At 34.9% G+C, this 72,089-nt stretch overlaps 5 protein-coding genes and 1 long non-coding RNA gene across 8 annotated transcripts in view; 4 read left to right on the top strand and 2 right to left on the bottom strand.

Annotated features, from left to right (window-relative positions):
* Positions 1-6,253: 6,253 nt before the first annotated feature.
* LOC142539237 (uncharacterized) lies at positions 6,254-10,330 on the top strand. 2 transcript variants are annotated; one of them, XM_075644536.1, is made up of 8 exons: positions 6,254-6,677; positions 6,915-6,968; positions 7,390-7,527; positions 7,625-7,783; positions 8,118-8,267; positions 8,348-8,464; positions 9,348-9,455; positions 9,616-10,330. In XM_075644536.1, the coding sequence occupies exons 1-8, from the start codon at positions 6,402-6,404 to the stop codon at positions 10,054-10,056; spliced, it is 1,443 nt and encodes a 480-aa protein (XP_075500651.1). In that variant the 5' UTR covers positions 6,254-6,401; the 3' UTR covers positions 10,057-10,330. The 2 variants fall into 2 exon arrangements, with proteins under 2 accessions (XP_075500651.1, XP_075500652.1); XM_075644537.1 differs by lacking the exon at positions 6,915-6,968.
* A 1,637-nt stretch (positions 10,331-11,967) lies between these two features.
* On the top strand, positions 11,968-14,787 carry LOC142538809 (uncharacterized). Its single transcript, XR_012818740.1, has 4 exons — positions 11,968-12,446; positions 12,576-12,801; positions 13,624-14,010; positions 14,129-14,787. It is a non-coding gene; the product is annotated as an uncharacterized LOC142538809 (long non-coding RNA).
* A 5,137-nt stretch (positions 14,788-19,924) lies between these two features.
* Positions 19,925-31,179, top strand: LOC142539236 (serine/threonine-protein kinase TOUSLED). 2 transcript variants are annotated; one of them, XM_075644533.1, is made up of 16 exons: positions 19,925-20,770; positions 22,139-22,225; positions 22,422-22,619; positions 24,627-24,677; positions 24,905-25,012; positions 25,164-25,208; positions 25,309-25,421; positions 26,457-26,523; positions 27,056-27,128; positions 27,727-27,824; positions 27,901-28,080; positions 28,176-28,386; positions 28,672-28,936; positions 29,141-29,195; positions 29,369-29,530; positions 30,881-31,179. In XM_075644533.1, the coding sequence occupies exons 1-16, from the start codon at positions 20,540-20,542 to the stop codon at positions 30,974-30,976; spliced, it is 2,040 nt and encodes a 679-aa protein (XP_075500648.1). In that variant the 5' UTR covers positions 19,925-20,539; the 3' UTR covers positions 30,977-31,179. The 2 variants fall into 2 exon arrangements, with proteins under 2 accessions (XP_075500648.1, XP_075500649.1); XM_075644534.1 differs by having other exon boundaries at positions 19,931-20,770; positions 27,056-27,122.
* Positions 31,180-42,877: 11,698 nt separating this feature from the next.
* Positions 42,878-48,920, top strand: LOC142539235 (putative pentatricopeptide repeat-containing protein At1g02420). Its single transcript, XM_075644532.1, is given in 6 exon segments — positions 42,878-43,625; positions 43,627-45,978; positions 47,798-47,848; positions 48,087-48,194; positions 48,345-48,386; positions 48,533-48,920. Coding segments are annotated over 2 exon segments (1,482 nt in total). The 5' UTR covers positions 42,878-43,049; the 3' UTR covers positions 44,533-45,978; positions 47,798-47,848; positions 48,087-48,194; positions 48,345-48,386; positions 48,533-48,920.
* A 1,260-nt stretch (positions 48,921-50,180) lies between these two features.
* LOC142539234 (uncharacterized) lies at positions 50,181-54,371 on the bottom strand. The gene is made up of 9 exons (XM_075644530.1): positions 54,137-54,371; positions 53,685-53,733; positions 53,412-53,500; positions 53,260-53,316; positions 53,043-53,105; positions 52,787-52,852; positions 52,123-52,209; positions 51,699-51,792; positions 50,181-50,809 (listed from the first exon to the last, which is right to left on the bottom strand). The coding sequence occupies exons 1-9, from the start codon at positions 54,239-54,241 to the stop codon at positions 50,331-50,333; spliced, it is 1,089 nt and encodes a 362-aa protein (XP_075500645.1). The 5' UTR covers positions 54,242-54,371; the 3' UTR covers positions 50,181-50,330.
* Positions 54,372-71,836: 17,465 nt separating this feature from the next.
* Positions 71,837-72,089, bottom strand: part of LOC142539232 (uncharacterized) — a 6,052-nt gene continuing 5,799 nt past the window's right edge. The window contains exon 3 of the mRNA XM_075644527.1: positions 71,837-72,089. This exon is cut by the window's right edge and continues 329 nt beyond it. Coding sequence (XP_075500642.1) covers positions 72,065-72,089 — 25 coding nt within the window. The 3' untranslated portion in view covers positions 71,837-72,064.

Genomic DNA, 72,089 nt, shown 5'->3' with positions numbered 1-72,089 from the left:
TGATTGGAGTCTTGAAGCTTGAGAAGATTCCTGGAAGCAAGAATCCAGCTGATATGTTCACGAAGGCTGTTATCATTGAAAAACTGAAGTTGTGTTTGACTTCAGTTGGTCTCCTGGACTAACAAAAGAGGTATGAGCTGCTGCACTGATGGTGTGAAGACATGATTGAAATCAAGTCTTCAAGTGAGAGAATTGTTAGGTGAGATTTAATGGGGTGGGGCTCACATTAAATAAAATAATAAAAATCACATATCCCACATTGAATGTTTACAAAACTGAACGAGAGAATTAGTTTTAAATAGATCTCAATTCTTTCAATTATTAAATCCCAAAATCAAAAGCTTTTCAGCTTTGATAAAAAGAGAGTGCATAGAAAAAAGAGTGTATTTTTTTCTTGAGTGCTAGAATTCTCTTATGTGAGTTAGAAAATTATTTTCTCGGTATACTTGGGTTGGAAGTGAGAAATATTGAGTGTATTGGTGTATACACTTTTTGTAATATTTCTTCCAGTTATAAAAGTTTCAGTGCTCCGTGGACGTAGCCTATTTTTGGATGAACAACGTAAATCTGTGTGTTTTTGTTGATTATTTTATTCCGTAATTTTTTGGTACTATATTATCATCGTGATCGACATCGCTTCAGTATAATTTCCCAACATATCTAATCGCCAGCTGGCCAAACATCATGTTTGCGGTTTGTTTATGCTCATAGTTTCAAGCTAACCCTATGCAATCTCATTTTAATGCTGCAAAACGTATTCTTAAATATCTTAAAGGTTCTGCTAATGTGGGTCTTTGATATCCAAATATTCAAGTTTTAATCTAGTAGGTTATTCAGAAGCAGATTACGCTGGTTGCAAAATTTATCGGAAAAAGCACAAGTAGATCAGGTCAGTTCTTGGGTGATAGACTAATATATTTGTTCAGTAAGAAACAAACGTCTGTTGCCACATCAACCGCTGAAGCGGATTATCTTGCAGTTGGAAGTTGCTGTGCTCAAATGCTATGGTTACAATAGCAGCTCAAAGATTATGGAATTCAAACTGCCGAATCTCCCATTTTATGTGACAACACTAGTGCAATGATCATTACATACAACCCTGTATTGCACCCTCGGACATAGCATATCGACATTAGATATCTTTTTATCTGAGAACACGTAATGAAGAAAGAAATTCATCTTGAATATGTCTCAACAGATCAACAGGCAGTAGACATATTCACCAAATCGCTACTAGACTGCTAAGTTCTCTTATTTTCGAAATATTTTGGTTTAATTGATTTATCTTAGTCATTTTAACATTTTTATATATTGATTCATTGCCAAGATTAAATACAGGAATTAATAAAGCATTAAAGAGAAAACATCATATTTCATCATCTAATGCCCCCACCAGAAGGTGAACCAAGTTGGCAATCCTTCTCAGAACCTTCTACTCCTTGAGGAGCATCAGCAGATAGACATCTTCATCCGTGAAGATGTCAGCAACATGAGCGATGCGGAGACATCGATGATACTTATTTTTTGTTGCCACTCGTTTCCTCATGGTAACAAGTCCTTCCTCATGGAAAGACTGCAGATCTTGGATCTTGTTCCAGGTAGATGGCGTCTTTTCCAAGACGCTATCATCTATCTTGAGCTTCATCGCAGCCACTATGGACCGCATGAACTCCTCTGCTAAGTCTGGTTGTTGAGAACTACTCACCTTGTCCATATGTTCCTGCTTTGATAGCGTATTATCTACTGAAATTTTTAAGTGATTTTGTGACTAACCAGTTTGCTCGTATTTATAGATTCGAAACATACGAAGAGTCACAATCATTATTACTGACAGGAGGATCTGAAGAGATTTATGTCCACCAAGCATGGTTCATCTTCCGAGGATAAGCCCGTCTAATGCATATATTTAGGGGGAAATATCGGTTCAGTCGAAAATTAATGGGTTAAAGGAAACAAGTTTTCAACCGCTGAGGTTGACAAATGAACAACCCATGTTTATTGAGTGACTCAACCACTTACCTCCTAATCACATTAAAGCAACCGGTTCGTTTCTTTTTGCAAGGCACGTTTCTCAACGACATTACATAAAAATCACTCAACTCTTTCTCCACATCATTATGTAAAAATCACTCAACTCTGTGACTGACCTATAAGACGTCACAATTATTTTCTTAAAATTTGAAATAAATCATTATACAGTCGTCTGAAATTTTTCAAATTTTAAAATCCCTCCACTGACAGTCCTCCACGTGGACTGATCTGTGGCTCTCCGAACCAGACATAGACACATGAACCTTGTATTATCACTTTTATTCTAATATAGAAATTTACTATCTTCATACTGTTCTTCTGAGGCATTTTGATTGTCAAAGATCATCCTGCAAATTTCATCATCTTCTTAATCGCACAGATGATTGCATCCATTGCTCACAACACCATCGCTGTCAACTTTGCATTTGTGCTCGCCATGAGCAATAAGCCAATGCAAGCTATGTTCCGAATGCTCGAATCTTCCGGCCTTCGTTCCTTTTTGGGATGCAGTGAGCAATACTCCGAGATCCTATTGAAAGAATTCTTTGATACCGCCTATATGGAAAATAAGGAAATCATATGTGCTATTCAAGGAAAGAATCTTCATATTACCCAGAAGATGTTCGCTGATTTGTTTAAACTACCAGCTGCTGGAATCACTGACTTTACTACTCTTCGAGAGGGCAACATTGAGCTTTGGAGAAGTGACTTCTCTCTCTCTGACTCCCCGATTTCTTCTCCAACGTGCCAAAAATGGGATCTGAAAATTGAATTCAGACTGATGACTGATAGTGGCGAAGGGAATTCTCGCCAAGACCGATGCATATGTCATCATAAACGTGTCCCTTTTTATCATATACTTTTTCATATCATCATATACGTTTCGTGTATCATATACGTATTTGTATTCCCATTTTCATTGAATTCAGATCCTCAACTGTGACTTTCGTATCAGCTGAAGGTTGATAGGATTCATCTACGTATTAACCACATTACCGGGGGGCGGGGACATCAGCGAAAATCTCAACAGTCAACTGAGCTTTGGCCTTACATATCATCGTATTAGTCACAATCAATTCATCTCCTCCACCTTTTCGTATTTCCATCACTTATAAAAATTTACGCATATACATATTTCATTTTCATTTTAAAACCAAGCACGCAACATCTCTTTTAGCAGTTAACGTTTCATCATAAACATATTAACATTATTTACAGCATTCAGTGCACTGCCAGGACGTCTAATATTTTTCAGGTGTAAAATGACCGTTTTGCCCCTAAAACCTTAACTTCCCCAATTTATCTTTAGACTTTAAAACAACTACCCAAATTATTCCAAACTTAATATAACACCTTAAAATACACTCATAAATATTTTTTAGATGTAAACTTAATCTTCTCGACTAATTTCTCAATTCGTATTTAAACTTAGACGTACATTCCGGTTTTGACTCGTATCGACTCGAAACTTAACCAAAACTTACCAAACTTGAACCCAAGCTTCATAACACCTAACTAGACCATATTAAATCCAATTCAAGCCCTACCAGCTACTGAAGTTTCTGCATAGGTTTCCTAGTTCTAGTAGGATTTGAACTTCCTCCTATTTCGGCTCTAGCCCCTAACCACTTGGTCCAGACCCTGGTCGACCCTCCTAGGACCCTAACAAAACCCACTAGGACCCTCTTAGCCCAATCTCCTTGGCCCATGCACGAGAACATGCATGATTTAACCCCACGCGCACAGCCGCAGCTAGGAAGTGTCCAAGCCGCGCTCAACTCTCCTCCAGCTCCTTCCAGATTCGCGTGGTCTGTCTTGGCTCGAGGCTAGGACCGTCACGAGCCCAGCCCTTCACCCAGAAAGAGCCTCGCGCAGCCTCCTGTCCTGAATCACCCAAGGCCGAGCCCTAGCCCACTTTAAGTTCTCGACCATGCGTTGCGTGCAACTCTCATGATCTAGCCCTCATTCCAGCCTTCATGCAACCTATATAAGACCCTAGCATGACCCTCATAATCCCCTTGGACGTGCCCTTGACAGCAACAAGCCGCCGCATGCCCTAGGAAGCCCTAGCCGAAAAGTCCTTGTTCACGAGGAGTCTATTTTCGTCCCTCCTGTCACTCGGTGATGTCCAGCCCTTATGTCAGCTTATCTAGGCCCTCAAACCCTCCTAAACTCATATCTTCCCATAGCTCTATGATGACAGCCACTTTATGCATCATTAGGAAGAGTTTTAGGTTTCCAAAACACATGTTCTAATCATAGTTTGGTATAAAAACGAAAATAAATACAAACCCAACATGTTTTTCATGCAAACATGCATCAAATATATATTATGGTGTGATATATGAGAAAAAAGAGAATTAAGGCGTGTCCTTTGCGTATATTACGCTTGAAAATAAATTGACGATGCGAGGAACGATGGCGGAGAGGAGGCCCCTTGCTGATTTTCTTCAAGAAACAAGTGACCTTCCTCTACCATTTACGTGTGGTGTGGTTGTTGGCTGATGAAGGAAGAGTCCTTGTTGCTTAGGGGTGATAGGCGTGAGTTTATTATGGGGTTTGGGGAGGATTTGTTAGCTTTTATTTTAATTAAAACTCATGGTGCAATCTTGGGCCCACTAGCCAAATATAATAATCCCATTAAGCTCATTATTTGATATTTAAAATATTTTGTTTAGAAAAGTTTGTGAAAATATTAGCCGAGTTCATACTGTTTAAAAATACAACTCGATGTGTAAAAACACCTTAAAACACCTCATTTTCGAAAATTCCATTTTAAATACACAATACATTAAACAATTAAAAATAATTATTTAATAAAATATTTTTCCTTATATGGTCACCGATTTCCGTTCCTCGATCGCATCTCGAATAACATTTGAAAACATAATGCATTCTAGTAGAAACTATATTTTAAATATGTAAACATACCTACCATATTTAATAAATGCAATTAAAATAATTTAATTAAAATAAAAAAACTGATAATCATACATGCATGTGGTTCATATCGACCTTCAAATTTTCGGGACGTTACATGTTCACTCTTTTAGGATAGATAGTTCTCGAGTCTTTCTTCTTTTTTTTTTTTTTTTTATGATTTGAACCTAGTATAAGGGTATTTAATTTTAGGTTATTAAATAAAACTATAGGAATTTATTAAGTTTACATCACGCATTACACAATTTATGAAATTAATAGAATATCTATATGCTTTGACTATTTAATATTTATCCATCTCAAAATATCGTTTCAATTAACTCATCACATGCACTAAGCTGTAACTTTCAATTCATGGTGAATTTTCCATTTTTTTACCTTTATTTATGTCTTTAGACGTCACTCCATATTTTTCATAGATTTACATCAATTTATGGGTATCAACGTACTAGTTGAAAATAATTTTAATTACTAAATATGTTGCGTACACACGACGCTTGAATAATTCACACAAAATTTATGTGTGTTCCGATTAATAATTCAATCCAACCTTGAGTTTCATCATTTAATGTATTAGAGATTACTTAAAAAAAATATACTTCATAAAAATATTAATCCAGAGATGTATCTAAACTGTCTTAGGCTCTTAGTTCACCAATAAAATCATGAAATTAGAAGACTGGTTGCATGTTTCAGTGAGAGATGAAGTTGTCGTGCTAATGTCATCATCGATAATTTTATTAAATGTTCATGAAATGATTAGATGATGTTAAAGTATTAAAATTTTATTCTATTTAATAACTTTGTATTTTAAAAATTTAATTAAATAACACATAATTTTTTTTAAAAAATTACAATGGCAAATAATTAAATCACATATATTGACATCATAGTATTAATAAATAATAGAAACTGTTGTTACTAATTCGGTATATTAGTTTTTTTTTTTGAAACACGGTATATTAGTCATTAATACATCAAATTTGTTTTCTAAAATGATTAAGTTTTTTGTGAGACGGTTTCACGGAACTTTATTTATTCATGAGATGAGTCAATCATGTCTATATTTATATATATAAAAAAATACATTTGATATAACAAGTAATATTTTTTCACGTGTGATCCAAATAAAAAATTCATCTCATAAAATTGACTCATGAAATCGTTTCATAATAGTTTTGTTTTACAAAATATCCACCCTTTACCCTATATTATTATCAATACAAAAAATAAAAAAGTAAAAAATTATTAATGAAAAATATGCATTTAAAATTAAAATTTAATATGGTTTGAATCTCCAGCAATAATTAGGGTTTAGGGTTAGGGTGGAATCAGGACTGCACATCCGCGCTGCGCTGTCTTCAATTTTTTAGTCGTTGTATTTTTGTTGGAGAACCTTTGTACAAAATATAGTAATTGTGTAGATCGACATGAAGGTGAAATCGTCGAGAACCATTGAATTTTCATCAGACGAAGAAGTCGGGAAGGTGAAATATCGGAACGGAACAGTGTGCAGCAGCGACGATGAAGAAGCCAACGCAGACCTCAGTCTGGAAATAATTGAAAAAGCCATGCTTCGAAATCGTCAAAACTTTCCGCGGGATGACGGCGTTTCCGATATTGTCACGAATTTGAAGCAAGAGAGAAAGAAAAAGGACAAAAAGAAGAGTAGGAAGAGCAACGGACCCGTAGTTTCCGACGCTGCAGTAAGCATTTCATTTCTAGTTGACTCATTAGAAATAATTTATTGGGTTGAAGAATTTCTTTTATGGATTTGAAACCTTTGGTTTTAAGTTCATGATTTGTGTGGTAAGGAGTATGCGAGCTTATTTTCTATTGAATTCGGTAAAAGCCAAGTCCTTTTGTGGAGGCAGACCATAGTAACTTGTCACATTTTATTGAGTCATACCGTCCACCGATTAATATTCTGGTACCTGTTTCAGGAGGCGTTTGAAATAGACATGGGTTTTCGGGATTTTTGTGGGGATTTATTTCAGGTAAATTTAAAACTAAAATAAAGATTAGTTCGTTATGTTTTGCAGCTGGCTGCTTGTAATTGAATTGCACTACTATTATTTTTTTGTTTCTGTTATGTTGGAAGAGCAGTGAAGAAGCGCATTTTGTTTTTCGATCAGGCTAGTAATTCGTTTGGCTGGTATTTTTTTTGTGATATTAATTAATGGGATTTAGTGCCTGTTTAGATAAAAGCATTTGGAAATCTGTCTCCTGATCTAAAAATTACTTTTCATTATTTTTTCGATCTTGTGTTTTCTAGCTCGTGTTTTTGTCAGACAGGAGCATTTTTGTTTTATTTCCTTGTGTTGAAACATATATTTCGTTAAGCTGTAATTTCCGTTCTGTTTGACCTTTGGCCATGATTTTTTTATTTTGATTTTTCATTATCTTTGATTTTGTAAGGTTGATAATGAGAAGCATGTCGATAATGTGAAGGATGATGAGAATTCCAAGACTGACAAAGCCATTGAAATTTCTGATAAATATGTCGAAACAAATCCTGTTGAGATGTCTGACAATACAGTCCTGAGGAAGCTTCTTGTGAGTTGAAATAATTTGTGTACAAGTGTCATTTTGGGTTATTCATGTGTCTTCACAAGAAGGCTTAGTTTGGTTGTTACACATATCATGATCTCAGCGAGGGCCTAGGTACTTTGATCCTCCAAATAACAGTTGGGGAGCATGCTATAATTGTGGGGAAGAGGGGCATACAGCTGTCAACTGTACTTCTGCTAAGCGCAAGAAACCTTGCTTTGTTTGTGGGAGCTTTGAACACAATGCAAAACAGTGCACCAAGGTGTGTGCTCGAGACCATGTCCAATTTACCTGAGTTTTTCTTGGAATATGAAAATAATTATTCTAGATGTCGTTTTCTTATTTCCTCGCTATTGTATGAAGTTCGTCTGTATTTTTCATGGGCTCATACAAGTTCCCATAGTTTAATCCACAATTTTGCATCACCGTTTGACGGTATATTATCCTGTGATCTTGGATATGCAACATTGACAGGAAGTCTCAAGGCTTGTTCATCAGACTTTTGCTGTTTAGAGTTTTGTCAACTGATTTTCACGCTTTGTTTGTTTGTCGTGTTCTGTCTTCCTGATCTGGGTTCCATCTTTTTTATTTGGAAGGGACGAGATTGCTTTATTTGCAAGCAACAAGGACACCGGGCAAAAGATTGCCCTGAAAAATACCAGAGCACAAAGATATGCCTAAGATGTGGAGATGACGGTCATGATATGTTCATATGCAGGAACAGCTATTCTTCCGATGATCTCAAGGTCCTTCTTTTATGCATGATTACATGAAGACATCATTTCGACAGGATGTTAATTTTTTTCTCTCTCCCTAACTTTTGCAGAATATACAATGTTATGTTTGTCAAAGATTTGGTCATCTTTGTTGTGTAAAGTGTAGTGATCCTGGCCCACGAGAAGTTTCCTGTTATAGGTGTGGTCTGTCAGGCCATACTGGTTTGGTAAGTTTTTACCTAATCCATTTTTTATTATTTTCAATTGTTACTGATTAATTGGAAGTAAGTCAAATAATCAGGGCTAAGTTGCTGTTGCATGTAAAGTTTTTTACATTTGACCTGCGAACTGTACCACATTCAAATATTTGCATGGCAAGAATATATCAGTAGCAAGCATGTGGTCATTTTATGTGTTTTTTAACAGGCAGTGATTGAATAATGTCAGGTTGTCGTTTGACAGTACCTCTAGTATATTGGCTTTTGATATCAGATCCAGAGAATACAACATTCTTTATGTAATCACTGACGAAACATGAGCTCATGAATTCCTTTCATTATGTTGTGTCATCTATTAACCTCGTCTGCAAATGGGATTGTGGTCTGAATTGTGCCTGTGGTGGGTGTTGTTGTGACACGAGCACGCAATCACTGATGAAGCATGAGCTCATGAATTCCTTTCATTATGTTGTGTCATCTATTAACCTTGTCTGCAAATAGGATTGTGGTCTGAATTGTGCCTGTGGTGGGTGGTGTTGTGACATGAGTACACAATCACTCACGAAGCATGAACTAATGAATTCCTTTCATTATGTTGTGTCATCTATTAACCTTGTCTGCAAAAGGGATCGTGGTCTGAATTGTGCCTGTCGTGGGTGGTGTTGTGACATGAGAACGCAATCACTGACGAAGCATGAGCTCATGAATTCCTTTCATTATGTTGTGTCATCTATTAACCTTGTCTGCAAATGGGATTGTGGTCTGAATTGTACATGTGGTGCGTGTTGTTGTGACATGAGCACGCAAGATAGTTTCAGCATCTCTGATTCATGGCAACATTCTCTAACCTTGTATGCATCATTTCCAAATCATCTATATTTTGTTTATGCAGGCTTGTACAGGGTCCCGCATGGATACAAATGGCCCAGGATTGACACATTCATGCTATAAGTGTGGTGTCGAAGGACATTTTGCTCGTGAATGCACCAACTCAACAAAGGTATGATCGATAATTCTTCACTCTTTTGCGTAGATTTAAGCATCCCAAATATCAGGTCTGAACCTCACATCTACTTTCTTCCCCAAATTGGGTACTCCCCCAAGATATGCCTCTCCTTTGTATTGTCACAAGAAATTCATCTTTGTTTGTCTTCCCACAGTCTACCAAGAGAAATCGTGAACTATCAACTCCTAAAGTAGGATCATCTAAGAAGAAGAAAGACCAAATGGAAGTCAAATCTGCACCTCACGACCTTCGCAACAAGTACAAAAAGCAAAGAATTCAGTACATTGAACCCACATCACCTGCTCAAATTAAACACAGAGGTGGTTGGACCACTGAACATCCTGGAGATTTCCACAGCACCAAATCCAAACCAAATTATTGGAGATCCCCTGTAACCCCAAACAACAGAGGATCTAAGATCTCTAGTTCAAACGGCAGTTATTCTTCCAGCTCTCGTCCTCCCAAGAGATACAGCGACTTTAATACTGATTCGACGCCCTATAGTTCGGGCCATTATTATCCACACAGATTTTCAGCTTCACGGTATAGCAATAGCAGTAATGACCGGTTGGGTAGAAGTTATAATCGTTGGTAGATAATCATGGTTGTTTAACTCATCAATGGGTTCTCTTCTTCACCGTGATGACCACGTTTCGGTTTTAATGGGTTAGTGAGTAAGCCGAAAAGCAAAGTTGGCTTGGGAATGCTGGACATCCCAGTGGCTGTTTTCGAATGCTGTTTCCATCGTCGTCTCCTTCCCAATCGGGAATGTAGCATCTTGCAAACCATGCTATAAAGTTATTTTCTGAGGATGCGTGTTACTCATAATATAGAAACAAATTTGCTGGAAAACCTTCCTGAGTATGCATGCATACACCAGCCTAGCCTTGCTGCTGTACCTTTTTGTTTTTGTGTTTAAAATTTGAAAATCTTGTTATTACTTTATCTATCAATCTATGTATCAATTTTTTGCATCTCTTGATATGATGTCTTTTTCAAAATTTAAAGTTATTCTTTGCATTAATTTCTTTTTTCCCTATTTTCTACAATATTGATTTTATTTATAAAATAATAATATTATTATTTTGTTTATATTTATATAATTTATCTTTCGAGTACTTGAAACTTGGATTTCTGTGTTTCGATTGGTAATATAAATTTATGAAAATCGACTTGGTCTCATTTATGTGTAGTATATTTCATCGGAGAGATTCTTTGGCATGTGAGTATAATACATGTATTAAATTTTAATATATGAAGTATAATTCATAAACATTAAATTTTCTTTTAAGTTAGTTTTGTTGGACTAATATATTCTATTTATGTATTTGCTCTTTAACAATTCTCGGATTAAATAAAAAAATACAGTGGGGTTGGTATTTGGGAAAAATTTAGTACCTTTGGAGGGTAATTTAATTATTTTACGAGTATATTTCTCAATAATATGATAATGATGATTATTATTATAAAAAAACCATGGATTTTATGGAAGTTTATTAAAAAAATGTGATTATCTTTCTCTTCATAGTCGTGGTATCTATTACTTTTTAGGCAAAAACTTGTGTGAGACGGTCTCATGAGTCGTATTTTGTGAGACATATATTTTATTTGGGTCATCCATGAAAAAATATTACTTTTTATGTTAAGGTACAGTTTGTCTCGGTGGATGAGAGGGGGATTAGATGACACATACTGTCTCATACCTTGTTCCTTTGTCTTATTGAGAAAAATAAAATGTCCATGGGCCCGACATTGAAGACTGAAATCTGAGTACAAGATATTACACTAGACACTTGAGATGTGTTCTCACGTCTAGTAGTACAGTATTCTAGATTTTCATGAAATATCCCCATTATGCCTTCATTAATTGTACTGAATTTACATAGGAGAAATCAAAAACAAATTAAAATAGGGAAAGAACCCTAGATCATGAAGCTTGTTCGGGAAGGAGAAAGCTGAAGAACAAAGAATGGGGACAAAGAAGTATGAAATAGTGTGAGCCAAGAAGAAGATTCAATCGCTTTCCGATAATAGGGTTGACCGATCGAGACGCTTTGGAAGAAGGCATTGTTGAAATACAACATTTCTCGTCAAAAATACTGGTGAGATGATCATATTTTAGAGGAACAACCTACTTTCACTGCTATGATTTTTTATTGTTTTTGGATTGTTTGTGGTATATTTGTCTTCAATTGGAAGTCCATGCTCCCTATTGAAACCTTTTCTTATTTTTGTGTACCTTTTTTTTTCTTAATCTTCCGCATCATTAATCTACAACCAGTTGTATTCTTTCTTATGTGCCACATCCTTAACCTCCACGGTTTGGTACTATTTTTGTATATTTTCAAAAGTAACGATGTGTACCTTGACTTCTTCATTTTTACTGCATGGTTAACCAGATTTGGACATTTATATGGATTATATATAAACTTTATATTACTAATTTATGATGTGACAGACATCTATTTGTAATGGGTGAAGAAGATGGATACACACAAGAGTTGCAACAAATTCTTATATCTTCCTTTGTGTTCGTCACCATTGTGTCGTGTTTCTACACCAAGTTTTTATCGATAACAAAGCGTAGGCCATATAGAAGACGTGTAAGGCATGATGATTCTGAAAGAATAAATGCTCAAGTGAACCACTTACGTAGGATTATTGACACAAGAGATGTCCAATGTATTGTCAATTTGCGAATGACTCGTAATGCATTCGCACGTCTATGCTATCTCCTAACCCATGTGGGTGGCCTAGTGGAATCTAGGTATATACGAGTTGAGGAGAATGTTGCCATGTTTTTGTCTATTTTAGCACACCACAAGAAAAATAGTTATTGGCCATGACTACCTACGTAGTGGGCATACTGTCAGCAATCATTTCCACGAAGTGCTTAGATGTGTTTTGAAACTACACCTATTACTTCTCGTGAAGCCAGATCCAGTGACAGAAGACTGCTCAAACGAAGCTTGGAAATTTTTCAAGGTACAATGATATATCCTCGATTTAGTAAAGATTTTGTAGATACATGTCCTTTCCTCTGTTTAGAAACTACACCCATTATCCTTAGCTATTTGAATTGTCATCGATGATGTGTTTTCACAATCTCTGCAGGGTTGTCTTGGAGCATTGGATGGTACGTACGTGAATGTTTAAGTACATAATAAAGACAAGCCAAGATACCGAACAAGGAAAGGAACAACAACTGGGAACGTATTGGTCGTGTGTGACCGTAACATGAATTTCATTTATGCACTAACAGGGTGGGAAGGATCGGCGGCAGATGCCAGGGTTCTTAGAGATGCAATTCACCGAGAAGATGGTCAAAAGGTTCCGCGAGGTATGTATTATTTTTACTTGTAATATTGTATCATGTCATTTTGTGTACTATACGATTAATGACCACAAATTATATATTATAAATTTTGCGTTACTTTTACCTTATAACCAGTGTATAACACACTCCAAATCTTTCCTAACTTTGGGACAACGTTGCAGGGTGCTACTATCTATGTGATAATGGTTAACACCTTACAGGAGAACAAGGTACCATATGGACGACTGGGCAATTGGAGCTAGAGGTCCACAAAACTTCAAAGAGTATTTCAACTCAAAACATTGTCACGCATGTAATGTAATTGAAAGAGCGTTTGGTCTATTAACGAGACGGTGGGCAGTACTACGCAGTCCGACATTTTATCATTTGCAAGTTCAGAACCATATCATATTGGCATGTATGCTGCTACATAATTTCATCCGTGTTGAAATGCCCGAAGACCCACTATAAGGAATTGATGAAGTAATTACTGTCACTACAGAAGCTGGTGAAGAGGAATTTATTGACAATATCGAGTCTTCCCCAACTTGGGATTTGTGGAGAGATAACCTTGCAATGTCGATGTATAATAATTAAGTATCATACCAAATCTAGACCATAAACTTTATTTGATTGTAATGCAATTACGTGTACCAATTACTCTTAATAATTTTTGTGTTGCTTGCAAGCAAGACTTCGTCAATATGATGTAGTTGAGTTCTTCCACTGCCTATGACACACGCGTTTGATATTTTTGTGTTTAATTTCATTGTGCACATGTTTATGTTTTTGTTACTGTCTGAAACAATGTGCTACTTTAATTTGTTATTATGTTCTTATTGTCAGGTATTACATCAACACAAGTGACTATGGACATTGGAACTTGTAGCAGTACAATGGCTAACAAGGTGAAGAAATCTGAAAAAAGTCGTCGGGTGTGAAGTGCTCGTGAGGATGAAGTGTTGATACAATCATTGAAAGAAGCAATTGCAAATGGCTGGAAAAGTGAGAACTGGTTTCAAGTGTGGCTACTTGAGTTTCCTTGAGAAGACAATAATGAAAATATTCCCAGGGACCGAATTACGAGGCTGTCCACACATCAACTCCAAAATTCATGTCTGGAAAATAAATCATGGCACATTGGTTACCATGTTGAGTAGAAGTGGAATGGGGTGGAATGATACACAAAAAATGATCGAGGCGTCGGATGAAGTGTGTGATGCATTTGTCAAGGTAACGTTCAATTGAAAGTAACAAAATTGTTTACTTTTTAATTTTACATTACATATTATGTCTATAAGATATTAAATTTAGAAAAATGAATCTATTTTATTGAAAAACAAATTGATAGATTGATAGTAGTGTCAAAACATGGCGATTCAAGTCATGGAAACATTATACAGATTGGTGTGAAATTTTTGGATTTGATCGTGCAATAGGGGGAAGAACATCGACTTTCGCAACTACAGTTCAACAAGTTCTAAACATTGACGATGTCATAGGAACCTGACATGAATATAGGATTCGAAGACATACACCTGAACATGGAGGGGGGTGGTGAATCGAATTCTGTTGCAAATACAACCTCCTTCACACCATCGGAGAACCAAAAGGTAACTAAAAAGAAACGAAAACAAGCAACGCAAGGTGAAGAATTATTTGTTGATGCCATCAATAGCTTTACTGCTATGACAAAAGAGGCAATAGCTGAGCTTGGTAAACGTCTTAGTCACGACTATGAGATCGCTGATGCCTGTTTCAAAGGATGTACTGGATGTGTTACAAAAGATTTCTGGACTAAGCAGGGATGAGAAGAAAATTGCAGCAGAGATGATAGAGAAACCAAAGAAGTTAGCATTGTTCTTCAGTCTTCACGATGATGACAAATTATCGTTTGTGAGAAGGATTAGTAAAACAGATTGACAGTGCTGTGTTGGTACTATCTTGTTTCTGTCTATGTTACTTTCTCCTTTTGTTGATGTGGTATTGCAGGATATGTATTTTGCTATGTGGAAGTAACCGTGCTACATCATGATATGTGTCTTCCACTTTTTTTCAACATATATATGGTACTTATTTGGGGAAGATATGTGATATGGTATTTCAAATTATTGGATTGTTGATATAATTTTCAGGTGAGTTGTTTTTAGTAATATTTGTTTAGCTTTCCTTCCGTCATTAATTCTTGTGTTTCCCCCAACCTTACTGCATTTAATTAGATGTGATAAATTGCATTGTTGTTTTCAATCCAACTTTATGTCCATGGTAACTTTTTTTTACATACACGAGACATATTTCATTGCACACAAATTCCTTCGTTGTGCATGGAGAATGGAATTGTAAGCAAAGTTTTAGGCTTCCATGTACTATTTTTGTCCAATTGTGCTTCTCAATGTGGTTTGAAAGATTTTAAATAAAGGAAGAAAAAGAAAATGAACTTGTAAAAAGTATGAAACTGCCTTGATAATATACAGTAACAACTCAACTATTCTCACTTCAAAGCACTGTATATGAATGTATAAAGTTAGTCTTTTGATTCAGTTGTTTTTGTCTCCTTGAGAAATGATAATTTGAAGATTGCAATCACACATACTTAAAAAAAACATTAATAATGAAAAATGCTTAACAAGCATTATATCAAATACATTTATAATTAACCATTACTAAGGTGAGAATGAACCTTACCATAAGCTTCACAACAATTTGACAAAAGCAGCACATCAATCTAACTAGTGCCATCTAAGTACGATAACATATATACGTTGTTGAGAAGCCACAAAAGACACAAAAAGAGGTCATACACACCATTACAGTCAGTATCCAAGTAGACTCTCAGCCACGGTTTTTCATAGGTGAGCAACTAGACTGTGAGCTTTGGATATCAGTTTGTTTTCCATCCGCACACGTTACCTCCACCGCCCACCATGTTTGGCGCATTGATGCAATCCAAAGTCTTCATCCTGCTATAGCCAGCAGCTTCAACATTGAGAAGTACATCATTCTTTGCCGTCAGCCTCTCCTTATCACATGTGGATTTTTTGTCTGCACGAGAAACAGTTACATCTTGGACACTACTGGATTTTTTACGTTTAGGAGGTGATGGTAAAATCTCAACTTCATCGTCTGAAGTGAGATAAATATACCCGAAGTCTTCTTTCCAATAAATGGGTAGCAGGTATTTCCAACTACTTGTAACACTATCATCAGAAGCTTGTGTCTTTTTCTTACTCATTCTCATGTTGGAGTAGATGATGAAGATTGAAATTTCAATATAATATTAGTTCTTTTCTGTGCACTTTATCTCATTTGGTGATAAGCTTTAAATAGAAAATTTGTAGACACAACTAACTCATTAATTTCAGCCAAAACACAACAATCAAACTTCACTTCAATTGATTTGATGCAGGGAGTTGTAAGATTCTGCACGAAATGAATATGCATTCCTGTAGCACATCAAAATCAAATCTTTTGGTGGTTGGATAATGTAAATGCATGTAATAATTACGAAGTTACTTCATTTATATAAATGCTACACGAACACAATTTCTGATGGAAAAAATGACTGATATGCCAGGTACAAAGATCGTAGGTAGGAAAGTAGACACATTGAAAAAAATTAACAGAAAGGATACATACATTCATTTGATGTGATGCATTAATAATGACAAATACATGACATCTGAAGAAGCATATACAATATCTTAACAAAATCTGATAGTTGGTGCTTAAGATCAATTAAAATATTACATCGGATATCACAATGCATTAGTAGACCGAATAAAAAAATAATATGTTTTAGCAATCTGCATTAAAATCAAGTGTCATGGTTGGTGGATGTAAGCAAATGTAGATATCTTGCATTAACTTGATTGTAAGTACAAAACATTAGCATCTTAAACGATCCCACTGCATAGTGGTCTAACACATAAACAAGTTAAGCCATGCATCTTACTTGGACGCAATTAAAAGTAATATTGCTAAAAGGATGACACAAAGCCAGGGTGCGTAGCCATAGTATGGGCTGGGGCTGGGCTCAAGCCCAACAAAGATTATCAATTTTTTTATATAGACATAGTGTAGTCCAGTTATTTCCTTAAGCCCATCCATTACAAAAATAAAATGAAAAGAAAAAAAAAGAGAGAAAGTAAAAAAACAATAGAAAAAAAAAGCTCATCTCTCACAGCTTCAGGAGCGCCTGAAATTGGAATTCCCATATCAATAGAGCTTCTCACTCTCTGAAAGTGCTATTTATTCTTTGATTGATAAATTTTATCCCAATGATTTTTCCAAAGATGACATGAAACATTTGAAGACTCAATTGGATCATTACAAGCTTGATGTATTTGAGGATCCGAGGTTTAAAGATATTGATTCTCTTCCGAAATTATGCTGACTTCTAGTTGAAACAAAGAAGTCGAGGATTTATTTCATTATTGATAGACTGATTCGTTTGATCTTGACTCTTCCAGTTTCCACTGCTACAACTGAGCGAGCATTTTTAGGAATGAAATTTCTCAAGACACCACTTCGCAAAAAAATGGAGCATGAATATTTAAACAATGCAATGATTTTGTATATTGAGAGAGAGAGATTGCTCATGACATTGATATAGATTATATAATTGATAGATTTGATCTTTTGAAAAATCGAAGGTTGCGATTAAAGTAGTGTTTATTTAAGTTACCCTCTTTCGCGTAAGTTTTTTTTTATTACGAGTACTCTTTCATATGATTAATGTTTGAACTTTTGAAAAATATTTATCCAGATTTGATGATTATATTGTGAAAATCGTGGATTGCACTTAATCTTTATGTCATGTGAAAAATGTTGTATTGATTTCTAGATTAATTTTTTTTATTTTCTAGCCCCCCATATTTTGAAATTCTGGCTACGCCCCTGCACAAAGCAATGAGAAAAAGCAACCAAAACAACGACATATTTGCTCTCCAGTTAATTTTGGGGGTGGTCGGACATGCTTGTGAATGTTTGAGGGCGAGATTGACCTGTGTTCGATGTTCGACGTTGATGACTCAGCTTTGTTTGACGACTCATCGAAGGGAGGCTCATTGTGCACGTTTTTTCTATTACCAAAGTTGGTCGATGGTGCACCACTTGACACACTTCCGTTAAAAGTTGGTTCCATATTAGGCATGCTATAGAGTCCATGGTATTCATCATACCATATAAATTTGTTTGGATGCTTCAAAGATACCGGACAGATATAGTAATACTTCCTAAGACGGGTAGCAAATTCTTCAGCCTGCCTTAGAATCATTATCCCATGCTTGCACTGACATTGGGGTGGATTTCGTAGGTCCATAGCAAACTGCATAGTAAATGTTCAAAATAATATATTAGGAAAATTGCATTGAAGAAGAGTGTAGTGAAATGCAACTATCGAATAAACAAAATAATGAAACTTGGTTCGTCTCCAAACTTGATTCTTCACTGAGAAGCTCAAGAACAGTGTGTCAATGACGAATTTTTCACAAAAATAAGTTCGGTAGACATATTGTGGACAGCTGAAAAGTTTACACATCATCTACATTATTTGACATCTATGAACTAAGATAACCAGTATTCTTACCATGGAAGATGCTACAAAACTATCATTGGTCGTAAACATCCGTGCGCTGAACATCAGCTAACAATAAATTTACAATATTACAACACAATTAACTATATATTCCAAATTATGTGATCCCTAAATCAAATTTGAAAATAAAAACACGAAGAACAGTGGGATGAAGTTTTGTTACAAAAAAAATGCATGACCTGGTGAAACAATAACTTCTAATTAAAGAAGAAGAAAATGCTACAAGATCTATAACAAAGACACAAGCTTCACAAACCTAGATAGACGTCGAAAGCCCAAAAAAAATGCAGCGAAGAAACGAAACAAAAAAAGTTGCAAATTGGGAGCCCACCGTTTTCTTCACCAATATTGTTGATTCACATGCTGAGCTGATTTAATGGTTGTAGGAGAAGGAGAAATAGAAGGTGACGTGCAAATTTGAACAAGTGAATTCAAGAATGGGAAAGTGCTTTACTGGAGAACAATGATGAAAGTGAAAAATGAACTGTACACTTATTTTCGAAAAATGTGTAAGGGCATTCTAGTACTTACGACTGATTTTTTTGTTTTTTTTTATTTATGTGTATTTGACATCAAATTTTGTCACACTTTACCAAACAATATATAACATATCATATGCAGTTTAGTGATCCATATCTTAAGTCTTACTATCACTAACACATCAGATCCTCGGTTTACTCAATCACACATATCAGACGCTCTCCAAGAATATTACTTTTTATTGTGAATATTGATAGAGTTGACCTGTCTCACAGATAAAGATTCATGAGACCGTCTCACGAGAGACCTACTCTACTTTTTATTCAAAGAAGACCCAGTTTACTAACAGTTTTGGCATGATGATAAATCCATCATTTGACACCACAATTATTTTAATATTGAATTAACTTTATTCGCTACGATCTCGCTATGCTAAAACATGCTAAGCTAAAAATAAAACCTCAACTAAAAAAAATCATTTTAATATAGAAACATCATACTTTATATGTATTTATCTAATATATTACTATTCTATCACTATATATAAAATATGAAAATGTTAAAATAACTTTGTTTTGGTTTTTGTTTGGATTGATGGTTCAAGGTGTTTGAATTGATAGATTCGAGTATGAAGAGATAATGGTACAATGATATTCATTTGATGGTCTTTTTTCTTGACCGATTCATCTTCTTATTCTATTGATCTAAATTGCATTCTAGATACCGATAATCATAATATTAGATTTTATTATAGTTAGATTATGTCGAATTAAATCTACTTCGTTTTTTCTCCATTGTAGAAAAGAGATCTCATCCTCCACTTAAAAATGAAGAAAATGAAATTCGGGAGGTTGCATGTACTATCGAGCCAAATCAAATCCGTTTCGTTTTTTCCCATTGCAGAAGAGAGAGCCCATCCTCCACTTAAAAAATGGTGAAAATGGTGTTCTGGAGGCTGCATGTAATATTTGATCTTCCAACTTCCGATCAAATTTCAATTTTTTTGACTCATTTGAATGAACAAAATCGAAATGAATTTCAAATCAATTTCATATAAAGATGTGCAATTTCAACTTGATTACGATAAATTCTCGGATGTCATTTAAAATTCATCCAACAAATAATTGAACAAATTAAATATCCCCGTTCAAGTAAAATCCATGATACAAAGGGGAAAAAAAAAATTACACACAAATAACCAGACTCAGTTGCCTTCGTTAATTATTACATAAACAAATCTACAATATAAGAATTTTTCATTGAGAACAAGTACAATCACAATTTTCCATTCGCCAAATGCCAACTTTCAAAAATCTTCCCTCTCCATTTTTCTCTCTTTCACTTGCTCAGTAGTCACCAGATAATCATCGCTCAGCACAAGGAATCGAGAAAGCCATGTGTCTCTCTCCGCACACCCACTCTGACAACTAATTTCCGGTGAAGTTATGAATTTCAAAACCGATTTATGATGTATGCTTGCCTGTCATGAATCATTAATTTACTGATTCCTGTTAAAGGGTCTCCGAAAAACCCTTTCTTTCATTCGGAATCCCCGAATTTTGCAGCTTCTGTTGATGTTTTCTTGTGTGTGGATGAGTTTGTCGCTTTTACCCAACACAATCTGTTAGTTTTTACCTGCATTAGCTGGAGTTGCTATCACAATTGAGTTGAATTCAATTTCCTTCGATGGGGGACGACTTCATTTTGCAATTTTCCTCCAATTCGTCTAACCAATCTGATCAGTCCTCGAAGATAGCGAAGCTGGAGGCCAGAATGGTGGGCAAGGCTTCCTCTACAGCTGTCACACAAAGCCAAGTGCAGGTCCAGCCCAAATCGTGGTCTGCGGCCGGGAAGTTTGGTGGGAAGACCGAGAGTCTGCCCAATTCTGCTATTGATAGTGATGATTCTGATGATGATGTGAGTAATTGATTTGTAAAAGCTGGTTATTTTCCCATTTATTTGTATTTTTTATTTTTGTTGTTATCGAGTGTATGACCTCCTGCTCACCGAGTGAAGTGAAAATGAATATTGAAGGAGAACTGAGGAGTTAACTTGAAAGCTGACGATATTTGCTGCCTCAAATTGGTTTCCCAATGACATGCATTTTTTGTTAGCATATGTGGACAGTGTTGATTGCAAGGAAATATAAGATCTGGTTATCATGAACTCACTTTTTATGAAATATAACATAAATTGATCAATGAAACGTAAAACGAGTAACACGTGTGAGACATCAAATTCAGTTACTTTGTTTTGTCGAATATGCGTAATTGCTAGGTTGGACAAGTATTTACTTTTATCTTGAAATGGTAGTCATTGATAAGAAACACCGAGAACTAGACACGTGGAATTGTTGGTTGGCATATGTATTGCCGTTACGATTTTGTTATAATTTTATTATTGATGTGGGTGATTACTATCTTCGAGTCACCAACATGTGTAGTTTGATAAGAACATCTAAGTGAGTTCAAAATTTCCAACTTTACTTTCATATAGTTTTCAATGCTTTTATAGATCACAAAAAGTGTAGGTTTGATGCCAACGATATATAATTTTATCCGACTAAATGAGTTACACGTGGGGAGGGATATGTTATCTGGGAGACACTTCCCTTTCAACTTCCACGTGTTAAGCATTGGTGTGGTATGACTTGTCAGTTTAATTCAATTATGGACCATCATAAAGTGATCGTGAACACCATATTGACATCTAGTCTCCATACAGCATCTCCTGCTAAGAAACATGAAGAGAAGAAACTCACACTTGAAATCACATGTATCATATCATCAGTGCGAAAATTCATCGAACAAGACCATTTTTTCCCTGTCAACATATATTCTATATTCTGTTGTCATGTTATCAAACATAAATCCACTAGCCCATACCCATTACCCATTATCTATGATATTTTTGTATTACTTTGTAGTGTTATATTTTGATACGTACGATATGGATGTGCATGTTTAGTTATCTAACATTTAAATACATTACACACACGCGCACTCTCTTGTCTCTGTTTTCAATCAACAAGAAACAATAAATGGCAAGAGACTGTGTAGAGATCCCAAATTGCCTTGTGCGTGAAAGGTTGGATTACATGTATACCCATCCCATTGTCATTTCTGTATGCAGTGAAATCTTTATGGTGGATTTTAATTTTGATAATTTTTTGCTGTTTGTTTGTTTTAGTTCCAGATTTTTCAAGCATGATTCTAGACACATTCCTTCTATTTATAAGCATATGCATTTATTGCTCATTTTGACATGTTTCTATTCGTGTTGTAGACTGGAGGGGAGTTTCTCATATTAGCTAATACTCAAAAGAGACGTAAGGTCGAAGAAGATCTTGGCTCTACCGCTGTTCCTGTTGAGGTATATAATTTGTGGTACTAATTTGCATGTTGATGTTTCTGAAATTTCTACTTATATTGGTCTTTACCCTGCTTGTCCACTGTTTGAAATTGCAATGGCATGCTATTTCTTAGTTTACTTCTTTGGTTACATCTTGCATTTTTTCTTATATTTTACTATTTTTAAGAGTATACTAATGCTTAAGGAAATGTACCAGGTAGTGAGTGACACAAAGCAAAATATCACAGAAACATTGGAAGTTAACAGCACAAGCGTGGAAGCAAGTAAGAGAAAACAAGGCCGTGGAAGGGGGAATCCCGTGTCTGGTAGAGGTCGTAATCACCGTGTTAATGATCAGGCAAAAAATCAGATGATTTCTCTATCAAATGGTCAACTTGAAAAGTCAAATCAAAAGGTGTGCTTGATTATTTTTTTCAAGTTTTGAATCTTATGAGGTCTTATTTTTCACTTTACCTTAGAAATGATGCACATTTACTGAATACAAACAACAGATTGTCACAATTCTGACAGTCCGACAAAAGCCTTAACCCTAGGTACTTAAAAGACGACCATAGAAAGCTGGATGCACATTACTTGCACAGCCCATTGTTTACGTTGGGGACCTGGGATTTCATTCCTAATGAAAGTTATTATGTGGTTAAAATATCAACTGTGTACCTCAGTGCCTGTTATCAACTATATCTTTTAGTTCACCTCGTTGTCCATTGTCAACAAGACTTTTTTACAAACACTTTGAAAGAAAAATGTATTTTAATACATAGTCATCAACAAAGGGGCAGAAATATGTTTTGGCAGCAAACACAATGAGAGCCCCTCTTAATTTTACAGATCTCAAAAACTCACATGGTTCCAGAATAGGAAAAGAAACCTCGAGACTATGAAAAGGGAACTCTTCCTTTGGCACTATAAGTAAATGGGATTGAGTTCATTTTATTACTTCACTACTTTATATGCACATATATTTAAAGAATTCAAGGTAGTTATATTACCATTTTTCCACCATTTGCCGCATGTTTAAATTTTCTTCTAAGACATAATCTTCCAGATCACATGGTTTGTTTAAGATTTTGAGGCTCTTTCATGTGAATACTTTATGTCTACATGCATCATTTCCTAAATAATATAGGAACCAATGTTTTCAGCCGTGCTTTCAGAATCGGACCTGACAGGCCAGTTCGATCGGGAACCATTCACAGGTCCTGTCCGGACAACTCTAAAAAAAACTGTTTTACCGGTCAAACCAACCAGTCAAGAACCGGTTAACATTTTTTTTATTTTTATTTTTGGTTATATGTATATGATTATTTGGATTTTGAACATTTTTAAATATATTATTTTAGTATTACCGGAGCTTATTTGATTTTTTAAACTTTGGTAAATATATATTTTTATTATTTATATACACAAGTAAGATATTTAAAATTTAAATATATTATTTACTATATTATGTTATAATATAACAGTGCTCTGGTTCGACCGTACGGTTGAACCGGTCCGATCAGTTGAATCACTATTTTAAGGTAGACCGGTTCGATCACCTGTTGGTTTTCAGAACCTTACTCAGTCATTGATTCGACCGATTTGCTGAGAAATTATGACATGTCGTAAGTTGGCATGAAATAATTTGATTGGTCAACAACCAATCAAGAACTTGCAAAATAGGATAAAAATTAATGAACTGGCAAAGTATGATAAAAATTGAGGAACCGACAAAAGATTTAGAAACCAGGTTATCCTCCCTTTACACGGTTCAAAATCATATGCTTCCTCTTCATTTCTCTGTCTGTATTTGAAAGATTTTATTGCTATGGAGAACCTCTAGTTCTCTAATCTCCCTTTTTAAAAGTTTCAGTTTTTCTTCACAAATAAGAGAAAATGATGACTCTACCAAATCTGGTATAACTAACCATAACATTTCGGATTCTTGATGTGGGACATCATGAAGATCTCGAATATAGCATTTTCAATATAATTTACATATTTGGACGCAAGTATTTGCTTGCATGCAAATTTCCCTGAACTAAATTGATAGGTTTTATGGCTTCCGGTGACTAATTTAAACAATACATGTTTAGGTAAATGAATACTTGTTTTCATTTTTTTACCTTCTTAGCTAACAATTAATTTGCATCATCCTGTATATACTGTCCAATTGGCAATGTTTGTTTGGTGGATACTGGATACACCTTTTTACAGTGATTTTAATGTCGTCACAATAGCATTTTTTTCCAAAGCATTTACTTAATTTCTTGTCTTCTAACTCAATTGCTTTGAATTTTTTTTCCATGGAATAAAATGGACTGATATAACCAAATTATATACGAATAGTAGTTTATTTGCTGTTTCTTCTTGTATGTTATCTCGTGCATTTACTTGCACTTTTGTCTGTTGGGCTACACAGGATGGTTACCTTGTGGAGCAGCTTGGACATGATGGCCGCTCATCAATTGAGGTTTTCTTGTTTCTTTTAACCTTTTGATAAATTTGAGCTCAATTTGTTCAATAATGTCAACCTTGAATCCTAGTCCAATCACTACGGTTACTGCCTCAATATTATGGTTGCTGAGCCTTTGAAACAATATCATTTGAACGGCTTTAAAAAAATAAAAATTATAAACAAATAAATATAATTTGATTTGCCGTTAATTAATTAAATTTGTCTGTTATTCAAAACATTAGGAAGAATTGACATCCTTACGAGCAAAAGTTGGAATGTTGGAAGAAGAAGCGAGAAAATACCGTGAAGAGGCCTCTGATTATCAGAATCGTTGTCAGCAATTACAAATGGTAATGTTGCTGTGTTTTTTATTTCTCTTGGATTTCTGGAAGTCGGTGGAGAGCATCTGACTCTTGTTTTATTTTTAACATGAAGATGAAATGACTTTCTCTTTTAACGCAGTACTCTGTTTGGTTCTGATTTGTTTTTCTACTTGAACAGGAGCTAAAGGATCTGAAAGATTATGAACAACAGATGAAACCAAAGGTTTGTTGTTTCTTTTCTTCTTTAGCTTGGAATTTTGCTAAGTAAGTTTATTTCCTGCAGTCATATCTCATATAGTTACTTTAATATTCTTTTGATGCAGAGAATTAAAGTAATATCCAATATATTGATATCAGTTTCAAAAGCAGAGAGACAAGAAGCAAGGATGAAAGTACGCCAAGATTCTTTAAGACTCGGCAATGTCGGGGTCATCAGGTACTTCAAAAGTTCAAAATTTCACTGAGTTATTAGCTTGAATATCAAATCATGTTCTGCAAATCCAACCGATTACATCAGTCAGCCTGTTTGGTGACTGATCCAGCATTTGTGTTTACCGGGGGCCAACTTGTGATTGAAGAACTGAATTTTTGTAAAATATATAATCGGCAGAACTTTATTTTTGGAAGTTTCAGAATAAGTAACTGTCAAGTTGGATTTTTGTGATTTTTTGAGGATGCAACGATGAGAGCTCTTTAGATTCTCTAATCTTGGACTTTTGTTATATCAGATTTTTGATATATTCTTTTTTATTGCTTAAGATGCAAACAAACCAAATCCATCTGAATATTAACTATTTTTATAATATATTTGAGGTCGAGCTTAAATATTTTTAGACCATTCACCATTTTATTTTTTAATAAAAAATAAAATATTTATAATATTTAGTATTTCATCATTGAATAGCTAAGTTTAATACTTTTGATAATTTGATGACCACAAGTGCTGCATTGTCACCTTTTGCTTGATCATTAAAATTTGAAACAATAAATTTGTATAAAATATGTTCCATTTCTAGACCGTTGCCAAGCAATTTAGATCAAGTTCCACTTCTAATTTGAACCACAGTAATCGGTTTAATCACAACTAGAACCATTAATTTTAGAGCCATGATTAGATATCGCATCTCTTGCAAACATTATAATTGATATCAGTTATCATTTTATCACATGTTCTCATATGCTAATTTGATAGTCTCTTCTCGAATTCATGGATTTCGATTATGATTTACGAAGCAATATTCGAGCTACCTCGAAAAGCTAGTGCACCGGCTTGGTTCGTTTGCATTCCGATTGTTGTTACTCCTACCTTTCAAACTTTTATTTGCGAAAAGGTAGTATTTCCTTTGTTACACACCCCTTTTAATGCGACTAATAATTAGAGAATCTGACCAACAGCTGTCATTCTCTGCTGCGCTTTGGTATGATTATTTTGTCAGGTTATGTTAAATTTGTTCTTCACTGATTTGGATAGGACGGGAACTGTCATATCTGAGGCTTGGGAAGATGGGCAAGCACTGAAGGACATAAATTCTCACCTTGTATGTTGCTACTTAAGTCACTATTGATTGTTTTCACTCTTATTTTTGTGTTCCATTCCAGCTATCTGCATTATATTGGGTTTGGATCATTTTAGAAAGTATGGCAGCTTGATGCTGCTTTGTGTTAGGCTTTGGTTCCGAATATTAATCCTTCTTGAAACTTGAATGGACCTTATCAATTAAATTTGGATATCCAACTTTTTTTTCCCGATATTTCTTTTGCAGTTAATGAATGATTTTGACTGCTCGTTCTCATGACCTTTGATTATGTTGTGATGAAGTTTTCCTGATGGTCAGTTTTGTGGCACCATCTTGTAAACATGCTAGAATGTTATATAATTTGAATACTTATTGTTTCTTACCTATGATTAAGTTTCATGCTTAAATTTTGTAGTATAAATGATTAACTCAAAGTGCCTTCTATCTGCTTTGTGTTATTTGCTTTGTGAGCATATATTGGTTGTCCCTTTGCTTATCCAGCCGATACATATTGTCTCAATGATTCTTACACCGATGCAATGTATTTGTTCAGAAAAATTTGTTGGAGACAAAAGAGGCTATTGAGAGGCAACGAAAATCTTTGAAGAAACGCCAACCTGGTAAAGGTTCTCACTTTTTCTTTATGAATTTATGATTCTCAAGGCTGTAACTGTTATCATCAGTAACAATGATCTTTCTTATCGAACATTTCAATGCATCATTGAAATGATTTAAGGTGTAACTTCGAGTCTTGTACCTTGTTATTGTGAAGACCGTGATTATGATATGGAATTGACGTCTGAACATGGTCAATGATGATGTTAGATAACTATTACTTGAAGACCGTGATTATGATATGGAATTGACGTCTGAACATGGTCAATGATGATGTTAGATAACTATTACTTGTAAAAAATTGGTCAATATTTGTTCTGAAGTAACTGAACTTAGCCTCATTGCTGTTGGGTGGATAACTCAATCTCTTTTATAATTATCTCATCTGCTTAGTCGAGATGGTCCATTGCTGTTTTGTTTATGTCTCCATCCGATTTTTCTTTCTCGTTTGTTGTTTGTGCTAAGAAGCATTTTTGTACCCTGGAATCTCTCTATGTATAATAATTTATGATGCAATTAGCTTCTTTGTTTTAATATTCTTTTCATTCCCTCTGAGTGATATTCCATGTATCAAACAAACTCCTATGGCTTTATGGTTGTTGATTGCAGAGAAGGGTGATGCAACTGAAACAGAGGGTGGTACTCAAGAAGAAGATATTGTCATTCATGATGAAATTTATAAGTCTCGCCTAGCTAGCATCAAGCGCGTGAGTTGGTTCTTTTTCGTAATTGTTACGGTTGTTATTTAATTTCTTATATTTTGGCAACTCGAACTGTTATTAGGAGGAAGAAAATGTAATGCGTGAAAGAGACCGGTATGAATTGGACAAAGGAAAGCTAATACGGGAAATGAAACGCATAAGGGATGAGGATGGCTCTCGTTTTAATAATTTTCAGATCTTGAACCATCGTTACGCTCTGTTAAACCTTCTAGGGAAAGGAGGATTTAGTGAGGTTTACAAGGTTTGGACTACAATGAAATGGATGTTTCTTTCTTCTTGATTTGTGAAGCGAGGATTGAAATTCTTGTGACGATATTTAATAAGAAATATTGGCAGGCTTTTGATTTGGTGGAACATAGATATGTTGCCTGTAAGCTGCATGGTTTAAATGCCCAGTGGAGTGAAGATAAGAAGCAAAGTTACATACGACATGCAATCAGGGAGTACAACATCCACAAGACGTTGGTTCACCGTCACATTGTTCGGCTGTGGGACATTTTTGAGATCGATCAAAACACATTCTGCACCATCTTGGAATATTGTAGTGGTATGATTCATATGCATTCTACCTTAATTACTCAATCAATGAAATATTCTCTCTTCCAGAAGACGAAATATGAAAAATTCAGGACAGAATTGATGTATACCCCTAGAGTTATCAGGCCATGATATTGGACGGGCGTATTAATTGCTCATTGCCTCATTGTATGCCAAATGCACGTGATTATGTATAGTCAAAGATGAATTCCACGTTATATGATTCATTCTATTGGCTGGAGCCTACTTTGTGGTCGACTGTAATAATTGAAATCAAATAATTATCTTTCTTCAGGCAAGGATCTTGATGCAGTTTTAAAATCTACTCCTACTCTGCCAGAGAGAGAAGCTAGGATAATTATCTTCCAGATCTTTCAAGGACTTGTTTATCTGAACAGAAGATCGCAGAGAATTATCCATTATGACTTGAAGCCTGGAAATGTCTTATTTGATGAGTTTGGTGTTGCTAAAGTCACAGATTTTGGTCTTAGTAAGATTGTAGAGGATGATGTTGGCTCCCAGGGCATGGAACTTACATCCCAAGGAGCTGGAACATATTGGTAAGTTATCAAGCATTTCACATTTATTTTGCCTAGCATATTTTTTCGAGTTTCAGATGTGATAGAAGCTGGCCATCCACTGTGTTTATCTGTTTTTCTGCCAAGATATCTTGCTTTATGGGCTGCCTTTTTTAGCTTTTCGATTGTTAATGCTACTTTTGATTTTCAACTCATTCGTGATTTATTATCTCACTGTAATGTCAGGTATCTTCCTCCGGAATGCTTTGAGCTGAGCAAGACTCCTCTTATATCCTCGAAGGTCAGTGATTAAAATTTTCCATTGCTAACAATTGTTTTGAAATTGGATCTAAGGATGATGAATGCATACATTTCTCCAACATTAGTTGATGGTACACTGGCCCTTCTAGGTTATTCAAGTTTCCAGTTTAATTGCTGTAGAAACTTGCTAACTTTCACTATTTTTGGAAACAGGTTGATGTTTGGTCTGCAGGTATTTTGTTGTACCAAATGCTGTTTGGCAGACGCCCTTTTGGGCATGACCAGAGCCAAGAACGCATTCTGCGTGAGGATACAATCATTAAAGCTCGTAAAGTGGAGTTTCCTGCAAGACCATCTGCATCAAATGAGGCAAAGGCAAGTTCTTTTCCAACAGCTTCGTTCTTTATGGTTTTTGCTAGTAACAAACACCTTCTCAGGACGGTCCTGGACTTGAATTTGGCTTGAAATTAAATCTAATCTAACATACATATAAATATATGATTTTTAATTGTGAATTTTCTAATATATCCTCATTCATTTAAGTTAGCAAATTAAATCAATGGTTTTTTTAATGGTTTCTTTTGGTAATTCATTGTACATCTTAAATCTTAAATAACTTTGGACATTAATGCATATTGAATTCATCAATTTACCAATGATTTTTTTTTTGTTGCTACTAAAATTGATTGCTTAAAATGAGTTGATTTTTTCATTGTTGCTAATGAATATTTAATGTTTTTATCTTATCTTTTCTTTTATTTTACATATAAATACATCACTTTTATAACAAATTGATTTTTAAAAATGAACTAAGAAGCATCATATTTTTTAATTTAAATATGTCATTTTGTTTTTGTGACACTATTTTTTCTTATATATATTTTTTTATGTTTTCGGGTATTTTTGTGCTTATTATTTTTATTTAACATTGTTGAAAATATTATATGCATAGAAAACTTAAATCATATTGTGTCTACACGCGTTTACAAATTTAGGATCAATGTTCATATTGTGTTTTCCGTGAAATGGGTAAACTCTACCCGTATTTACAATAATAATTAATATTTTTGTCATTAAAAATAATACTTTTTTCATTAGTGAATCAAATAGGATATTCGTCTCACAAAATGACTCGTGGGCCATCTCACAAAATTTTGTATGTTATTTTATTTATATATCTATTTTATTTAGCAAAATCACAATTGATATTTAATTTAATAAATGTTTAGTTGTTTTATTTGAACATTATTATGATAATTTAGTTAATTAAGAGAATTTTATTTAACAATATTTTGTCTATATTTACTCCATTTGAGTACATCGTGATTTTGATTTTGATAAAATTTATATTTGGATGAAAAATATATTTTCTAATTTAAAAGAGCTGTAGTTATGTTATAATCACGCAGATTGAAAGTGTCACATGAATAAGTGAATATATATGATTTATTGTCATAATATATTTTCATTTTTTGTTTTTTTATATATATTTAGATCGATAAATACTCATAAACAATATGTTATTCGATTTTAAATATTATCTAAATCTCATTATAATATATTTCATTATTAGTTATCTACGTGCATCGCACGTATACATTCCTAGTTCACATATATATTCGAGCTGGATTTGAATTAGTATTCATTACAAGTCAAACAATAGTTAGTACATCTCAATCGATTTGCATCACTACGTCGAACCTTAAACGTTATATTTTATTTCAGGATTTTATTCGTCGGTGTCTGACGTATAATCAAGCAGAGAGACCCGATGTTTTAAGCATTGCTAGTGATCCATACCTCAACTATACAAAGAAGTGAGGAAGGGCTATACAATACAGAAACCTTGGGGAATTTTGTATAGTCTTAATCCCTTGGTAATTTTAATGCCCTGTTTCATTCAAATATGTTTTGGAGTTATTTAATTTTATTTTTTTTCTGTACTACATCCTCCTTTGTATCTGTTGTGTACAGCGACCACATGTTTTTGCAGTAATGAAACATGATAATGGAGGGGGGAAAAGTTTGATTTTAATTGTTTATCATATTTCCTTGTGTTAGGGAATAAATAAATGAATAAATAAGTCTCTTGCGAGTCGGTGTCACGAATCTATATCTTTGATACATGTTGAGTGGTCCATAAAAATTATTCTTTTTTTATGGGTTGGATCGGATATTAATCTCACACAATTGACTCAGAAGACGATTTTATAAAAAAATTTGTGTAAATTTAAAGTATTTTTGCCACCACCCTTGTATGCATTAGTTACTCCAAAATATATTTAAAGCTAAAACTTTCTCAGTTAAATGGAAAATCGATTAATAAATTATCAAATTGGATTTTTTACTTTCTTGGGTAAATTGCTCATGAATTCCCAAATCCAAACTCAACTTTACCCAAATTCTTTACACATCAAAAACTTTCTAAACTCCCTAATACCTTAAAATGGACAAAAATATTCTTATTCTTATTTTAAGTTTAATTGATCCCTACGCTTTCAAAATGGTATCAGAGCGAAATGTTGATTTATTTCAAACACAAATTTTATTATTAATAGTACTAATTGTATGAGAAGGAGAATTTTGAAAAAATTATGAATCCGAACTTAGGTTCTAGAAAAATAATTTACAAGACTTATTCCAAGATTTTGGAATATACACAAGTTTATCTAACTAATGTTAGATATCAGAAACAGAAAAGGACGCATCAGAACCCTCAGGTAAAATCTCAGGTAAACTTATGATTCAAGCAAATAAGTTTCTGGAGATAGTACCAGACTCCTCTAAGCTCTCTTTAGATCTTAGAGAAATCCAGAAAACAGTACAAAATTATGGTAACATGCTATATTTTGTACCCCAACGAGTTGAAGAAATTCTTAAAACCCAGGAAGAAATTCTTGGAATATTAAAGGATATTCAAACAAGAATTCAGAAACTAGAACAACAACCAGGTTCTAGTAAAAGAACTTCAGGAGGATGGTTACCACCATCATTTGGCACCGAACCTTTGTTACATCAACAAGGGAAGGCCAGAGTGGTGTCAAAACCATTGACTGAAGAAGAAAAGATGATCAATCTAATTAAATATGTCTCGGAAAAGAAATTTATCTGATGACAACTTTAGAAAGGATTGGTCTGGAGGATCTACAAGAGCTTGCAGAATCTTTTGCAAATCTGAAAGTTGTAGATCTAAAGATAAACACAGCAGGAGGTGAAATACCTGCTATAATCTGGTCATCTACTCAGGAACCACCAAGGGAAAGTGTGGGATCTCAGAATGTTGACATGAGAGAATCCCAATCTGATTTCCATACTGGTGGAGGATCACACCCAGCGGGTACAAGGACAAGGAGAAGTCAAATTCCCTTGCACCAAACACCCTACGGGAAGAATGTTTTAGATCTAATACATCCTTACGGGGTTATGCTTAACCTTGATGTATTATATTTTAAAAACAGAGAGGATCTCATAGGTGATTGGACACCTGCTATGAGAATCGCAGCAGATACACTTGATCTCAACAAAGAAGGATTCGTTAAACTTTTAGAAATGAGTCTTATGGGATCAGTGAAGATTGCTTGGGACATGACTTCATTAGAAATGAAAGAGTCAGTCCTGGCCGGAGAATCTCTAAGCGAGATAGCCGGAAAAATGGCTACCCTATTTAAAGCACAATTTATAGGGGTAGACTAGTTTAACAGTCAAGATACAGAGAAGAGAAAGAAATATACTCAGGCTCTGTATAGTCTTGAATTACACGATATATGTTTAGTAGATGAATACATTACGTTATTCACTAAATATCGATGGAATTCAGGAGTCGAAGAAGATATAGCTATGCAGCTTTTCTTCGCAAAAATACCAAGTCCCTGGAGAGAAATGCTCATAAGGGAATACGTACTTGGAAATCCAGATACGTTGGCAAGAAGAGCCTCTTTCCTTAAAGGAAAATTGGCAGAATGGTGCCATATGACAGCATTACAAAAGAATTACAAACGCTTAAGGGGTATCAACAAAAGAACTCATTTGTGTTGTAAAGAGAATGATCTTCCAACAATTATTGGAAGTAAACCACAGAAGCATAAGAGGAAAAGTTTTAGGACTCATCCTTATGCTCGAAGTGGAAGAAGTTCTTGGAAACCAAGAACTGTTTGGTCTAGACAGAAAGTCAGATCTTATGAGATATTTGTTCATACGGAAATTTTGGGTGAAATAAAAGCAGAAAGGAAATTAGCTGTGTTCAACATAAATTATCAATGAATGAATATTAAGATTTTTATCGAGTAAGAAATCTAAAAGCTTGAAATGGGGATTCTAGAACTTTATGGGTTATAAGTGAAGTTGATTTATTAAAGTTAGTCTAATGCTATCATGGGATAACTTATTACGCTAATATTAAATTAAGCATTTGAGATACGTAAGAATGCGACATTCGTTTCAAGGAGGAAAGTCTAAGAGTCTTAGGCCTCAAAAATATTGTAATTAGGAAGATAATAATTTAAGCATGCAACTGATGCGAGAAGGGTTTTACTAATTAGGTAGAAGATCATTATTGTATAATTGGGTTTTATGGATTAACGTTATTCGAGATTTAAGATTTGCAACAATTTTACATTCGGGATGTACTTGTAAATAGTAAGTTAAGTAAGTTTGGTGCCGTAAGATAAAGATTCGATTCAAGGAACTTAGGCTATTATTATTATGGAGTTGAGATAAGGTTTAACTTTTAAGTATATTACAAAGTATAAAAGTCGATTAGTAATTTTTGGTGCTAAAGTTTCTCAAGTTGAACGGCATAAATGCTAATATAATAGGTCAATGAATATCCTGGGTATATAAGAAAGTAAGACGCAATAAAATTCAGACTGTCATTTCTAATATTGGGAAGTTTAAGAAAAGTTGAAATTTGAGGTTATAGAAAAATGAAACTAGGTTACCATGAGTAGTAATAAGTTGAGTTTCGCAAACAATGATTTAGAAGGTAGAGTTTATTAGAATTGAGGAGACGTAAAGACAACTTAACACATATTTTATCAGAGTAGCGCAGCGGAAGCGTGAATTATTGGAATATTAGAATTAAGAATCTAAAATTTATGTATATCGAGGATAAGCGAATTTCGGGGACGAAATTCAATTTAAGGAGTGGAGATTGTAACGTCCCAAAAAAAATCGAAAAGTCCACGTAAACCACATACATGCAAATTATTAAATTTCTTTGGTATTTTATTAAATTGTTTTAAAGTTTTAAATGCATTTTTATTTCATTAATTTGTGTTTAAATATTTTTATGCATAATACATGCATTGTAGAATTTAATTCATGAAATTTTAAAGGTTCATGCATTTAAGATTTTTAAGTTTCATTTCGCGCTCGAACGAGGAACGGAGACCGGGAAATTTTAAAGAAAATTATTTTTATTACACGATTAATTTTTATTAATTAATATGAGATGTTTTAAAGGTATTTTTCAAGAATTGAGATTTATTGGATATTTTAACCGCGATAGGATACTGATAGGATACTGATTTTTATGAAAATGCATGAAATTTTATCGATCCAGCGTTGTACATGCACGATTTTTCAGTTTTTCTTTGAATGCTTGCATTTTTCGGTTGCTACTCATAATCTTGCTGATATGTGGTGCAAGGGGCTGCTGTATAAGGTTGTCAAGGGCCTGTACAGTCCATGGTCGTAGAGGTTTAGGTGCTGGTGTGAGCAGCTTGTTTGGGTTTTGATGATAAAGGATGAGGGCCGATTGGTTGTGAGGTGTGTGGTTCGATCCAAGCTCCTGTTACACCAGCTGTGCGAGGGCTTGCTCCAGCACAGGATCAGACCCTAGGGAGGTCTGAGATGGGGCTGGGATAGCTTGAACTACGCTGGAGTCGCCGGATCGAACGATCAAGTCATGTTTTGAAAGGTTGACGCGGTAGGAACTCCTTGGTGTATAGCGGTCGTTGGTCTTGTGCAGCTTGCATTGAGCTGAAACCTTGTGTCTAGTGTGTCAAGTAGGGTCCCTAGGTGGTCAAGGGGAGGTCGGTTCATGGCTGGTACGTTGGGTGTGGCTAGTGGAGTGAGTTTTACGGAAGGTAGTGCACAAGGGAGGGAAATTGGAGAGACCGAGAGTTATGCTATTTTTCTGGAAATTTCAGCCGTGAGTTAGGAGCCCGAAGTCATGGTTTAAGGAGCTTTATGGTGTTCATTAGGTGTGGTAAAAACATGGGAAAAAATTGATTAAGTTAATTGATTAAGTTTCGAGTCGATTCGAGTTAAAACCGAGACCCCGGTCCAAGTTTTAAAACATTTCGGTTAAGTTATGATATGGGCTCGAGTTTACGTCTAGGGATGCTTTTAAATATGTTTTGGGACATTTTTAAGAGTTTGGTAAGTTTCGGATCAGAATAATGAGTTTTAGATTTATCCGGGATTTAGTCGCCGCACGAAACATTAATTAAAGAATTAAATTGAAACGCTTAGATTTAAGCTTAATAAAATTATGGAAAATTTTATTTAAGTTCAAATAATTATTAGAAGTCTAAGTTTTTAATTTGGAAATTTTATGATAAGGTTTGGTTTAATTCGGGATTAAAATGTATTAATATGTTATAGTTAAAAATTAATTTTTAAGTCATCTATTTAAGCCAAATAAAAATATGGGAAAGTTCATGTAGGCTTAAATAATTATTTGGGACATGTTAGAGTCAATGGAATTAAGAAAATGTCAAAGACGTGAAATTTTACGTCTAGGGAGAAAACGGTAATTTTTGGGTTTACAGGGGCAAAATGGTCATTTTGCACCCGGGATGAGATGTTGGTCCTGGCAGCGCCCTGAGCACATTTTATCATGTTTTAAATGTTTATGCATCATGTTTACGATTTTTACGCAATTATAATAAATACGGTGCATGTTTGGTTTAAAGGAAAAATTACGTATATGCATTATTTTATTAAGTGATGAATATGATGACACGTTTTGAAGGAAGTGATTTAGTTGTGACTAATACGATGACATGATGATATGATTGGAGATATAGTGAGGGAAAAGGCCCCAGAGAGAGCCCGTTTACGGGAGAAGGCCCCAGAGGGAGCCCGACGATCGTATTTCCATTAACATGATATGATGATATGATAGGCCAAGGCCCAGTTGACGAGTGAGAGTGTCGCTGGTGTCCCCGCCGCCCAGTACTGTGGTTACACGTAGATGGATCCATCGACTGACATGATGACATGATGATACGAAAGTCACAGCTAATGAATTGAATTCAATTAAAAAGAAAATGTATACGTATATGATGACATGAGATGACATGCTTTAATACGATATGATTTTACACGACACGTTTACGTACATGATAACAAGAGATGACATGTTTTGACACGTATATGATGATATGAGATGACATGATTTGACACGACTTGATTTTATACGACATGTTTATATTCATGTTTTTAAAGTTCATGAAAGATATGTTTACGTATATGATGATATGAGATGACATGCTTTGACACGACATGATTTTACACGAGACTTTGATGTTCATGCTTTTAAAGTTCATGAAAGATATGTTTACGTATATGATGATATGAGATGACATGCTTTGACATGACATGATTTTACACAACACGTTTACATTATGCTTTTAAGTTCATGAAAGATATGTTGAGTATGATATTTTTCACTGCTGTGTGCTAGGTATATGTACTTGTTATTAACGGTGCAGGTGTGTTGAGTCTTTAGACTCACTAGGCGTGTGTGATGCAGGTGAGCTTAATGATGAGGAGACTGGAGGTGCCGAACTCTGAGTAGCCAGACCTGGTAAGGTGACACGACCCGAGGACCACATGTTTTCCGCATTGCGATTTATGAGATTGAGAGGAAATGAATATTTTCATACGTTGATGATTTTAAGAATTTTATACGTTTATGTTTACGTATGATTTTAGACGAATTGGGTTGTTTTAAACTGCGCTATTTTTACTGACAAATATTTAAGATCATTTTTTTTAATGTTATATTTTTATATTACGATTTTTACTCCTTTACGTTTACGTTTGATGTTGGTCATTTTAAACTGTGATATTTTTATTGTAAAATAAAGACGATTATTTTAAATGTTATTTCGAAAATGCGAGCTTTTATTTTAAAAAAAAAGTCCAGTAGAAATTTAAAAATGAGTGAGACGTTTCATTCTATTACCTATCAGATTTCATATGCTCTATCTAATACACATCATTCTGAGTTGTGTATTAGAAACGAGTTCATTGAAATACCAGAGATATTTGGAAAAGTTGCTCAGGCAATTTATCCAGAAAGAGTCGAGTTTCCTTTAATACAGGAAACAGATATCCAAATACAAGACAAACCGATTCTACAAAGGAATTAAAGTCTTAGATTGAATCAAGAAGACTATCTTTTCAGGGAGATAGAATTATGAGTTACAGGTGGGGAAAAACACCTGTCATAAAAACCCAACAGGAGCCGAAAAGTTTTTCTACAATGGGAAAACTTAGAAGCCCAGAAGGGTGGAGGAAATAGAAATAGTATTTGATATTACTAAGAAAAGGAATCAATTTCCTTGTAATTCAATATACTATTTGGAACAACCTATGATAGGAACTTACCAACGACTGGTTAATATCGGAGAATTGGAAGTTCATATTCAAGGAATTCCAGGGAAAGAATCAGATCGACTGATTCTTGGACTATAGTTTCTCGAGGAACATAAACCTTGGAAACGACTAGAATATGGAATGGAGTTTATGGCAGAGGATAAGATGTGGACAATCCAATGACTACAAGTCCATTTTCCATATACATTCCAGTAGGAATGTTGTATGAACAATATAAGGCAGAATACTTTGCTGCTTATATTGATTCAGGTGCTGGAATCTGTACAGCAAAACGAGGAGTTTTTCCAAATAATTTGGAAGAAGAATTATCCAAGATTGCTGGAAGAGATTTTTCCAGAAGAATCTTAATCTTATGTAAAGGGATTAAGATGACAGAAATCATGATTGGCGGTGCTGGGCAAACACCTTGGTACAAGGTAAAGACACCACCAATTTATTTTCATGATACAGAAGCTGACATATTGTTAGGAAATAATTTCTACAGATGTTCAAGTCCTATACTCAAGAAAATGAGGCTAGAAGATTAGTGTTCACAACACCCTGTGATCATAAAATCATAGTCCAGAGACTAAGAGAGGCATTTTACAGAAAATTGCCGATCCAGTTTCGCAGCAAGCGTGGTGATTCAGGACAACTCCTGAACCCAAAAATGAAGGATTCTAGACGGTTTGGAGAAACAGTGCTCCAGTTAAGAGCAGATCAAGTACTCCAACCAGAAGATATAGAATGCCTTAAGATAACTCTACAAACAAATGAAGTAGAGTTCGAATCTAAGGCATCATTGGATGATGTCAAGAGAAGATCAAGGAAAACTACACTGAAGATCCCTTGGTATGGTGGGACAGAAATCAACTCAAAGCTTGCCTTAAAATTAAGGAAGGCAAAGAGTATGAATTTGTCCGTTGTAAGCCTATCCCAATGAATATCATTGATCAAAGGGATATGCAGATTTTAATCAAGGAACATTTGAACCTTGGTTTAATCAAAGCAGGTATATCACCATATAGCAGTCCAGGTTTTCTGGTAAGAAATCATGGTGAGATAAAACGAGAAAAACCCAGATTGGTTATTAATTATCAAGAAATTAATAAAATTCTGGAGTTTAATGGGTATTTTATACCTAGTAGAGAACACTTGATTAGTTGCATACGCAACGCCAAGATATTCTCTAAGTTTGATTGCAAGTCTGGATTCTATCAAATTCAGATGCAGGAAGAAAGCAAGAAATTCACAGCTTTCTCCACACCTCAAGGACATTATATTTGGGAAGTATTAAAAATGAGATTGGCTAATTCACTTCAGATATTTCAAAGGAAAATGGATAATCTTTTTAAAGATTATTTTAAGTTTATGTTTGTTTATATTGACGATGTTTTAATAGCAAAGAAAGCAGTCATTGCAACAAGAAAGATTGAATTTCTCGGAATTGAAATCGATGAGTCAGGAATAATTCTGCAAAAACACATAGTCGAAAAGGTGCAGAATTTTCCAGAAAGTCTCAAAGACAAGAAACAACTTCAAAGTTTTCTAGTAGTTGTTAATTTTGCTGGGATATTTATAAAAAACCTAGCAAAACACATGAAGGTGTTCAGTCCATTATTGAAAAAAGATCCAAGATTTATGTGGACAAAAGAACACACAGAAGGACTTATCCATTTAAAGGAGGTTTGTAAAAATCTTCCGAAAATGGCTATTCCTCAAGATAAAGATGATCTGATATTATATACTGATGCCAGTGATCATTGGTGGGCAGCAGTTCTTACTAAGCTCATACCAGATGGAGAACAACCATGTAGATACTGCAGTGGGTTATTCTCAGATGCAGAAGCTATTAGATGGCATATCAATGAGAAGTAATTTTATGCAGTAAAAAGGGCTTTTGAAAAATGGCCATTATTTTTACTTGCAAAGAAATTTACTTTGAAAATTGATAACACACAGATAAAAGCTTTCTTAAGGAATAGAATTGAGTTTAAACCTGAGAAAGCCAGATTATTAAGATGGCAAGCACTATGTCAGAATTATATTTTTGATATTGTGATAATAAAATCTCATAAAAATATTCTTGCAGATTTTTTAACAAGAGATGGACAGCATTGACATTGATGCTATTATCAAGATGCAGAGACATTTGAGGGAACACCTTGAAATGCTTCAAACCGAGTTCAACAAGTTGGTCGTTAACGCAGAAGTTGCGGGAAGGCTACAACAAGCTGATAAGAGAATTGTCTCTGATCGAATTACAGGTTGTTTACAGGCATATACTCAGTTATGGTCTGTAATGCAAAGGCCTATCCTCCAAGGCATTGAGAAGCCATTGGTTTCCCAAATGGAGAGTTTTCGAGTACAGTACTCTATACCTGGAGCAGGGGATTCAAATACCCCTAGCACAAGTGTTAAGTCGGGATCATCTCCAGATGAGTCGGCTGAAACAAAAATTGAGACTCCTGATCCTTATCTTGAGTCATCAAGTCAACCCTTCACCTCGGGGATTGAAGAGAGAGAGATCAACCTTAGGCCTCGTACTGACAAAGCAAATCTAAGTTGGTACTAATGAAGTTACAATTTCTCCATTTCAGGTTTACCAACAAAACTGGGAGAAATTAAAAACTGAGAGTTGGCATTAACCCAGCTACCAACAGGGTTGATATTTCAGGAAAATATCTTCGGGTATGGATGAAACGTAATTCATATCCCAAGGAGGTCAAAGCTTGGTATGAATTCGGGGCTCTTGTCTCAGTTTATACTACATCACCCAGCTTTCCGGAAATTTCAGGTCTACCAAAATGGATCCAGGAAGCTGTTCACGAAACTTGGGCGAATAATGATTATTTGTCCAGAGGAGATGTTTTGGAGCTATACTTTTTCAGTGCAGCACCAGAACCAGCAGGAAAAGGTACACATGAAGCCTTTCATTTCATCAAGTTAAGGAGGCCAGAAACAAACATTCAGAAATTTATCAAAGATCCCCCGACAGTAGAAACACCCCTGGTTGCTTCAATTACTGAAGATGACATTTCTACCAGAAGAGCTTGGGGTCTATGGGCCTGTCTCACTGAGATGGACAAAGTCAAGTTTCCGTTCAAATTTTATAATCATTCAGTGAACGGATCATTCCTGTTAAACACCATGACAGGAAAAACAACAAGTTTTGCAGAAGATTTATTCGAGAAAAAGAGAAATATTTTGTGGAACAGCAAGCTGCTGGCAAGTAAAGAAACTCGTCGGAAATTCAGTAACATGGCACATGTAGGAAGATGGTCTGAAATAATCTGTCCAGAATGCCAAAACCAGAAGGAACCTGAATTCGGTAAAGGATTCAAACTCAGATCTGATCGAAAACACTTTACCGACACAAGAACAAGTGGGGATGGACCACATTCACGTTTTCCTCGAGGACACCGAAAGCCAAAGATTCCTCGACAAAATTAATTGTGGACATGTGACTAGCCCACTAACAAAAGAAAAACCCACCATGTGAGTGAAATAAAAAGATCACCAATAATAGGTGGAAAAGGACACAAGAACTATTAATAATGAGTGGTAAAGAACGGAAAAACATTGGATACTTTATTTAAAAAAGGAATCCAATAAAGCAAACAAGAAAACTGGACCCAAACTTTACACTATAAATAAGGGTAAATGGAATCAGTTAAACACACCAAAATCAAAACTTAAAGATGTATCGTCTATATCTGAAAGTTTTGAAAAAGAGAATCAAGTATAAAAGAACTCAGCTGGAAGCTCTCAGATCATTAGTCCAAATGTTCAAAGAAAAAGATGATGAGATTACAGCCGATATCTTACAGACACATTTCTACTGGTATATCAGAGAAATAAAAGAAGATGAAAAGTTGATTTCTAGACTAATCATCTAGAAAAAGACATCTCAAGAAGATGGAGGGACCACTCAACCACTACATGGTCCATATGCAAGCTGTAAAGGCTTATCAAGATTTGAAGTCCGAGTTTCAAATCCGAAGAAGCCTTCTATAAATAAGGAAGCAGAAGGAAGATGAAGGCATCGATCAACCTCTTCATTTTTCTTCAAGCAATTTGTAATATTTTCTCTTTAAAGTTTATGTGTGTACTGAGTTCAGCTACGATTAGTAGCTAAACAAGTTTCTCCTCCTCTACAGGAGGTTACTATGTATTAATAAAATATTGGTGTTTGAATAAAGAGATCTTTGCTTCTAGCCCCTCTCATGTATTATTTTCAAAATTTTATCTTTTATTGTACACCCTAAGGTAAGAAACGAATTAGGGTTGTGCCAAGTGCTGATGAAGGAATCTACGTTGGTAACCATCGGTTGCGATCGCGTGGTTGGGCTGTGAGGAGCAGTCTGTAAAATACGGTGGATATAACCCGGTGGTACTCCGGTCAAAGAGGTAAAAGATTTAATTTATTTTACGGAAGCATGATGAGCCATTATTTACAAATGAAAAATCAATTATTCAAAATAAAGATAGAAGGGTAAATTTGAAAATTTAAAAGGTATGGGGAGTTGAAACAAAGTTTTAATGGGTTATGGAGTAAAGTGAGAGTTGAGAATGGAAATAGGGATTTTTTGACAAGTTCCCCTACTTTCTTTTGGCATGTTAATGAATCAAATTCAAAATATAAATATTATATTTAACTAATTTTCAATATTTATATTAACAAGAATTAAATAAAAGGATGATATGTGTTTGCATAAATTTTAAGATAAATTAGAGAATGCTAAGAGAGACTAATGGCCATTAATAAATTATTATAAAATAAAAGAATGTATTTATATTTTGAAACATTATTTGAATCATTAATTATCTTGTAAGAGTTAAAGATATGATAATAATACGTAGATAAATAATATAATATAATAAAAAAATAAAAATTGATAATTAATATAGTATCTGAATTTTTTTAAATAATAGTTTATTTGATTTGATGGATAAAATGTAAGATAAGATGTTAAATTATATTTTTTATTAATAATTAAATAATTAATAATATTATTTATTATGAATAATATTGTAATTTTAAATTTAATGATATGATCAATCTAAAATAAATAAATAATAAATAAAGATAAAATTCAAAATACCGAGATCTCGGAGATAGTCCGGTGGTCTCAGCCCCTCCCTCCCCTCTCGCTGGTCCTTCGAGTCCCGCGATGTAATAATAATAAAAATTCAAAATCCCAACTACACAGCTCGTTTTGTCTGCTGTCTCTCTGCCAGCTGCTAAGCGAAACCATTTTTCAAGATTCCGCCAACAAGATCTAAAATGATGCGACTCCGGATCCTCTTTACGTTCTATTCCGCGCCATTTGCTAGGAAGTTTTCTACTTCACACGATGCCGCTGTAGAGCAAATCTTCCGCATAATCAGCACCTCACCTAATGCACGGTCTTTGCAGCACTCCCTTAAAGCATCCCAAATCGCCCTCTCGAACGACTTAATTGACAGAGTCATGAAAAGGGTACGCTTTTCCCATGCTAACCCGCTTTCTGCTTTGGAGTTTTTCAACATTGCTTCAAGAAACAGAGGGTTCTTTCACACTTCATTTTCTTTGGACACCATGCTTTACGTGCTTGGTAGAAGTCGTAAATTTGAACTAGTATGGGAATTGTTGATGGAATATAAGAGAAAGGATCGATCTTTAATAACCTCCAGAACTGTACAGGTTGTTTTGGCTAGGATAGCTAAAGTTTGTTCGGTGCGGCACACGATTGTGTCATTTAAGCGGTTCAAAAAAGTTGTCTCTGAGTTTGATGTTTCTTGTTATAATGCCTTGTTTCGGACTTTGAGTCAGGAGAAGAGTATGAGTGATGCTAGGAATGTGTACCATAATTTGAAGCACTGAGTTTAGGCCAAATTTGCAGACGTTTAACATACTGTTGTCAGGTTGGAAGTCACCCGACGAGGCAGAGGCGTTTTTCGTAGAGATGAGAGAAATGGGCGTTGAGCCGGATGTCGTTTCTTATAATTGCTTGGTGGATGTATACTGTAAAGGAAGGGAGGTTGAGAAAGCACGTAAGGTGATGAAAGAAATGAGGGAGAATGGAATTGATTTGGATGTGATAACGCACACATCTTTGATAGGAGGGTTGGGGTTGGTGGGGCAACCTGATAAGGCGAGGGAGATCTTGAAGGAGATGAATGAGTATGGTTGTAATCCTGATGTTGCAGCTTATAATGCTGTAATTCGGAATTTTTGCATTGCAAAGAGGATGGGTGATGCTCGACATATGTTGGAGGAGTTGGTAGGTGTTGGGTTAAGTCCCAATGCAACGACCTATAATTTGTTCTTTCGAACATTTTACTGGGCAAATGATTTAAGGAGTTCTTGGGATTTGTATTTGAGAATGAGAAAGACGGGGTGTTTGCCAAACACACAATCTTGTATGTTTTTGATTCGGTTGATGCATAGGCAAGAGAAGGCTGAAATGGCACTTGAATTGTGGAATGATATGGTAGACAAGGGGTTTGGTTCATATATTTTAGTTTCTGATGTCTTGTTTGATATGCTTTGTGATATGGGAAAGTTGGAAGAAGTCGAAAGGTGTTTCTTGCAAATGGTGGAGAAAGGGCAGAAGCCGAGTTATGTATCGTTCAGAAGGATCAAGGTGCTTATGGAATTGGCTAACAAGCAAGAGGCTCTTTTGAATTTGTCAGAGAAGATGTCTGCTTTCGGTTCAACAATCCACTTGGGAAAAAGTGTCATGGATGAACTAGAAAGACCTATTTCAGATTTTACAGTCAAATAAAAATGAATGTAGACATTTTGCTACCTTTGGATGCGAGATCCATATACTTTGAAATCCTTGTTTGATGAGGTGATTTTAAGCGAAAAAAAAAAAATGGTTGTTTAATCTGTTAAAAAAGTAAATATTTTGAACTATCTACCATTTAGAGCCATAATTGTTTTCTTGTTGAGAGGAATAGGACGAAGTTGAGGATGGACCTATACATTTCATGCTCTTTCTGAAAAATTTGGAAGGTGCCTGTTGCAACTTATGAGAGAGGAATTTGTTATATGGATGAAATCGATTTTTTTAGCAATTATCTCTGCAGGTTTTCTCTACTGGTATCTTTGCTAATATCACTTATTTCCATGCGACTTAGCACTCTACATGTAGCAGCAGTGAGAGAGAGAAACATTGGTCAACCTGAAAGGTTTCTTTGAATAATTTGTTTTGAAAAATGGCATCATCATATTTGGTTTTTTTGTCTTGACTCCATATTTTTTGAATTTGGTGGTACCTTTTCTTGTGGGTGCAACCCAACAGGTAATTTATTGACAGATTAAAAGGAAAGTGAATAATGTTAGGCCTATGTGACAGATTCTTGACTTCTTGAAACTGAGAGAACAGCTTGTGCTATGCATTGGTTTGGGACAGAGTATATGCAACACTAATGATACAAATTCCTTTCATTGTTCCAGTAGATTCTCTAGTCTGGGAGGATGATGCATGTGCACTATTTTTAGTTTTAGGAAAATTTAACTTGCATCCTTGCCCGGTTGCTCTAAATGCACTGCATCAGCCTACTGATTTCACAGTATTTGAATCAATTGCTCTGTAGACGATTAAGATCGAATCTTCATCCTCTACAGAACCTTAAAATTTGGCAAGAAATTGAGGATACATAGAAAGATGGATCATGGGAATGGTGGTGGGGAAATTATCATCTCAAATCCAAGCACAACCTCCCTGTTTTCATCATTTCCTCTGTGTATAAGTGAAAAGGATGGGGGAAATTAGCAAGAAAGATGATGGGAGTGGTGATGTAAGGGTTCAGAAGTCGTGATATCAATCCTCAATTCTGCACAAAAACAGAACAAGAACGTGCTTTCACTTCATGTGGAAAAAATGTTCAAAATCTTCGAATAAAATTCAAGTTCCAATGATCCAATTTTTTTAAGTTTATTGCATATGATACGTCTCCCGTAACTTATATCTCTCATTCCAGTTTTCAATACATGAATATAACAAGAAAATGGTTGATCATAGCGGCAGACTTGAGGGGAATGAGCAGCATTACTAAATAACAACTTCACTGTCTGCACCAGGGGCTTGACCAGTGCTTGAACCGTCGAAATTCCGTTTCGAAAATTCTGCGTCTGGCAGAGGTCGTAATCACCGTGTTACTGATCAGGCAAATAATCAGATGATTTCTCCATCAAATGTTCAAGTTGAAAAGCAAATCAAAAGGTGTGTTTGATTAATTGTTTTAAGTTTTGAATCTTACGAGGTCTTATTTTTCACTTTACCTTAGAAATGATGCACATTTACTGAATACAAACAACAGATTGTCATAATTCTGACAGTCCTACCAAAGCCTCAACCCTAGGTAAAGATGACTAGAGAAAAGCTGGATGCATATTACTTGCACAGCCTAGTGCCTATATTGGGGTTTCATTCTAATTAAAGTTATTTTGTGATTAAAATATCAACTTGTACCTCAGTGTCTGTTATCAGCAAGATCTTTTAGTTAAACTCTATGTCCATTCTCAACAAGATCTTTTTCTTTACGAAATTCAAATCCAGGTTTGATATGGCCAATGGCCCGCATTACCTTTTGCCTTATGTTTTGTGAAACATCTTCAGTTTGCTTGTTGCTAATTTATTTACCCTGTAAATTATTTTCATAATTTGTTTCAATGGCCCCATGTTGGAGATTTGTCAAATCAATGAACGATTTATGCTGTTTTTCCTTGAGCTTCCACAATAATACAGTAAATTAAAGCTGTTAAATGGTATACAAATAAAATCTGGGGAAGTTTCTGTGAGAATTTGCCACGCAATTCAAGTTTTACTAAAAAAGACACTTTCCATATCAGCACCGCGTGCTTTTTCCGACACTTTGAAAGAAAAATGTATTTTATTAAACCTTGAGACTATGGATACGGTGCTGTTCCTTTTGGCTCTAGAAGTAAATGGGATTAAATTCATTTTTATGACTTTACTGCTTTATATGCACATATTTAAAGAATTCAAGGTAGGTGTATTGCCATTTCTCCATCATTTGCTGTGTGTTTAAATTTTCTTCTTAGACATAATCCTCCGGATCACATGGTTTGTTTAAGATTTTGAGGCTCTTTCTTGTAAATGCTTTGTCCACATGCATCATTTCTTATATAATATAGGAATCAACGTTTTCAGAACCGTACACAATCGTTGATTTGACCAATTTGCTGGAAATTATGGTGTGTCCTGAGTTGGCGTGAAATAATTTGATTGGTCAACAACCAATCAAGAACTAGCAAAATAGGATAAAAATTAACGAACTAGCAATATAGGATAAAAATCGAGTAACCAGCGAAAGATTCAGAAACCAGCTCTTCCTTAGGTATCAACTTTTTGCACCCCTTTACACGGTTCAAAATCATAAGTTCCCTCTTCATTTCTCTATCTGTATCTGAAAGATTTGATTGCTCTGGAGAACTTCTAGTTCTCTAATCTCCCCTTGTTTAAAATTTTCAGTTTTTCTTTGCAAATCAGAGAAAAATGGCCGGCTTCACCAATTTGATATATCTAGCCATAGCATTTCGGATTCTCGATGTGGAACATCATGCAGATCTCTAATTTACCATTTTCAATATAATTTACATATTTGGACACATCTATTTGCTTGCATGCAAATTTCCCCGAACTAAGTTGATAGTTTTTTTTGCTTCCAATGACTAATTTAAACAATACATGTTTTGGTAAATTAATACTTGTTTTTACATCTTTTTTCCATTATTAGCTAACAGTTAATTTGCATCACCCTTTATATGCTGTCAAATTGGTGATGTTTGGCTTGGTGGATACACATCTTTACAGTGATTTTAATGTCATAGCATATTTTTTTGAAGCATTTACTTACATTTTTATTTATCTTTTAACTCAATTTACTTTGATTTTTTTACATGGAATAAAACTGAACTGATATAACCAAATTATATACGTATAGGTAGTTTATTTAGCTATTTAATCTTGTACATTATCTCGTGCATTTATTTGCAATTTTGTCTGTCGGGCTACACAGTACGGTTACCTTGTGGAGCAGCTTGGACATGATGACCGCTCATCAATTGAGGTTTTCTTCTCTCTTTTAACCTTTTAATAAATTTGAACTCAATTTAGTTCAATAATATGTCAAGCTTGAATCCTAGTCCTATCACCACGGTTTTTACCTGAATTTATGGTTGTTGAGCCTTTGAAACGATATCATTTGAATGGCGCTGTAAAAAAATAAATTTATAACCAAATAAAACGTGATTTGATTGGGCCTTAAATCTTAATGGATTAAATTTATCTGTTATTCAAAACATTAGGAAGAATTGACATCCTTGCGTGCAAAAGTTGGTTTGTTGAAAGAAGAAATAAGAAAATACCACGAAGAGGCCTCTGATTATCACAATCAGTGTCAGCAATTACAAAAGGTAATGTTGCTGTGTTCTTGATTTCTCTTGGATTTCTGGAAGTCAGCGGAGAGCATCTGGCTGTTGTTTTATTTTTAACATGAAGATCAATGACTTTCTCTTTTAACCCAGTATTCTGTTTTGGTTCTGATTTGTTTTTCTGCTTGACAGGAGCTAAAGGATCTGAAAGATAATGAACAGATGAAACCAAAGGTCTGTTTTTTTCCTCTTTAGCTTGGACTTTTTCTGAATAAATTTATTTCCTGCTGTCATATTTCCAACTTATAGTTACTTTACTGTTCCTTTGACACAAAGAATTAAAGTAATATCTGATATATTGATATCTGTTTCGAAAACAGAGAGATAAGAAGCAAGGATGAAAATACGCCAAGATTCCTCAAGACTTGGCAATGTTGGGGTGATCAGGTACTTCAAAAGCTAGTATTTGCTTAAGATGCAAACAAACGAAATCCATCTGAATATTAACTATGTCCTATATCGAGATTGAGCTTCAAATTTTTTTAGACCATTCATCATTTTATTTTCTCAATAAAAAATAAAATATTCACCATATTTTGTATTTCATCACCGAATAGCTAAATGTAATACTTTTGATAATTTGATGAACACAAACGCTGCATTGTCACTTTTTGTTTAATCTTTAAAATTTAAAACAATAAATTTGTATTCAAATATGTTCCATTTCTATCACGTTGCCAAGCAATTTAGATCAAGTTCCACTTCTAAGTTGAATCATAATAATCGATTTGATCAGAACTAGAACCATAAGTTTTAGAGCCATGATTAGATATCGTATTTCTTGCAAACAATTATCAATATTGATATCAGTTATCATTTTATAACATATTTATATACTAATTTGGTATTCTTTACCGAATTCGAGTATTTCGATTGTGATTTACGAACCAATATTCGAGCTATCGCGAAAAGCTAGCACTGAAGGACATCAATTCTCACCTCGTGTGTTGCTACTTTAGTCACTATTGATTGTTTGCGCTCTTATTTTTGTGTACCACTTGTTTCATCTATCTGCATTATATTGTTTTTAGATCATTATAGAAAGTGTGGCTGCTTTTTGTTAGGCTTTTGTTCCGTATATTTATACTGCTTGTTCTCAAGACTTTTAACTGTGTCATGATATGATGTTTTCATAATGGTCGGTTTTGTGGTACCATCTTGAAAACATGCAAGAATCAAGAACGTTAATTTTTAAAACGATAAAAATCAATGGAATGATTTAAAATTTTAATATTTTTTCATGGATGAACCAAATAAGAGATTCGTCTCACAAAATACGACTTGTGAGATCGTTTCACATAAATTTTTGACAATTAGTGGTGTCAAAGTAAATGGACATAAAAAGATAACCTTAAAATTTTGAAGAAAAAGACCAATTAATAAAATTCAATTGACTCGATTTAACTAAGATTTTAAAATAATAATACCAAACCCTTTATTTTATTTACAAAATATATCGTAATTGAATTACCGAACAGTATGACATAATTATAATTCCCAAAATAAATCGATTGAATAAGCTATTGATTATTATTTTTTTTAAAAATGCCCACTCTCTGCTCATACACGTCTCCCTTCATGTTTCAGAATAACATTCATCTCGATAGTACATCAAACTTTGATAACGTTACTTGATTTTATTTTTAAAATTAACAGTAAGATGACAAAAATTTGTGTGAGACGATTTCACGGATCATATTTTGTGAGACAAATATCTTATTTGGGTCATCCATGAAAAAATATTATTTTTTATGTTAAGAATATTACATTTTATTGTGAATAACGGTAAAATTGACCCGTCTACAGATAAAAATTCGTAAGACTGTCTCATAAAAGACCTACTTTGACAAGATAGATTAACTCATGATAAAAACCTTGTTTTGACTTTTGAGTAATGGAAAACTGAGTGAACTTTTTTGTCGGGAAAAAAACCAAGTAATTTTTTGTCAACAAAATATTTAGCTGTGATGCAAGCAATTATCCATCAAATCTCGTACTGATACGGAATATGGTTCTACCGTTTAACAATTTCCTTTTTGAACGTTCTTCCCCGTCATACATGCTACAATATAGTAAAACAAGATTTTAAAAATTTCACAATCCAGAAATTAATACACATCACTGCGGATGTTGGGGCGGGGCCATAGGCATCTGGTGCATTGAATGTAGCCCAACAGCAAGCTGCTGAGGTGGTGGTGGTGGCCGCCAAAGGGGCGGAGCAACCATTCCTGCTGGAGGCGGTGGAGGCCTAACAAATGCTGGATTGACTTGTGGAGGACGTTGTGGTGGCATGCTGGCAAACTGCTGCATCTGTTGTGGTGGCATGCCCATTGGACCAGCGTTTGGTGGCTGACCCTGCCAAGATGGTGGTGGAGGCATCGGTATAGTGTGATAGACAGCGGTTTGTGGAGGTTGTGGAGGTGGTGGGCGGAATTGTGGGACTGGAGGTGGAGGAATAGTTCCATTTGCAAAAGGTCGTGGCGGTACAGGAACACCAGCGGTATTGTTCGTCTGAGGGAGCGTTGGAGGTCCACTAGCAAACATGGTATGAGGCCGATTTTTCTGAGTAGTTGGATTACTCGCAGCCAACACTCGCTCTGCATACATGAAATGAGTATGGCGCATACAAGAATAAAACATTTCAAACTCAAGAACAATCACATCAGACAAGTATAAACACAGGATGTACAAGCATATCTTATCAACTTCGCAAAGCATGAAGTCCTGTCTTTGAACCAACATCGATCATTATGTTTTAAAGATGTTTGACACATGTTAAATGCTTGCTTACAAATAACAGCTAAAGATATGCCATGTTGCTGTGACTAGCTTCTTGTGTGTGCACTTGACTCATTCTCAGGGAGAAAAAACCAACAAACACACTCGATGTAACTACAAGCCTAACCTAAGTTCTTGCAACAATGCAAAGAGTAATAATTATCACATAGGGCTAAAAGCTATACTCCTACTTTTCGAGAAGGGAATGCTGTTACAGATATTTTAGCAAATTCATCTTCCGTCGGAGATGGAACCAATTACTACCAAGGACATTCTTAATGCACATAATCGAGGACTATTCAGGTGGTGTTGGTTTAGTCATTCTCTCATGAATTGTTGTCTTATTGATTTCAATAAAAGCACATTTTCCACAATTGATTAAAGAAACTTTGGTTCGATCAAAAAACCAAAGTTCTAGGAAATCAAATGCTACACCACTGGACTAATTAATTAAACCACGTATGCTGGTACTCATATCTCACAGAGGGCATGTGAAGTGTTTTGTTCAACGCACCATAATTAATACTTTTTAATACAAGATTAAATGGACTTTACCGTCTCATGCTTATGGTGAGAAAACTTGGGTAAACAACAAAGTGGGAAAGGCACATTTGGTTTCAGTATCTTGCACGAGCGAGACTACGAGAAATACTTGGAAGCAGCTGGATGAGAGGGAGGAAGGGAAGGAGGGCAAGAAGATATTCATACCAGCAGGTGTACCATGGCGCTCCCCCTTTGTGTCTTTCTTGTATGCATAAGACACAGTTATCTGACGATTGCAAAGATACTGGCCATTCATTGTCTACAAAAAACAAAAGGCTATTAGCCTCTTGAACAATGGAACCGTGAGACAATAACATGCAAGCAATATGTCCATTACAATCCAAAAGGCACAATCTTCCAAAGCAAATCATCGTTCTTTTTTGACACCACCCAAAACCTTTGTACCTGACCTCCGTGCCAAAGATTCAAGTGCAAAATACATCAAAATGTAGAATGATTTGCGTGTAACATCACAAGACATCATCAACTAGATGCATAATAGATGTTACAAAGTTTGAACAAGGCACAATGCCATTTCAAGAAGACATAGCCAACCAAGCACATGAGAACATCAGATCAAAAAGGTTACCTCAATGGCAGCATCAGAAGCGTCAAAAGAGTCATAGCTAATAAACCCAAAACCACGAGAATTTCCAGTCTCTGGATCTCTCATTATCTGTAGAAGGCAACAAAAATAATGATAAAAAACCAGTAATTCAAAAATAAAAAAAAAAGATTGTGGATTTTACATGACAAATCAACAAAAGATACAACCATTGTTACAAAGCAACTTGGCGATGATCCATGCCAGAAGTATTCAACAATTAGTTCAATAATGGACGACAAAACCATATGAATCAGTACTTCTAAAATATGTAATAAATCATCTAATTCATCATATTCGCAAGGTGCAGCTGAGAGTTGAGAAATGTCGGATATAGAGCAGAGATTTTCAGGTAACCAGTAATAGACAACATAATCATAAGTTCATAACCACACAATTTTAAAAAAATATCACAGCACCAATATTTTTTCCTAATTAAGACTCAACTCCAACCTCGCCAGAAAAGGGAGAAAAGAACAATAAGTAAAAGAAAATGAGAACAGGACAGCGAGAAGTGGGCAATAAAAAATCAAGATATGGTAATTGATAAATAGAAGCAAATGAATTTTGCGCCCATACTGCCAGTCTTCCGTCAAGAATCAAACCCAGGAGAAGTAGACATGAGTAAAGTGCAAGAGAGAAGCTTGACCTTTGGATTCGAAACAATGACACCAAAAGCACTGAAAGTATCATACAGAAGCTTCTCATCAACATCCTGGAAACAATACAGAGAGTTACGTTGTGAATTTTGTGCGATAAAAAGGTTGATCAGTAATAGATAACTTGAGCATTGAACTATGACTGTGTCATGTGAGATATACCATGTAGAATGACAACATATAATAAAGAGTGAAAAGTCGAACTGAGAGAGTAATCTAGTGAAAAAAAAGGACCAAAGTTCTTACAGGATCAAGGTTCCCTATAAAAAGGTTAGCTCCCACATCCACACTTTTCTTATCTTGTGATGCCTGGAGCCAACAAAACAGAGTAAACAAGATAATCAATGAGTACACGGCATGTAGAATAGATTATTATAGAAACCTTAAGAGATCTCATAAGTAAATAGAAGTAAAAACATTAAAATGATGACAAACTAGAATCTAAACGAAATGCAGCACATACCTTATTTACTCGAATTGCCTTACCATACAGCTTAATCATATTCAATACCTTAATGGCCTGGAAAAGAATCAATAATTAAAATCACTGAATTTTAGAAGGAGTAACTTGAAAAAAGGTCTCTTCCACAATTTTAGCAGTAAAATTGCACTCACATAGTCAGCATCTTCTTCACTTCTGAACTCAACGAAGCCATAGCCTTGATGAGCATTTGTAACTCTGTCCTTGGGAACATATACATTGACTAGATCATAAAAGAAAGTGTAAGACCCCAAAATATACCCCAAAAAAGAGACAGTAAAGGAACTAAATTCTGTAAGCGCCAAGTGAGTCTGTAAAGCATTCAAATCATTCAGGTTTCCAACCATCACTTAAAAAAGGGTCATTCGGAGAAAAATGAAGTCCCACAGTAAAAGCCACAAACATACCTACAGGACCGGCTTGCACAAACAACTCCCACAATAACTCCTCACTTGCCTGTAAGTCACACAGATAAGGAGCACTTGAGATTCGAGATGACATTAAAGACAAAAAGAAGATAAACCCCAGGAAGGCACTCACATGAATGATGAAACCAAGACAACTTCAGGAGAGAAAATCAGGAAACACAAAACTAAAAGCTAACACCATGAATGATTTATCAGCTATTTCAGATTAAGCAACAAAAAAGTAAGTTCGCTGCTCTAAAAATCCAAAGCATCAAGTGTCAATCATTCATTGCTCTGTTATACTCCAGAGGTTTGCTCAAAATTATAAGCGTAACTAGCTAACACATGCGTTCAAGTAAATTAAATAGAATAGATAGAAAACCCAATGCATTTCTACAAACAGAATCTAAACCCTGGTCCAGACGTAACACAAGGAAAGAAAAACAAACTACTTTGGTTTCCAAATTGCCAACATAGACGGTGGCGTCTTGGTTGCGCTCGGCGGCATGTTGGCCCAAAAGGTTTGCACCCACTCCAGGCGCAATTCGCGTCGTCATTGTCCTCGCGTAAAATCCCAAACACAAAGAAAGCAAGCTGGAATTTTTTACCCAACGGTTTAGGGATTCGACCCTCCTGTGTGTATTGCTTATGTTACATCAAGATTTTTTGTGAAAAATTAAGAAGTAAACATTTTTTTTAAAAAAAAAACTCATAAAAAAATAGTAAATTTATAGTTCAACATATATGATATAATTATTAAGCCAAAAGACAGATAAAATATATTAGAACATGCTAGATTAATTCTTCAGTTTTTATTTTTGTCTATTTTTTTTTAAAAAAATTAGATTATATATAAATTTTTTAGTTCAAATAATTAAACTAAACTAAAATTTGGCAAAAATTTGTGTGAGACGGTCGTATTTTGTGAAACAGATATCTTATTTGGGTCATCCATGAAAAAGTATTACTTTTTATGCTAAGAGTATTACTTTTTGTTGTGAATATCGGTAGGATTGACCCGTCTCATAGATAAAGATTCGTGAAACCGTCTCACAAGAGACCTACCCCTAAAATTTTTACACAGCAATTGAAATATATAATTTTAAAACATAATGCCGAACATAATTTTCAAATTTAATTGAATTTTGTTTAATCATGTCGGAACTAGCAAGTCACTATTGTTCAATAAGCATGGACTAAATCTCTAGACTAACAGCATGAAAAAATGTAGATAAAGGTAATTGAAATTCTGATGATGAAACGCTGCTCCTTTAACTCGAATATTTAATAATTACAATTTAATTGGAAATTTTGTAATTACTCAAAATGTAGCTAATATCCATTTTTTCTTAAAGCGATTATCTCAATCATATCATTTCACCAAAACTTTACGGACCAAAAAAAAAAAAGACTTCATATCCAATCCCAACCTCCACGACTACCGCGCCACCAAACGTTGTTGCCTCCGCTATTAAAGATGGCAATGGGCCAAGTAAGGACGACAATGGGGCGGGGCGGGGCGGGGCGGGGCGGGCAGGGCCAAGTTTGTCATCCCTATCTCCGTTCTCGAATTCCATCTCCACCTTCATACCCGCCCCAATCTTCTTTTTTCGGGTTCGAGGAATCCTGAAATCACGGGGATCAAATTCTCATCACCGTCCACGTCCCCTTCAAAAATATTAATGAAACAAGACGAGGACGAGTTTGGAAATTTTCTCAAACCAAAACTTATTATTATCTATTATTATTAGTGATAATATTAATACTAATATCAATATTAATAATAATAATATTATTATTACTATTTTAAAAATAATTATTTATTATATTACTAATACTAATAATATTTTTATTTTATTATTAATATTACTTTCGGGACGGGTTCGAGGATAGAGATAATAATCTCATATCCACCTGAACTACTTCAAGAATTTTAAAAAATCCCCGAACCTGAACCCAAACCCAAAAAAATCGAGAATTCTCGTTTCGAATTTTCCCCTCGGGGCCCCAAACCAATGGAAAAGTTATCTTCCCTATGACCGAGTTAAAACAGATCAAATGGGTTGCAGGGGGTGGGGCGGTACCAATTCAACCGGTCAGGGTTGTTCACAGGTTTGGGTGAACCCGCCCTTATATATATGTATATTACGATATATGTATACTATATATATACATATTATATATATATAGACACACACATACACCGTTGTCATCCTACCCTCTATACATTCACTTCGCTACCTTTGCTACATTCAGGGCAGGGATGTACAGATATTTGGATCTTGGCATGTTTGCAGTGTTCTGTGTCTGAGGAGTGGTGATGTGCGTCAGTTCAATGGTCGAATAGAATTACTGGTAAGCATATTGGCAACGTTGATTTTGTATTTTGTGTCTCTTGTATTATTGATAATCATACTGACAAGCGATTGAAATTACACAAATTCTATCACTTCACTTAAACTTCGCAGAATGTCAGGACAAGTAAAAAATTGGATTTGGATTTGGACTTGGAATTCTAAATTGGTTTTTGGTAAAAATTTTAAATATAATTTGAAATTTGTTTTAACCATTAAAACTATTTTATTTTATATTAAAAAATCTTGTATCGTTATTTTTTAAAATGGCTTGTTTATTAACAATTTTTATATTAATATTCTTATTTCTTATCAAGAAAAAAATTAATTTTCGAACATATAAAAAATATTTTTAATTGAATTTTTTTAATAAATGCAAAAATTATAAAATTTATCATTAAAAATAAATTTATCAAATTTTAATAAATTGAAATTTGACTATTAAAACAACAATTGTTTAATAGAAATTTCTAATTTATAGAATTTTTTAATATAAAAATATTTAAAATTGATTTTGAAATAATTTTCTCAAAACTATATATATGATATAAATGTTTGTGAATTGATCATATGTATTTTTTAGATAAATGGTATTTATAAAATTCGAGAAGAACATTTAAAATTTACGAGAAAGTTTTAAAAATTTATTACCTGAAATATAATATCAAAAGTTTCCAATTCATGCAATATCCTAATCTTGGAAATGATCTTATCTTTATCTTAACACTATCTCAAATAATATCTAATTTATATTTATATTAAATAATTGCTAATTATCACTATTAAATAGTAAAATCTTGAAATTGTACTAGGTAAAATCAACAAGTCATAACATCTCAGCCTGCGCATTTTGTGTTGCGCGGTCACGAGCTAGGAACGCACGACTGCGGACAAACTTCTACCTTCTCCTTCATTGGTTGACCATGTGCGCACGACTGTGCAACAAGACCATGCGGTTACACGTGCCATTCTACCTTGCTGTTCTAGAATGGCATGCTGGCGCGCACTGATATAGCTTGGGTGCATGCTTTGTTCTGTTCTGTGCTTGGCTCACCCATCCTTGATTGATGAATGCTCATGAACACACCTCCACTTGTATCTCAAGTTTGTTTGCCATGCATGTTTAGCCAATCGTATCTCGAATCCATAAACGTAGATGCTTCTCGAATGCTCAGAACGAGTATGTGAAGTGCTTATTTGAATCACTTGTTTCTTCCTCTTGTAATTGATTCTTTCGGCAGTTATAATGGATCTCATGCCTTCTTAGGTGCTTATTGCGTCTATGATAATCCATGATTGCATGGCATCATAAAGCTGTTGGCCAAATAAATGTGGAGGTTAGCAGATGGGGAATTGGGTGGTTGCTGGTTGGGAGAGTTTTGGTTGTCATTGATGACAACCAAAACGTTGAGGCATCGTGGGAGCTCTATAAATAGAGCTTCCATTCACCATTCTTATCATCCCTTCCATCAGCTCTTCTTTCTAGTATCTATTCTTCTTTGAGTGTGTAATTCTATAATATTTGTGAGGTGTTTTGTTCTCCTGTATTAAGAGGGTGTGTGTTCTCTTTGGAAACACAGTGAGTGATTGTACACCGTAAGATATTATAGTGGATATCTTTTCATCTTGCCCGTGGTTTTTTTACCCTAATAATTTTTAGGGGTTTTCCACGTAAATCTCAGTGTCCAGTTTATTCTTTATTTTCGGGTTTTATTATCTCAAATTACCGCAAGTGGGACCAACAAGTGGTATCAGAGCCTTGGTTTAAAATTTCTTAAAATTCTGAGTATGCTCTATGGTTGCAGCCTAGACTGATCTTCCACATCAGAAAAGATTTTTTGAGATTTTTTTTAAGGCGGGATTATTTTGTCCAGTCTACTAAAATTGTTGTAGACATAATGGCGGGAAGGTACGAGATAGCAAAGTTCAATGGAAGCAATTTTATGCTGTGGAAAATAAAGATACAAGCAGTTTTAAGAAAGGAGAATTGCTTGGCGGCTATTGGAGATAGACCGGTGGAGATTACGGATGATGGAAAGTGGAACGAGATGAATGATAATGCTGTTGCCAATTTACACTTGGCTATAGCTGATGAAGTTTTGTCAAGTATCTCTGAGATAAAAACAGCCAAAGTTATCTGGGATACTCTGACAAAGATGTACGAGATCAAGTCGCTACACAACATGATTTTCCTAAAGAGAAGGCTTTATACTCTTCGGATGACGGAATCCTCATCGATGACTGATCATATCAATACACTAAATACTCTATTTGCCCAACTCACTTCCATGGGGCATAAAATAGGGGAAAATGAACGTGCAGAGCTTCTACTTCAAAGTCTACCAGATTCATACGATCAACTTATCATCAACATTACCAACAATATTCTGATGGGCTTTCTAAGATTCGATGATGTCTTAACTGCGGTTCTCGGAGAAGAAAGCCGGCGCAAGAATAAGGAAGACAGGTTGGTAACTTCGAAGCAGGCAGAGGCTTTGTCGATGATAAAAGGAAGATTTATGGACCGTGATTCCAGTGGGAGTCAAAGGTGAGGTAGATCAAAGTCGAGAAGTAAGAAGAAAAATATTTACTGCTTTAAATGTGGCGGTAAATGGCACTTCAAGAGAGAGTGTACGAGTATCGATAAAAGTTCTCAAGGAAATGTGGCCAGTACTTCAAGCAGTGGTGAAATATTATTCAGCGAAGCAGCAACACTTGCAGAAGGCAGGCACAAATTTTGTGACACATGGATTATGGATTCAGGAGCGACGTGGCATATGACGTCTCGGAGAGAATGGTTTGATCATTATGAACCAGTCTTAGGAGGATCTGTATTCATGGGAAATGATCATGCCTTGGAAATCGCTGGGGTCGGTACTGTCAAAATTAAAATGTTTGATGGCACCATTCGCACCATACAGGAGGTACGACATGTGAAAGGACTGACGAAAAATCTTTTGTCTTTGGGGCAATTGGATGACATCGGGTGCAAAACTCGTATCGAGAACGGGATCATGAAAATTGTGAAAGGCGCGCTTGTGGTTATGAAGGCGGAAAAAGTTGCTGCAAATCTGTATGTACTTTTGGGAGAAACACACAAAGAGGCGGAGCTAGCTGTTGCATCAAATGGTTTAGGAGAAGAATAAACAGTGTTATGGCATAGAAAGCTCGGGCATATGTCAGAACGGGGGTTGAAAATTCTCTCAGAACGGAAGCTGCTGCCGGGACTTACAAAAGTGTCATTACCCTTTTGTGAGCATTGTGTTACCAGTAAACAACACAGATTAAAGTTTGGCACTTCTACTGACAGGAGCAAAAGCATATTGGAGCTGATTCATTCGGATGTTTGGCAAGCACCGGTTGTATCCCTAGGAGGAGCGAGATATTTTGTCTCGTTCATTGATGATTTCTCTAGGAGATGTTGGGTGTATCCAATCAAGAAGAAATCAGATGTTTTCCAAGTCTTCAAAGATTTCAAAGCGCGGGTTGAACTTGATTCTGAAAAGAAAATCAAGTGTCTGAGGACTGACAATGGAGGAGAATACACCAGTGACGAATTTGATGCATATTGTCAACATGAGGGCATCAAGAGACAGTTCACGACGGCTTACACACCTCAACAGAATGGAGTGGCGGAGCGGATGAACAAAACCTTGTTGGACAGAACAAGAGCTATGTTGAGGACTGCAGGTCTAGAAAAGTCATTTTGGGCGGAAGCAGTCAAAACCGCTTGTTATATTATCAATCGTTCTCCTTCAGTGGCGATTGATCTGAAGACTCTGATGGAGATGTGGACTGGGAGGCCAACAGATTATTCTCATTTGCATACATTTGGAAGTCTGGTGTACGTTCTGTACAATGAGCAAGAAAGATCGAAGTTGGATTCGAAATCCAGAAAATGTATCTTCTTGGGTTATGCTGATGGAGTAAAGGGGTTTCGCTTGTGGGATCCTACTGTTCACAAGCTTGTCATCAGCAGGGATGTTATCTTCGAGGAAGATAAAGTAAAGGGAGACAAAGGCACATTGAATTCAAAAACTACTATATTTCAGGTGGAGAATAAGACAGACGAAGGTCAAATATATTGTGAAGCAGTACCTGAGCACGAAGAACAAGAACATGTTGAGTCTGAAGTTTCCAATGTGAGGCAGTCAACTCGAGACAGAAGACCACCAGGTTGGCTTTCAGATTATGTTACTGAAAGCAACATTGCATATTGTCTATTATCAGAGGATGGTGAGCCATCAAGTTTCCATGAGGCTACTCAAAGCTCGGATGTATCTTTGTGGATGGTAGCAATGCAAGAAGAATTGGAGGCATTAGACATGAATAAAACTTGGGATCTTGTTACACTACCACGAGAGATGAAAGCCATTGGTAACAGATGGATCTATAAGATCAAGCGTGATGGTAATAACCAAGTGGAGCAGTATCGTGCTAGGTTGGTGGTAAAAGGGTATGCTCAGAAAGAAGGCATTGACTTCAATGAGATATTTTCTCATGTGGTTCGGCTTACAACAGTCAGAGTACTGTTGGCATTATGTGCGGTATTTGACCTACATCTAGAACAACTAGATGAGAAAACGGCGTTCTTCATGGAGATCTTGAAGAAGAAATCTATATGCTCCAGCCAGAAGGTTTTGCGGAAATAGGCAAAGAGAACTTGGTTTGCAGGTTGAACAAATCTCTGTACGGTCTCAAACAGGCGCCGAGGTGTTGGTACAAGAGATTTGATTCCTATATCATGAGCCTTGGATACAACAGACTGAGTGCAGACCCTGTACGTATTTCAAGAGGTTTGGTGATGATTATATCATTTTGCTGTTGTATGTGGACGACATGTTGGTAGCAGGCCCCAACAAAGATCAGGTCCAAGGATTGAAGACACAGTTAGCTAGGGAATTTGATATGAAGGACTTGGGACCAGCAAACAAGATTCTAGGGATGCAAGTTCACCGAGACAGAAGTAACAGAAAGATTTGGCTTTCCCAGAAAAATTATTTGAAGAAAGTCTTGCAACGCTTCAACATGCAAGATAGTAAGCCAATTTCGACCCCTCTTCCTGTTAACTTCAAGTTATCCTCCGAGATGTGTCCTAGCAGTGAAGCAGAGAGGATGGAGATGTCTCGAGTACCGTATGCATCAGCAGTGGGAAGTTTGATGTTCGCTATGATCTGTACAAGACCGGACATTGCTCAAGCAGTGGGAGTAGTTAGTCGGTATATGACGAATCCTAGACGAGAGCATTGGAGCACTGTTAAGAGGATCCTTAGATACATTAAGGGTACCTCAAATGCTGCATTATGTTATGGAGGATCAGATTTTACACTCAGGGGCTATGTCGATTCAGATTATGCGGGTGATCCTGATAAGAGGAAATCTACTACTGGTTATGTGTTTACAATTGCAGGGGGAGCAGTAAGCTGTGTTTCAAAACTGCAGACAGTTGTGGCGTTATTTACAATAGAGGCAGAATACATGGCAGTTACTCAAGGTTGCAAGGAGGCAATATGGATTAAAAGGTTATTGGGGGAAATCGGACACAAACAAGAAAATGTTTCTTTGTTTTGTGACAGTCAGAGTGCCTTGCACATCGCAAGGAATCCAGCCTTTCATTCCAGGACTAAACACATTGGAGTCCAATTTCACTTTGTGCGGGAAGTAGTGGAGGAAGGAAGCGTGGATATGCAGAAGATCCATATAAAGGATAACATAGCTGATTTTTTGACCAAGCCAGTGAACATTGATAAGTTTGAGTGGTGTAGATTATCAAGTGGTCTAGCAGAAACGTAAGCAGCAAGAAGTGGCAAGATTGAAAGGATGTGTAGAGATGTGTTTATCAAATCTCCAAGTGGGAGAAATGTTGGCCAAATAAATGTGGAGGTTAGCAGATGGGGAATTGGGTGGTTGCTGGTTGGGAGAGTTTTGGTTGTCATTTATGACAACCAAAACGTTGAGGCATTGTGGGAGCTCTATAAATAGAGCTCTCATTCACCATTCTTATCATCCCTTCCATCAGCTCTTCTTTCTAGTATCTATTCTTCTTTGAGTGTGTAATTCTATAATATTTGTGAGGTGTTTTGTTCTCCTGTATCAAGAGAGTGTGTGTTCTCTTTGGAAACACAGTGAGTGATTGTACACCGTAAGATATTATAGTGGATATCTTTTCATCTTGCCCGTGGTTTTTTTACCCTAATAATTTTTAGGGGTTTTCCACGTAAATCTCAATGTCCAGTTTATTCTTTATTTTCGGGTTTTATTATCTCAAATTACCGCAAGTGGGACCAACAAAAGCTCCTTGAAATATCTTCCAATAGAGCATATACCGCCCAATCAAGTTCACATCATAAAGGCAAAGAAGATATTTTGTGCCGACTAAACAAAAGATTGTATGGATTGAAACAAGCTCCAAGACAGTGGTATAAAAAGTTTGATTCATTCATGATGAATCACGAGTACAACATAACCAGTTCTGATAATTGCGTATTTCTTAAGATAGATGATGCCAATGATATCATCATACTATTGTTCTATGTTGATGACATTTTGATCATTGGCCATGATTCAGACAAGATAGACAAGCTTAAGAGGGAGTTTAACAAGTATTTTGTATTGAAAGACTTGTGACCATCAAAACAGTTTTTTGGAATTAAGATCTCCAGGGACAGTGCTAGTAAGAAGCTATGGTTATGTCAAGAACAATAAATTGAAAAAATTCTTAAAAGATTCAAAATGAATAAGGTAAAGATTGTTGGTACTCCATTTGCAAGGCATTTCAAACTAAGTTCAAAACAATGTCCCACCAATGATGAAGAAATAAAGAAATGTGAAATTTTTCTTATGGTTCAACAGTTGACATTTGATGTATGCGATGGTGGGTATGAGACCTAACATTACTCATGTAGTTGGCGTGACAAGTTGATTTCTCTCTGATCATAGCAAATATCACTTAACAACAGTGAAATAGATATTCCGATATCTAAGAGGTACTTCTAGACTTTGTTCGAAATTCATAACTAGTTAAACTATGTTAGAAGGTTACATTAATATACACATGGCCGTGATGTTGATTCTATAAAGTCTATATCCGGATACTTGATAACATTTTCATGGGGAGAAGTCTCATGATAATCAAAACTTCAAAAGTGTGGCATCATCCACAACAGAAGTATAGTACATAGCCACAACCGAAGCATGTAAAGAATTACTATAGTTGAAGAAGTTTCTACAAAGGTTGTGCTTAAGGCAAGACAAGTTTAAGCTTCACTGTGATAGTCAGAATGTAATTCTTTTGAGTAAGTACTGTAGTCTTCACTCAAGGTCGAATCATATTGATGTAAGTTATCATTGGATCCGAGATGATTTGAACGAGAAATTATTACATCTTGATATGATACATAACGATGATAGTGGTTCCAATATTTTTATGAAGTCGTTGCCAAAATAATAACCGAAAAACTGTCAAACTATGACATGTCTATTTGAACCTACAAAACAAGCTCGATGGAGAAAATTTTTGACAATTCAAATTGCATTCAAATCAAGTTTTCGAAGAAAGTTGGACTACCAAACTTTGAAGACCACCCATCATTCACATTACCATTTCACACTTCACCAACCCCAAAATGTTTTCTATAAATAGTCATGTATTTGCATAGATTCAATCAATCCCAAAACAAGAAACAAACCATCAATTGAGTGTTGTTTTGCCTATTCCTTTAGATAAATTTTAGTATGATATGTTGTTGCGGTATTTTCTGATTTTCCACATCAAATTTTTTTTTATTGTGATTAGAGTTGTGTGAGTTCCATTTAAAAGGGGAGATTGAGTGTGACATCCAAGAATTATTATTTTTGAAGTTCTTGGTGTCCCCTAAGTTGTTCCAATGAGAGTTGTTGTTATCTCCTACTGTTGTAGTAATTATTTGAATCCATACTTAGGTCTCATGGGTTTTCAAAAATTTTGCTTCTCCACACAAAAAATCTTTGTGTCTTTTTTCTTCATACTTATTGTAATTATTGATATTGACATCGTGAACAACTTGATCCAAAGTTACCACTAAAAGAGAAAAGAATCAATGCTTCCACTTTACAAACAATCAATTAATTTGACTATCTTTCCCAACAATATATTTATAAATAAATAAGAGAAGAAAAACAAGAGACACGAAATACAAAATTCAGCATTGTCATGAGTATGGTTACCAATAATTCTATTCCACCATTGAACTGGCGTATCTCAGCATTTGTCAGACACAGAACATTGTGAACATGCCAAGATCCAAATCTTTGTGCATCCCTGCCCTGAATGTATCGGAGGCGGCGACGTGAATGGATAACGAATAAAGATGGCAACGAGACGAGTTTGACCAAACCCGAGATCCACCCTGCCAAGAAAATTAGGACCCGGACTTGTCCCGCCTCAAAACCTGCCGGTTGGATCCATAGACCTACTATACATTTAACTAAAAAATTAAATAAATAATTAATAATATATATATATATATATTCATTTAATATATATATATATTAATAAATAATTAATAATATATATATATATATATATATTCATTTAATATATATATATATACATATATATATACACATAAATGTAATGTCTGAAGTAATATCACAAGTTGTTGATTTAGTAATATGAGATTACTAAATAATTAATGATTTTTAAAGAATGATATATGACATATGTTGGTCATATGAAGTCCAAATTATTTGAAATTTGGATATAACGTAGAAAACTCAAAGATATAGAAGTTTCATGTTTTGAGTTTTGAAAAATTTGATCGTTTGACTAGTCCAAAGAGATTTACCGGTGTTAAAGTCTTAAATATATTATATTATTTTGTTAATATAATATAATATAATATAATATTTAAAAAAAAGAGAGAAAATTAAAAATTTTGTGGCGGTTAAATCAATTCCACCGCACAGAAGAAAACGAAGGAACAGTGCTACGAGAGAGGAGAGAAAAAGAAAAATAGCATTTCAATTTTCTTTTCGATCGTGCGATTTATCGGTTTATCCAATCGACAAACCGACTTCAGTTCTGGGATCGTTGACACGAGGTCTTCGATTTGAGGTATAAATTTTATATTTTTGGTGATGTTTGAAATTCGTCGATTTCTGGAATAAATCCAATAAATTGTTAAATCATACTGAAATTGAAGATTGTTGAGTAGTGTATGATTTTAACGAAGTAGAGAAGATTATTGTGTTGTTGTTTTGAATTATTCCTAATTTATTATAATTAGGGATTTTTAATCATTGGATTGAGATTGGAGAGTTGTTTGTCAGTTGTTATTAATTCTGATTATATATTCGGAGTCTACGAAGTATAGGCTACACGTTGATATAAAGTTTTCGTAATTTGACGGATGTTGTAAAATAGCCTATTACTTGAAGTTAATTAATTAGGGTGTATTGGATGGTAGTATTGTGAATTAAATACACCAGATTATTAAATTGTTGAACAATACGAATTTATAATCGAGTTTTATATTTTGTTGAATTAATTATTGTTGGGCTATTTGATGTTATATATTGAGGCTGTTATAACTGTGTTGATACGGTGACAATGATCTGATAATTATTGTTGAATTATTTAGATACATCACAAGCCTCAGGATCAAAGAAATAGCCAGATTGTATATATACTCGATTATCAGGTACGTGTTGACGTACGAGCATATGTTGTTATTGTTTAGTATTGATGAATACTATTGTGTTGAACGACGATAAATCACTGGATTTGGGTGATTTGGTATTATATTTGTTGTTTATTATTGTTGATGTTGTTGGTTATCGTTGTTGGGAGATGTCTCGTTGAAGTTGTCACGTTGATGTTGTTCGTTCAACGATATTGCTGTCGCCGGTGTTGGGGTGCGACGTATCGTTGATGTTGTTATTCGTTCGACGATATTGCTGTCGCCGGTGTTGGGGTGCGACGTATCGTCGATGTTGTTGTTCGTTCGACGATATTGCTGTCGCCGGTGTTGGGGTACGACGTATCGTCGATGTTGTTGCATTGTGATGTTGTTGAGGTTGTTGTTGGCTGATTGTCCAGAAACGGCAAAGGGGGTATTTCTATTATGATTTCAGTTATATTTTATGTTGTTAATATAACTGTTATATATTACGATGATGATTGTTGTATATGCTCACCCTTTGAGGGCTGTTTCTGTTGGGCAGGTTACAGGACTATGCGTGAGACAGGATAGTGGTGAAGGACTAGGTGTGTCTAGTCAAACAGTCTTGTAGTTGATAGTAGATAGAGACAGTATAGCTTATTGTCTTATTTGAGTTGTATGTGTGTATTTATTATACTGTTTCTGCTACACTGACGTAGATAGTGTGGTGATTGCACTATTTTGTCGTATATGCATTATATTATTACGTCGTCGAAAAGAAAAAATTTTATGCATATGACGTCGCATGTTGCATGATTACGTGGCGAGGTTTGGGGCGCCACATAATATGTATATGTCTATATTTATATATTATGTGTGTGTGTATATTGTATATATATAATATACATATATGTATATGTATATTATATATATATATTTATATATATTATACACATATGATATATGCATACATAATATACATATGGGGCGGGTGGGTCCACCAAAACCCATGACCTGCCCGGACTCGTTGAGCCGTCCCACAACTTGTTTGATCATGTTTTAACCCTCCCTGAACGAGACGGGTTTAATATGGGGTCGGGTTTTAACCCGGCCTATTGTCATCCATTAACTTGTCTTTTAGGCTTTTTTTTTCTGTCTTTACTTCCTCGAATGATGCAATAATTTTTTAAATGCATCTACCATGTTATGAAATATCGTGACAATATCTTCACATATAAATTCATTTGAGTTAAAATCAAATACAATATCATCGGCAAATTCTAGTTCAACTTCCGTAGCTTCCGGCTCAACATTTGCTATCAAACATTGGACCTTATATTCATCACTCTCACTAGATGAATTTTCTGAGTATGAATTTGTCCAATTGCTTTTTCTATCCTCCGCAATAATTACTTTTTGGTCTTTATTTTTCTTGAATCATCTTTCGATCGTCTCTTCTCATATGGTTTCTTATCGTCCTTCTTGGACCTGTTACAATCTGCAATAAAATAATCATTTTCCACAGTTAAAACAAGCTTGATTATCAGCTTGATCCTTTTTATAATAAGAATTAAATTTGGATTGATTTGTTTTCATAAATTTGCCAAATTTATTAATAAATAAAGGCATAGCCTCATCGCTTATAAATTAGTGTTGGAAGACTCTTTGGCGCTTAGAGTGAGAGTTGTGGCGGCCTGGAGATTTTGTGGGTTAAAAAGTGGAAGATTTCCCTTTTGTCCTGATCCCCAACTAGAACTCATATGTTTTCAAGTATGAATATAGATCACGCAGATCGAGTTTGTTGAGATTTTTGGACTATTTCATTGTCACCATCTTTACATTTTATTCTCTCGACACTTTTTTCATTACCTTCAATGTAAGTTCATGGTTATAGTATTCTTTTCGAATTGAAGCAATTTCAATTAAAATACTACTGAACTGTTCATCAAACTCATTTAGGGTCACTACGAGTTTCATCTTTGCATTGTCAAATTTCTGAATTGCAACGGTCAGCTTGTTCTCTTTTGGTTGATCATTTCCCTCGAAAATTTAGGTCAAAATTTCCCATATTTATTTGTGGTAGAACAAATCTTGATTTTGCTGAATATGTTCTTGTCAAGAGTCTTGTAGATGATGTCTTTGGCCACGTTTTTCAGATATGCTTTTTTTCCCATCAACGGTCCACTCTGATCGATTTTTCTACAAGTTGTGGAGCACCTTCTGAAACGGCAATTGTTATATTATCTTTAAGGATCTTCATTGGGTCTTAAATGATGAAATACCACGTGTCATCGTCTTGTGCGAATAGATTTGTTTGCATGTGTATTTTTCAATCATCATAATCTTTTTTGTAAAATATAGGAATCTTGTTAAATCATGTCATTTGAATATATATGAATATCAGAGTTCAAGAAAAAAACAGTCTGATACCACTTAAGATTGAAATAGAATTTAGAGATGAGTGAATAAACTCTTTTAAAACTTTTTCTAAACCTGAGCTGAATTTAACAGTTATTAGTTGCTAAATCCCTTTCTTGAACGACTCGACTTAACTGGATCATTAAAAAGTGTTTAAGTGTGAAAACGGTATGATTAAACTTGTGATATCAATCAACACCTCGGTTAGATAAAAAAAACTAAAATAAATGCGCAATTTAAATGAATGAGATATTATGGGTTCAGAGATGACAACTCATACGTCACTCCTTCTTCTAATTAAGAAGAAACTCACTAAAATATTTTTATTTATATAATCCTTATACAAACTCACTTCGACTAAGACGTATCACACTGCCTAAGTCAAAAATCTTTGTAATAAATCAACACAAGAAGTTTTGGATGTTTTAAAAACCTTCGGTTCACCAGAAACAACAAATTTTCCTACGGTTAGATTTGAATGGCTAGAGTTGGTAGGGCAACACAATTTGATCCTTGATGATCTGATATGAACAAATAGATATGTGCTAGATGAACAACTTTATATATGAAGCACTGTGCTCGAGATTGTCTATATTGCATATTATAAAAGATTGAATCTTGTTGGTTTATTCTTGGTTTTGGAGTTTTGAATCTGAATTTATATTCAAAGTATTCCAACGGTCAGATAACATTTTCAAAGATCAACTGTATTATCTCCCGATCGATTGGTATTGTCAAGCTCTCTTCATCGTACAATGTATTAAATGCGCATTTAATTATTCTTTGCTTTTTACGGCTTAGACTATTTTAGCTTCTGAAAAATTGATTGAATTTTGACGTTTAAGGAAACATTCAGGTCAATTGTGAGTTGGTAGGATACTTTGTTGTACACTTTACGTGATAGCATTGAACAACTTGATTTAGTTTGATCGACTGGAGTACGGTTAGAGTTGAGCGGTCTGATTTTGAACATTTCTTCGATAAAACGGTCTGATTATAAACAAATTCAAGTGATGATTTTTCTAATGTTGTCTTCAGCTTGAGGTTATGATAGAATAAAATTGGCATGATTTGTTTAGCGGCTATAACTCTGTAATTAAATTAGAATAAAATTCGCGTATGAAACAAGTCGATGTTTTTGTTATTGCCAAAACTTTGATATTTTAAAGTTAACAAAGATAATTGGAGCTCAATTTTGACTCAAATACTTAAAGTTGTGCTATGACGGATGATTTAAAATCCATTGACTTTATTGAATGAACAAAATAAGTGAATTTTAATTCAACTTTATATCAATTTAAGTAATTTAATATTAACTAGCCGTCGAGGCATATGTGTTGAATGTGTACTATAAAAAAAAATACTTTATATTGCATGTATCTTGTTAGGATTATTCTGAAAAAATATTCAATATGCTTGAGTCGGAAATTAAAAAGAACAAAAAGGATTCGAACAATTGCATAGCAAAAGATATGCATAAAACATCCCCAGTTATAAAGAAACAGAACTTTACTCAACTTTCTATCAGCATATACATGAACTCTTGATTACTAAGGAGCCTTGCAAGTTTTTTAATGAGCAAAGACAAATCAAGAATTGTATTTATAGTAAAAAAAAAAAATAGTTTAAGCAACTGACAAATTAAGAATTCAGTCATTTTTAACTAAAAAACAATCATGCAAAAAAGGTACAAAGGGATGATAAAGAACTCAAGTTTTATGAATTAAACACCTAAAAGAAAGAAATTGATTTTCTAATCAATCCTCGATAAAAGTTGCACATTGTGAACATTGTTTTATATTAGTTACTCTGCACACGCGATGCTTGTGTGTACAGTCTTTTTTATCATTATCGATGGATTAAAGTGAAATTTGACTAATTATGAAGGACTAAATTGATATTTAAATTGTTGAAATAAAAAAATAAAAATAAAAGTGTGTGTTGAAATTTAAAAAAAAAAACTAAAAACAAAAGTGTAACATTGATATTATATAAGAGTAAAGTTGGAAGAAAAATTTGGTGTCCTTCCTAGGTTGTTACTATCATATCATCAACTTTAATAAAATAGAATATACACACAAAAGCAAATTCTTTTTTTATTATATAAAATCAATTTTTTTTCCTTAAAAAAAAAAAGAGCAGTTCTCTTATGAGACGGTCTCACGAATCTTTATCTGTGAAACGGGTAAACTCTACCGATACTCACAATAAAAAGTAATATTTTTAGCATAAAAAGTAATATTTTTTCATGGATGACCCAAATAACAAATCCGTCTCACAAAATACGACCCGTGATAACGTCTCACACAAGTTTTTGCCCAAGAAATAACATCCTTTTCCTTGATATTTTCTTATCTCCATCGTTCACAATAGAAAAATTATAAGTAATTTATAAATAATGTGTAATAAAAATAAATAAGTGTAATGATGGATGATTAAAAAATTCCAAGGAACATTGGACATCACCAATGTGAAACCGCAAATCCTTTTATCAAACAGTTTATCAAATATTAAAATTATTTTATGCAAAAACAAACATCCTCTTCCTTTCAATTTTTTTAGTCGATATATTTTGCAATAAAAGTGTAAATAAATTGACAAATAAGACAAAGTAAAGATAATTAAGAGCAGCAAAGATACCCCCATAATAAGGAAAATTTATGGGAGCAGCAAAGATACAGCACAATCTGGAAATAGTTCAAGAATTTTTCTGAAAATTGTTTCTTGGAAATATATTTCTGAAGGTTAACTTAAAAATGATGGCAGTTTCATAGTTTGGCAGCTAGCTGTTCTCTTCGTTATCTTAACTCGATCAGAGGCTGCTCCTATTCGAACTAGGCTGCTCAACAGAGGGGCTCGAAGCTTAGGTTGCGCCTCCCCCAATACTTGAATTTTAGAGTGAATCATTTAATCTGAATTCCCTAACAGATGATTTCTAAAATGAAGACTGGACTAATCTCCTGTCATGGTCAGTTCCACTCCTACATATACTTATACTACAAATAAGAGAAGAGCACCTTAAATAAGGAAACCGAAGGTAGCTTAATCTTAATGAATTGAGAGCGGGAAAGGACTAAGAAAACCCCGTTCAAGGCGTAGATGGCGTGCTTTTGCTACTTACCTCAAGGAAGTTGAAGAAGCATCGTTAAGAGTTATGGCTTACTTCTAGGCCTTCGGGGAAGGGAATGTCCGTCTGCATTCAACAGTCATGTCATATAGTTCGATCGAGATTGACGCGGTGACGTACCAATATCATTGTTAGTAGAATGAATCTTTTTCCGACATCTCCTCTCCAAGGTTTGAGATCGCTAAATTGCGTCGTGGGCTAGTCCATGAGAAGTAGGCGACGAGGGTCTAAAATGATGCAATGATAAAATTATTTTTAAACCTGTGAAATATTGAATTGAAAAATATGACCGTACAAAAGAACACCTGAATATATTTTTTATTTTAAAAAAATCATATTATTTCTGAGTTCTTGTACCTAACTTTTTTTCCCAACAAATGATTCGATAATCCTCCATCCTACGATTGGGGGTAATAACATATAATAACTTACTTGATTTTTATTAATAAACCAATAAAAATATGCCATAAAGTTATATCAACACTAGAAAAATAAGAATAAGGAGTTTCAAATGAGAAAAAATATTGCATTTTTAAGAGAACAATAATAATGTAAAGTATTTAGTGATTGGCTCCTTTTTAGATATTAACAAATTAAAAGAGCAATAATCACTTGGCACGAATTTAAAAGGCTATAATTTCACATCAATGACTTCTTACAGTCGAATACCACATGCAAATTACATGTATGTCTCTTTCACCATGTTGTTTTAAAATATAAAAATTGTGTAAGATAGTCATCAAGATCCTCAAAGAAATTAAAAATGGTTATCTAGTGGATGATGAATCTGATCCAGAGAAACCCGAGTCGAAGCCGGCCGGGCATGCCACGTCGTGAAAACTAATAGTGGTGTGGGCCAGTGTCA

This window comes from Primulina tabacum, chromosome 3, assembly GCF_025594145.1.
Source record: "Primulina tabacum isolate GXHZ01 chromosome 3, ASM2559414v2, whole genome shotgun sequence".
NCBI classification, from domain to species: Eukaryota; Viridiplantae; Streptophyta; class Magnoliopsida; order Lamiales; family Gesneriaceae; genus Primulina; species Primulina tabacum.
The sequence above is the reverse complement of the archived record's forward strand: the minus strand, read 5'-3'. Positions and strand labels throughout refer to the sequence as shown.

Excerpts from the sequence above, each read along its gene's own strand:
- LOC142539237 (XM_075644536.1), top strand. The coding sequence starts at position 6,402 with ATGAAGGTGAAATCGTCGAGAACCATTGAATTTTCATCAGACGAAGAA. Across the intron at positions 7,784-8,117 it reads ATGCAAAACAGTGCACCAAG|GGACGAGATTGCTTTATTTG; the intron begins GTGTGTGCTCGA and ends TTTATTTGGAAG. Across the intron at positions 8,268-8,347 it reads ATTCTTCCGATGATCTCAAG|AATATACAATGTTATGTTTG; the intron begins GTCCTTCTTTTA and ends TAACTTTTGCAG.
- LOC142539236 (XM_075644533.1), top strand. The coding sequence starts at position 20,540 with ATGGGGGACGACTTCATTTTGCAATTTTCCTCCAATTCGTCTAACCAA. Across the intron at positions 25,209-25,308 it reads AACAACAGATGAAACCAAAG|AGAATTAAAGTAATATCCAA; the intron begins GTTTGTTGTTTC and ends CTTTTGATGCAG. Across the intron at positions 27,129-27,726 it reads GAAACGCCAACCTGGTAAAG|AGAAGGGTGATGCAACTGAA; the intron begins GTTCTCACTTTT and ends TGTTGATTGCAG.
- LOC142539234 (XM_075644530.1), bottom strand. The coding sequence starts at position 54,241 with ATGACGACGCGAATTGCGCCTGGAGTGGGTGCAAACCTTTTGGGCCAA. Across the intron at positions 53,317-53,411 it reads GTGAAGAAGATGCTGACTAT|GCCATTAAGGTATTGAATAT; the intron begins GTGAGTGCAATT and ends ATTCTTTTCCAG. Across the intron at positions 52,210-52,786 it reads TCATTGTTTCGAATCCAAAG|ATAATGAGAGATCCAGAGAC; the intron begins GTCAAGCTTCTC and ends TGCCTTCTACAG.